General features: G+C 39.5%; 6 protein-coding genes across 7 annotated transcripts; 4 read left to right on the forward strand and 2 right to left on the reverse strand.

Annotated features, from left to right (window-relative positions):
- Positions 1-461: 461 nt before the first annotated feature.
- LOC133837446 (elongation of very long chain fatty acids protein AAEL008004) lies at positions 462-8,610 on the forward strand. Its single transcript, XM_062268213.1, has 5 exons — positions 462-759; positions 7,397-7,488; positions 7,563-7,820; positions 7,881-8,180; positions 8,239-8,610. Exons 2-5 carry the CDS (start codon positions 7,405-7,407, stop codon positions 8,455-8,457), a joined length of 861 nt encoding a protein of 286 aa, XP_062124197.1. The 5' UTR covers positions 462-759; positions 7,397-7,404; the 3' UTR covers positions 8,458-8,610.
- Positions 8,611-9,420: 810 nt separating this feature from the next.
- LOC133836070 (uncharacterized) lies at positions 9,421-18,907 on the forward strand. Its single transcript, XM_062266361.1, has 6 exons — positions 9,421-9,506; positions 11,958-12,242; positions 17,225-17,340; positions 17,410-18,177; positions 18,240-18,424; positions 18,520-18,907. The coding sequence occupies exons 2-6, from the start codon at positions 12,158-12,160 to the stop codon at positions 18,590-18,592; spliced, it is 1,227 nt and encodes a 408-aa protein (XP_062122345.1). The 5' UTR covers positions 9,421-9,506; positions 11,958-12,157; the 3' UTR covers positions 18,593-18,907.
- Positions 18,908-22,317: 3,410 nt separating this feature from the next.
- Positions 22,318-47,565, reverse strand: LOC133836069 (octopamine receptor beta-1R). Of its 2 annotated transcripts, XR_009893677.1 has the most exons (9): positions 47,093-47,565; positions 30,528-31,294; positions 27,346-27,543; positions 27,106-27,277; positions 25,149-25,285; positions 24,877-25,059; positions 24,632-24,785; positions 24,359-24,469; positions 22,837-22,960 (listed from the first exon to the last, which is right to left on the reverse strand). XR_009893677.1 is itself a non-coding variant. In XM_062266360.1 (8 exons), the coding sequence occupies exons 2-8, from the start codon at positions 30,986-30,988 to the stop codon at positions 22,673-22,675; spliced, it is 1,593 nt and encodes a 530-aa protein (XP_062122344.1). In that variant the 5' UTR covers positions 30,989-31,294; positions 47,093-47,564; the 3' UTR covers positions 22,318-22,672. The 2 variants fall into 2 exon arrangements, 1 of the variants encoding a protein (XP_062122344.1); XM_062266360.1 differs by lacking the exon at positions 24,359-24,469 and having other exon boundaries at positions 22,318-22,960; positions 47,093-47,564.
- Positions 47,566-51,849: 4,284 nt separating this feature from the next.
- On the forward strand, positions 51,850-54,936 carry LOC133836878 (uncharacterized). Its single transcript, XM_062267472.1, has 5 exons — positions 51,850-52,009; positions 52,078-53,509; positions 53,568-54,226; positions 54,287-54,483; positions 54,535-54,936. Exons 1-5 carry the CDS (start codon positions 51,885-51,887, stop codon positions 54,684-54,686), a joined length of 2,565 nt encoding a protein of 854 aa, XP_062123456.1. The 5' UTR covers positions 51,850-51,884; the 3' UTR covers positions 54,687-54,936.
- Positions 54,913-56,272, reverse strand: LOC133836879 (inositol polyphosphate 1-phosphatase). Its single transcript, XM_062267473.1, has 2 exons — positions 55,698-56,272; positions 54,913-55,638 (listed from the first exon to the last, which is right to left on the reverse strand). Exons 1-2 carry the CDS (start codon positions 56,182-56,184, stop codon positions 55,010-55,012), a joined length of 1,116 nt encoding a protein of 371 aa, XP_062123457.1. The 5' UTR covers positions 56,185-56,272; the 3' UTR covers positions 54,913-55,009.
- Positions 56,273-63,008: 6,736 nt separating this feature from the next.
- On the forward strand, positions 63,009-63,982 carry LOC133838111 (hepatoma-derived growth factor). The gene has a single exon (XM_062269086.1). The coding sequence runs from the start codon at positions 63,291-63,293 to the stop codon at positions 63,810-63,812; it is 522 nt and encodes a 173-aa protein (XP_062125070.1). The 5' UTR covers positions 63,009-63,290; the 3' UTR covers positions 63,813-63,982.
- Positions 63,983-71,178: the final 7,196 nt, after the last annotated feature.

The following is a 71,178-nucleotide window of genomic DNA, read 5'->3' on the forward strand; positions in this document are numbered from 1 at the left end:
GCAATCAACAAAAAAACAAACGACACGTTGGGGGCGTCAATAATTTGTAAAAAGCCATAGAAATTATTGCTTTCTAATAACATCTTATGCATGTGCATTTATTTAACGCTAATCATAAAGCTATAATTGCCGCATATTCAAATAGCAACAAAAATCCTAGAACAGAAGCCCACAAAACCATGCAACAACTAAGCATTAAGCGTAACCAATACACACACAACAATAGCTGTTGCTGTTGCGCACCTGTTGCTGCCGCTGTATGTGTGTGTGCGAGCGGATTCTTGTAGCTGAATTAACAAGTTGGTTTCCGATCGCGTTTGGCGATCGCGATCAGCTTCGTATCGCAACCTCGTGCGATCGTCGCAGTCTCAGTCTCAGTCGTTGTATCTGTGTGCTGTTTTCTGTATCTGTGTGTGTCTGCAGCGGCGCATAGAAGACAGCTTGTCGAGTCCGGATGTCGCTTAGTCTGTTGCCGGCGCTTTAACCGCAAAGTAAGCGCAGAAGCGTGAAGTTGGCCCCTGGCAAAACTAATATCCCATTTTTTGAGCTGCTTGCTGTTCTGATGCGCCGCGTGTTATCTCACATTTAAGTGCACAAAATTCAAATCGAAAACGAATAAACATATAAAGGATAACGAACTGAACGAAACGTTTCGTTTCGACTAAAAACTTTTGTGTGTGTGTGTGTTTTCTAAAATTGTGCCGTGTGCAGTGTCGTGCCACAATAAAGAATAATTTAGCAAATTCCAAAAATCAACAGGCAAGTGGAAATAAACAATTTAATTACAAACCAAAAAAACAAAAAAAATTGGTGGGCGGTTCCATCTCGAGCTAATAGTTACTACTACTAGCCATATATAGTATTAGTAGCATGTTTAAATTCCATCTTTACATCGCTTTCAAAGTGAGCCAGTTTTGAGTTTTTATGTTGTACCAATTTTGGGGCGCATTGCGAAAGAGTCGCGCATGTTTTGCTTTGTTGTTTGTCGCTTTGCTGATCGATTCCGACAGCATACAAAAAGAAGAAGTCAAAATTGACCATACTCGTATATATAGATATATAAGAAAATGAAATGAATCGCAGAGTGTTGGCAGATCTTCGAAACCAGCTTACAACATACAGACAGACACCACACACTTAGCTAGGGCTGCAATATATACCACAAAATGTGGTCAAGTCAATATCTATATGTAAATGGTTTTTTTTCTTCTCTTGGTCGATTGATCAACTACGAACTTAATCGGATGCTGCTAAACAAAACAAAAAAAGCGCATCTTCGATATTGATCACGAATGCCACGCAACACTAACAACTTGTTGTTAATGTGTAAACACACAAACATACACATAAAAACCTGCATTTGCATTTAGATGTGGATGCAACCAACTGAAGAAAAAATTAAGTTATATCATCTTCAGCAGCGGCAAAAATGAAACTGCTTCATTTCCTTGCGTTACACATTTTTGACGCAACGTGAAATGTGAAAACCTGGGCAAAAAAAAATAAAAAGAAAAAGAAACTGGCTCAATGTGCTAAACGTAAAGATACACTGCACATCTTGTAGTACACATACATATTGAGAGGAGTACAGGCATGTGTTACCAATTTCTCATATGCGTAAATCGGCCGAATGCCCTTCAAAAAAGTAAAGTAAAGAAAATACAAAAAATGTTAACGCATGCGCGCAATTTGTTTATTTATGATTTTTATAGCTGTTGTCTTGGCGCAAACATTGGAGATGCCCAAGCAAAATTATCTTTATATCGGCCAACTAAGATTTTTATTTTATCTCTTCTTTTCTTGTTGTTATATTTCTTTTTTTTGCTACACATCCGTTCGCACGTTGCTTTTGGAGCGCGGGTGTCGTTTGTGTTGTGTTTTGGGTTGTTTATGTGCTTGGCCTTTTGGGTGACATCTATGCGGCAATTTGAAATAGCATTTTAATTTGTGGAATCCAATTGGGGTCACATGCGTGGCCGGTCACACCTTCAGTTTCATCTCATTTCTGTTTTTTTTTGTTTTTGCTTTTTGTTGTTGTTGTTTTTGGTAAACTCTTGTATGTTTGTTTCGCCTTTTTTGTTTGAGTTTCTCCATTTTCTTCGGCCCGGTTGATTTTTCAAAATGACTTCGTTTGCCTAACAAGCCATGGTCGCTGCGCCGGTCAAAATTTGATAATAATGGCAAGGCAAACACCCTGACTACAACTACTACTACTACTAAGACGAAAGCTCCAACGAAGCGGGAGAGAACCCAATGATGATGATGGGTGATGACAACTGCAAATATTGGAGGCCAGAAGTTTGAGCAGGGACATTGGCTAATCCATCTAACTAGAGAGATAATCACTTATTTTTGTTGTTGTTTTTTTTTTCGTTTTTTTGTTTTTGTTTTTTTTTGTTTTTGTGGCACTTACCCAATGACTTGGTCAATTGCAAAAGCCCTTGGTATTGGCAAATGATTTGCCAAATTGACATACGATAATAATAGTAATAATAATAATACTAAATAAAATGTTAATAATACGACTTTGATGATTGTGTGGCGAACTGATGATTGCGCGTAGTAAATGAGTTAGTATTAAGTACTATTTGTTAATTAAGAGTAGTCTTAGTAACAAATTGGTAGATTGTATTTGAGATGTGCTCAATTTGCACATTGCGTAAGCGATTGCGAAATACTCAAAAGCTACTTAGAACTTGCATACCAAACGAAAGACTCAGGAAACGAACTCTGCACTCAATGGCGTAGGCACAGCAGCATTTTAGTCATTTTTAATTGAAAGCTATTTAACATATTTCTCACCTGTTGACACTCATAGAAACACACTCACAGAATTTTATAGGAAAACTTTTTAAAATGGTAATGGAGCCGAATGCTATTACAAGTATTGTTGCTTAATATACTCACAGTCAAAGCATATTGGGTGCGATACCAGTTTTCTCCATGCACTTCAAAAGCAACCCAGCGACAACCTTGACGTAATAAAAGTCCGCGAGACTAGGAAAAATCCCAGCTAATCAGCTATTAAATAGCTCTAATGCGATTGTTTATCATCTTGGCGAAAAAGGAATGCGCCGATTGTTGTCAAGACTAACGCCTTGCGGAAATGAATGAATTGGCCGCATTTGTTTATCGCTTTGATCACAGATCGTTTAGAGTGCATTATTTATGAGTGAAAGATATTTGTGTGCGTATGTGTGCAGTTATATATGGTTGGGTTTATGCGATTATTTATAGCGCTGGTTTATAAAACAGGGCAACTAACTAAAACGCAGACGCACTAGTTCAAGGTGAGTGTCAGGCGAGCGCACACTAAAGACACAACCACAACCAACAAAAAAACTAATGCCAAAGAGCAATAGCATAGCAATAAAAATCAAGTTTCAATATCGCTAAAAATCTACATACAAATTTTGTTGGTAACAAAATTCACGCTCTTTGTGGTTCGTCAAAGCGACTTCAGATAGCTGGCTACTTAATATGGCCCAAAACTGACGTTGTAAATATAAATCGAGAGTGGTGCTGCACTGCCGCAGATCATTTCGTCTCGAATTGTGTTTTCGTTTCGTTTCCTCAAAAAAAAAAGAAAAAACAGAAAAAAATCATACAAAAACGTGCGACCTTGGCTACGAATTTTAATGCGTTGACGTTAACGTTGCTCTGGGTCCATTTGGGCGCTTCGGATCTTGTGTGTGTTGATCGATTCAATCGTTTCGATTCGATCAGATGCTGCCGACAAATCGAAACACTGTTGATTAATTTTATGCGACGCACTTGTCAATTTTCAGTTTGTTTCGTTAATATTAACAATAACAATAACAATAGCAAACACTCATAATAATGTTGTTCATGCTATTGAATGTCCAATGACGCTGCGCGAGTTGCCAGCTGAGAGTTGACTGCTGACTGCTGAGAGCTAGAAGATACATGTATGCAACCTTCGGTTAGCTTCTCTTATCAAAGGGAATGTCATTAAGCATATTGCGTATACGCCATGTGTGCGTGTGTGAGACTACCATACTTGGTCAGCATGTTTCTCATTATGGCAAAAGAAGAACAAAATGTTCAAAAGAATTTAAAGAAAAAAATTAAATAAATTAAAATAAACGTGCGTTGCTTTTGTGTGTGTGCTCGGACGATGACAACGCGTGTCTAGAATTTATCGCCAGTCCGGATAATCACATAGTCACATAATAAGCTGGGGATACAGTGACGTCAGGCAGTAGTCAGTCAGGGGCGTAACAACGCTTGAATCAAATTTCTATCTCTATTTACATATTTCTCAACGAGTCTCAAAATCTTTTTTGACATTGCTTTAGTAAAACAAACTCGTATTAACACACAACTGATTGTCAGAACTATTATGCCAAATGGTTGCAAATATTTATAGAGCATATTCTCATTGTGAACTCGTTATCGCTCTCGCCTGACTCTCATATTCACCAATCGAATGATGATTGGGATGTGCAAATTATGGAATTCATATGCCAAGCAACGTTTAGAATTTTAAAGCATTCGATTTCGGGAACTGCCCGATTGTTTGTATAGGGAACCGAGGCTGATTTGCATGTGAACGTCGCTCATGTTTTGGAAATTAATAGCCGGGTAAATAAATATGCAAAGTTTACAGCATAGTCCAGACACACACACACACACACACTGACACACGCACTTTTTGTTTGTCTAGAATGAACCATGAGGCAGCTTGAATAGTATATAGAAGTATATATACAATATATAAGTATATGAGTGTGTGTTTGTAAATAATCAATCGAATATTTATATGTATATTTATACCTGTTTGTAAAGTGAACTTTAGTCCCCACAGGTATCAAGAAATTCTGGTATAAATGTGGCTGGTGGCCTCTCCTCTATCGAAATTAGTTAGCAAAAATGAGAAATGAAACCGGAAAGCCTTTTTAGCAGACTTTTATTTGCTAATCAAGTAGATTTCGCAATTTACTCACACAATTAATTAAGATTGTGAAGATTTTACCAGACTTGCCGATCAATTTAACTAAACTAGTTTGACAATGAATTTCGTGGTTGATTGACATTCAATTATTTATGTTCTTATTTTTTTTTATATAATCATATTATTGTTGATGTGACATTTGCACTTTAGAAATTCAATAGAGACTTTGTTCTGTTCATGATGACGGTTCAACAACAATATAGACATTTCTTATGAATGAATAAAACAACGTTTTAATTGTGAAAGCGTTTTGTATTCTTTTCTAGATGCACAAACAAGCTTTTAAATGCTTTAAAATGTCTGGATGGGATCAAAAACCTTCAAATAATGTTGGTATACAAAACAACAAACAAAAGGTTAACCACGAAAATAAATTCTAATTTTGTTTTTTGGTCTTAAGAACCAAAAATGTCGAAATCACATTCAAATGCAAAATGCTTTCTAAAATATGGATCTCATTTTGATCAAATTGTTAATGAGCTTTGCCCCAAAAAAATAATAATAAGCATATTCTAGTTATCATCAATTTTTTTTGAAATTACGCCACAATATTTATTAAGTCTTGCGAAATATTCAGGCATTTGCTTATTAATGTACAATCGTCGAACGGCAGTGGTTTAAGGCAAAGGTGACTGCGCAGAACAAATTGGATCAGATTGGATAACAAATGGCAGTTATCATGGCAAAGTAAAGTAGTAAAGTAGTACACTAGTTAATTCTTGGCTACCTTCGATTGTCCAATTGCTTGATATCTGATGGACACGCCTTTTATGGTAAATCCCGAGTTGAAATGCGCTTTTCTGAATGGACCAAAAGAGCATGTTGGCTGTCGCAACTTGGGCAAAGAACGATGACTGAACAGTAACTTAAATGGACAAAAAATATTTATATGTGTGTGTGTGTGTGTGTGTGTGTATCTACTTAGTTGTTAGTTGTTGCTGTGGGGTCGTTTCAGTTCGTTTGTGATTTGATATGTGGTTTATTGTTGTTGTTGCCACGATGACGTGCACTTTATTCGCAGTGGTGCATGTGCAACGTTGAGCGTTGCAAATGAGTTCGCGTCATAATTAGAACGGCCTAAAGTACAAGCAACTAAATTTCTCACCTCAGTCTTTTGAGACACTTGCCATATTTGATTTACGGCAATTTGAAGTGTGCGGATTGTTTGTTGGGTTGTTTCGCTCTGGGAAGATTGCAACATCCGTTCGCTGGCAGTTTAGGTTTTGAACGTTTTGTGCATGTAGTATATGGAATGAATGCATTCATTCAGCTGGCATTGCATTCGATGTGCATGCGAAGCGCGCCTCCAAATCCAAACGGTTCAAGGCCGCGTGCACACTCGAAGAGTGCTCATGGGGCAAAGGCACTAATAATACTTATGTGTTGTTTACAACTGCCACAAGATTCAGTGCCAGACACGGGCTGAGGCGTGCCGCATTTAATGATCGAAACAAAGATATATATATACATATATATATATATAAATCGAGGCATAAAGGACTTGCATCTAGCTAGTCAATAATTACGATATTTATGCCACACAAGGGAATAACTGGTTTCTGTTCCTTGCCTGTCCTTGAACTATCCTGCCTCAGCTCCAGGCTTTGCCACAGCTTCTTGTGGCTGCTGACTACTGGCTGCTGGCTGCTACTCTTGTTACTCGTTGGGTCTTTCCAGCTTACACAATAAACTAGATGACAATACAATTCGACAAGCGTCACGTCGTCACAGCGACAGTTTGGCATAACCTGTTCCACATGGTTTGGTTTTTGTATCCCTGGGCCTGCTGCTGCTTGCTGCTGTCTGTGCTTGGGCCTGTAATTTTAGCCCAAAAGCAAAAGCAGAAAAAATTAATTTTTACATAAATGACTTTTATGATGAGGCCAGCAGCAATACAATCAGAAAATATTTCGCTGCAAAAAGAGAACGATCGTTGGTCGCTTTTCGCCGATTTAGCAGAAACTTATGTCTCGGGTTAATGCCACGGAACTTTGTTTTTATTTATTTCTTGACTGATGTATATGCGCGTTATTATTAGCACGATAATTTGCACTTGGGCGCCCTTCAGATCAACACAAAAGAATTCGCATGGACATTTTATAGTTTATCTAATTCGTGATAGTAATATTTCGTCACTTCTCATCCGATTCAATCAATGCGATGTCGCACAGGTCGAACGAAGGCGCGGCTTTGCCTTGGCTAACGCAATGTTGTGTATCTTTGCGATTAACGTGCACGTCTATTGTCAGATCAAATAACAATCTGCGACCCAAGGTGCTAATACTATTACAACATCTAGTGATACTAGTGCTAGTGTTTATTTATAGTAGTATATATAGTACGTAAGATACTTCCCTAACGCGGAGTAAGAGAGCAAGAGAGAATCGCCAGTTGATAATTTAATTGTTTATTTGCTTACAGTTGGCAAAATGTCGGTCAGACTGAACGAGACACAAACCATTGTTGATCGCATGGTCAACTTTTTTGTGGAGCATGAGGATCTGCGGACAAAGGTAACAAAAGCCCTTGCACAAGAAGTTGTCGATGGGATGCTAATTTCAAACTGTTTGTTTTTCTTATTCTGCAGAGCTGGTTCCTCTCGAATGCACCCGGACCACTGTTTATGATATTGGGCGCCTATTTGTACTTCTGCCTCTATGCCGGACCACGCTATATGCGCGATCGCAAACCTTTCGAGCTAAAGAACACGCTGCTTGTCTACAATGCCGTCCAGGTGCTGCTCAGTTGGGTGCTCTTCTACGAGGGCTACAAGGGAGGCTGGGGTGGACACTACAACTTCAAGTGCCAACCGGTGACTTATGCCACGGATCCCATCTCCATGAGGGTATAACAATGTTTTGCTTCTCATCACAAACTGTCAGCTGATTTGGCATCTCTTTTCTAGATGGCGAGAGCGGTTTGGTTGTATTACATTGCCAAGATCACTGAGCTGCTGGACACCGTGTTCTTTGTGCTGCGCAAAAAGGATCGTCAGATTTCGTTCTTGCATCTGTACCATCACACTCTGATGCCGGTGTGCGCTTTCATTGGCGTCAAGTACTTTGCTGGGGGACACGGCACTCTTTTGGGTTTCATTAATTCCTTTATCCACATCATTATGTATGCTTACTATCTGCTGTCGGCAATGGGACCCAAAGTGCAGAAATACTTGTGGTGGAAGAAGTACATTACAATTCTCCAGATTGTAAGCTATATAAACTACTTTTCATGTACTTTTGTTTGATAACCGTTTTCTTTTTTAGGTGCAATTCCTTATCATCTTTGTGCACACGCTGCAGATTCAGTTCCAGCCCAACTGCAACTTCCCCAAATCGATTGCGGCGCTGTTGACCTTCAATGCTGGTCTGTTCACCTACATGTTCAGCTCCTTCTACGTGGCCAACTACAAGAAGGAGGCCAAGCAGGCAGCTCAGGCTAAGCAAGCGGCACAGGCAGCCAAGCTGGCAGCCAAACAGGAGTAAAACGGTTCAAGCCGATATTAGATTGCCTTAAGATCGGTTAACATTGCGAAAGCAAAGTTAAAAACAGTCGTTAGTTAGGCTTATCACCTGTATACACGTCTACACACACACACACACACAGACAGACACAAACACATACACATATACAAAAACCCTTTTAGATATGCATAGATAAAGTTGGGTACATGTACATTTGGATATTACATTTTCTAGTTTGTAAGTTCGTTTCGTAGTATTTTGTAGTCAAGCATGAGAAAGTGGCTCTTTGGACAGTCGCCATTGCGCAGTGATCTTTTTTTGGCACTTGCTGTATTGGGAAAGTATAATAGAACCAAATATATTAGGTTAATAGTTTAGATACATCTACGTAATATGTAGTTTTTATTTTATTGATTCGATCGCAATAAAACTCTAAGACATACAACAAAATATGGAATATAATTAAAATTGTAATTTTGTAACAAATTGTTTTGTGAGGAGGACCGAGACGAAAAATGTTAAATGTACAATATAAATTGGTAATAAAATGATTTGTATATTGAATGCGTCGCCTAAAAGTATGCTATAGAATTTCAGGAAAAAGTGATGCTAAGAGTTAAGCGCACATGTCGCTAGATGGCGTGTAAGTGTAGCTTTCGCAATTGCTTTGACAGTATTAAGATTTGATTTGGTAATAAATCAAGTACGTTTCTAAAACTGATGTTGCTTTTGGAAAATATTTTTGTACACAGCAATGTTGTTGATAAAAATCAGCAATCGATCTTAACTGTCGCTTTGCGAGGTGGCTTAAGAAGTAAACAAAATTGGGCTGCAATTGTTTTGCAGTCACAGCCCAAAAGTATGCAATGACATTGATGTATCTGAGCATGGTGTACATATGTATGTATCCGCAGCTGTGTAGTTATGTGGTGATAAATGTTGAAGTTGTTGCAGGCAAATTCGATTTCAAACTAAAACTCGCCTCGCAGTGTTGGCGAAAATGTGGTGAAGTGCAGACGCGTCCCTTCCGCTCGTTGGCGCGTTGTCGTTTGCGTACTACTCTGTTTGTTGTAAGTGTCGTATAGTTGTTGTTCTTGTTGTTGTTATTATTTTTGTTGCTGTCGCTCATTGTTATTGTTGTTGCTGTTGTTGATGTTGTTGTTGTTGCGCTGGTTGCTGTTGCCAGGTATATAGGTTCGCCTCGCCTCAACTGTTGGCGTGCGCATTTTTATTTTATTGTATTTAGGTTAAATTCGCGTTCGCGTGTGTGTTACAAAATATTGGAAAGTGTGCGAAAATAATACAAACAAAACGCAAAATAATACAACACAAAAAACAATCGCAATGCTGAACTCAACTAAAGAATTAAGCGAATGGAATTAAGCCGAATGAGCAAACGAACGAACGAACGTTGCTTGGAAATTTTCTGTGGTGACGTTGATTCATGAAAAGGGAAATCTGTGCAAAACCCCAAAAACATCGATATGGAAAGAAAAGAAAGCGACTTTTCGTTGTATCGTTGATATAATGCATGATGCATAAAATACAAGGAATTGTCAAGTTTTGTGTTTTAAAAATAGCTACTGTACGAGTGTATCCGTATCTATGTTTGAGAAACGCTTACTCATGCGCACACAGATATACATATGTATGTTTGTATGTATACAAACACACATAGATATGTGTAGATACACACGTTGGGTATTTCCCTGTGTCGTTGCCATCCCTGAAGATGCAAGCGGTGCAGACTTTGCATAGCAGTTTCTTCATGCTCATCTGGCGTTTCCTGTGATGCCGCTTGGCAACAGCCAGCGCCAGAGCTATCAAAACAAGACGCAGAAAGGAAAAAAAAAAACAAGACGCAGAGCTGGTTCGTTACCGTCAAGGGGTGAAGTTGAGGCAGCAGCCACAGTCAGAGCCACAGCCGGAGCAGCACAAAAACAAAATAAAAGCCAAAGCGGAGGCAGAAAGAGGAAGAGAGGAGAGTGTGAAGCCAAGACAACTATACAATGCCAGGTTTCGAGAGCTCAGCTGGTTCGTCACCGTCAAGGGGTGAAGTTGAGGCAGCAGCCACAGCCAGAGCCACAGCCGGAGCAGCAGGGCACACCTGAGAGTGCATGAGTGTGTGCGAGTGCCGTTAAACGAGATCTGTCAGATACATTTGCACGAGTGTGCCGTTACCAGCAAACGAGATCTGTCAGATACTTTTGTGTTTTACATGTTTTGTTCCTTATCAATATATAAAATTCTTTAAAATTAAAATTTAATTTTTATTTATTATATAAGACATCAAATAAATACACTACACAAAGCCAAAATAGTTTTCGAATTTAAATTTTCAAGAAATAAAATGAGTTCGCCTCTCTGTGTGCTGTGTGTGCTCACAACAAAAGTATCTGTATCGACTTGCGAATAATAACACAAAGCGTAGCTAAAACTCACACACATAACACACACAGCTATCGATATGAGTATGTGTGTGTATCTGAAATATCGCGAGCGAGCTGCCAGCTACCTGTTGATCAAACTGCGACTGTGACTGTCACTGTGACTGTGAATGTGATTGCGACTGCGACTGCTTTTGGTACTTCATACTTTGCTTAGCTTTGGCTTTAGATAGTCTCGCACTTGGCCAATGCAAATACGTGTTTAGCACCTACCCCCTCCAGCGCCCCTCTCTTCAGTCTAGTCATGCAGCTGTTATTGTTGTTGGCCGCATTGCACAAAAACGACAAGTGCTAATTTACTTATCACAAATTTGATTTGATTAAATTTTATCTAATTGCGAACGCACATGCTAAGGTGTGTGTGCACACACACACACACTCACACACACTCTCAGCTGTGTTATGTGACGCATACAAGTGCAAAATTGAACAACAAACGCAGCAACGCAGACAGCGCCTCCAAAGTGCCTCGAACATGCGCCAAGCACCAGCCACACACTCTCAACACGCTGAGCACTAAAGCCAAAGGTGCGATAAGCAAAAGCGGCACCAGCAGCAGCAGCGGCAGTTGAAGCAGCTGAGGCAGCGGCAGCGACGTTGCGAGGGAGCAGAACGTTCAAGAAAATGCCAACTTGATTTTGTAGCTCGATCAGTTTGGCTGAGAAACGCGTCGCGATCGCAACGTTTTATTTGCGTTTTTCGTTTTTGTTTGGCGCGTACCGTAAAATAAACGCCCGACACGCGCCCTTCCCGTTCAAAAGAAAGAAGCAAAACAAAAAAATAAAACGGGCAACGCAACGGTCGTATTCCAATTGGATTTGATAGCCAGTTTCTGCTTCGATTGGCTTTGGGCCCAATTTGGTTTTGTTTGCTTTGTCGGTGATTCGCTTAGCAAAACTGGGAGTCACACTCACCGTTGCTGACTGCCAGTCAGTCACTTCAACAACAACAACAATAGCAACAGCAATTACTGCTTACTAGTCAAAACTGCATAACCAAAGAGATATTTGTAATAATAACAATAACAATAACAATAACAAGAACCAAACATAAACTTTTGCCTTTGTTTTCCAGTGTCTTTTGTGTCGCGTCGTCGTCTCTCGTGTTTCTATCTCTTTCTCTCACGCTCGCGTAATTAGTGATAAAAACGCATCAAGTGTGCTGTGGTGTGTTGCGTGTCTCCAAACCAAAGAATTGCAATAGACAGTCGAGCACTCGACATAAACAAAAACACACACAAAAACACAAAAAAACAAAATACACAGAGAGGCAAAATGCTGAAAACAAAAACAAGCGACGACAAGCTCGACACGCTGCTATCGCGATCTGCGGTGCCCATCATCGATCTGGCTCATTGTGGTAAGTTCCAAGCATGAGAATTACTATGTATATAACATACACATACTTATCACATACATATTCACATCTGTATGATGAGGGTCCAACATAAGAGAGAGAGAGAGAGAGAGTTTCGCAGTTGCCAAGCACGCCTTCAACAATCGCTGCTTAATTAACCACAGCCCTGAGTCATAGTTGGATAATTAACAATTGTTTTGCCGTTGTGCGAGTAAATCGTAATTGCAGTTGCTTAATTTTTCAAAACACAGACTTTAATTATTTCACATCAACATCAACATCAACATGAACATCAGCACAGCTGACACCTGTCGCCGTGTCATTCACTCGATTCACTTGTGCAACAACTGCATCTGTTTGTAATTTACTGCAACCAAATGATGTCTACGAAATATTACGTTAACTTTTTTGTTTGAAATGCCAAAGCTGCACGCGCCGCCTTAAACTGTTAGTTAAGCGACAGTCTACTATTGCTAAGCGTTAATAGAGATACTGATTTGAAGTCGTGCTGTGTTCAGATTCAACTAGATAAGATTATTAAATGCTCAGATAACTTTGTAGTTGGGCTAAGGTTAACAAACGTAATTATTCTTTCAAGTGTGTACATAAAGCGTTTATTAGAATTTATGAGCTTAGAAAGTAAGACAATGCGCCAAAGTAGAGAGTGAGCTCAGAGTTTGTAAATAGGCCAGGCTATAGAGGCAGGTCGAGGTCAGCCACAAATTACAGCCAACAAAAATCCCCAGAGCTGCAACTGGGTCGAATAACTAACAGACAAAACAAAAAAAGGAAAAAAGAAAATCACAGCTTTTCATTACAATCTAATTATATTTATTTTATACTCCACTGCTTGACCATTGTTAGCCACAAAATTAATGTGGACTTAATTATTTATGAAAACCAGTCGACAATTCAATTGTATTAAATTTCTATTTGTATTTACAAAGCGCATTTATCAATCATGCATTTCAGTTACAAATTAGATATATGTACATATATAAAAAGGGAAAACATGTTATTAATAATATTAATTGGCAGGCCAATTATCTTTAGTTAAATGGCTTAGTCATAACTTAGTCATAGTATGACTTTTTATTGACACCAAAATAACCAAGCTTAACAAATCATATGACAATAACAAGTAGATAAATAGCCGACAGAGAGAGGCGGGACAATATAGAGAGAGAAAGCTAATTAGGAGCTTGAAAAAATGTATGTGAAAATAATTATAATAAACAATATAATTTGCATATGAATTTGTGATGCTGTCACAGTTCACAAAAAAAGCAAAGTTAATACGAGTAATTGCACACTGAGACTGAAAGTATTCTATAAGGCAAGTGTGTGCATACTTTTGGCATTACTGTCATTTCGAATGTCTTCCAAGAATGACACACCATAAATTATTCAACTGTTAATGAGAAAAGTAACAAAAATATCCAAAACTACCAAGAACAACCTCGATAGTTGAATTGTCGGAATTCTACGAGGGAATTCACAAAACGTATAAAGTCATACCCCAAAAGTTATACCCGGTTGACCTTCGATTAAGTACTTGACCCTCGTGTGACGAGTTTGTTTCCAAACATTTCAGCCATTGACCCCCAAAAAACCGACAAAATTACTTCAACTCGAGCTCCACTTGTGTCAACGGAACTTGAATTGTTTATCGAACTGTTGAGGTTTTTGAACCACATTCTCTGCTACTGATAGGTAACGTATAGAGTATATAGTGAGTAGTTAGTTGAAGTCCCAATGCTAACTGCTGATGATGATGAGTAAATTGCGGAAATGCATCCACAATATTTACATTCATTTTTACTTTATTTGGAGAACTTGATTTGATGGTTATTTGTGTTTTTCTTGCTTTTGTTTTTGTTCTTTGTTATTGTTATTGTTTTTGCGGGTTTGTTTTGTTCGACTTATGGTGTGTGTTTTTATGTGTGTGTGTGTGTGTTTGAATTTGTTGTTATAACTGCTATATTTACACTCGACTCAGACACAAACCGAGTACACGAGTAAAGCAAACCACATGTTTTGCGTTCCCATTCCCCATTCTCCATTGCCATTCTCAGACCGATTTCGATTCCGATTCCAATTCGCGCTCCAAACGACGTCAGCGGAAAAGTGACGCATTTGGCCAGTGAATCCCCAGGCGGCGTCACCAAGCCCGCGCCAACTTTGCCGATTGCCAACTTAATTGAAATCTGCGGCATCTCTCGCACACAACTAAAACACAACACACGAGAACAACATCAACATCAACATCAACAATGAGAATGTCAGCCGATATTAACGAGGCGCTTGGGAGTCCGATTAAAACCAGCTTAAACCTGAATAGCAACGCATCAGAATATAAATAAAGCTGTTCAAACACACACACACACACATATATTGCATTCACTCGCAGTTAGCCAAGTTATAAGAGATGAATGTGCACTCGGAAATTATTGCGGATTATGGTAAATCAATTAGCGGTTTGGCTTTTGCATTTCTGACATTTCTGGTATCTATTAACTGTGGCGTAATTGAACTAGAATTTAATGATAGCGAACCATTCGACCAAAGCTAAACACTTTCAACTGCGCACAATTAATTTTTCTATAAATAAAATATGTTTGCCAATAAAAATGGAGGCTTTTAAGGTCTCTATGTGCGCCCCATATGAATATTGCCCTATAAATAATGAATTAAATGTGCGTTCTATTGTGCAGGTTTGTATTTCCAATTGAACGAATACAAAATTCCTTATACTATTGTAAAAGCACAAGCTGAGTGCTGAACTAATGTACCCTCAATTGCTGCTGGGTATCAACAGCAAGCGAAGCGTCAATAGAAATTCCAAACATTTGAAAAATATATACAGAAAGTCCAAACGCATTTTGGTCTGTTTATGGCGCCCGGGGCGGCCATAAATATTCCGCCTATATAGTGCATGTATATATATATGAACGTATGTATATTTGTGTTTGTATTTATTTGGCAGCCGATCGTATCGAAAGATGCCAATCAAAGACTATTTAGATATAGAAATTCAAAGCCAACAACAAATGAAAAGAGAGAAAACTGTATGTCGACGATGATCTTCAATTCTCTTGCTCTCTCGTTGACTTCTAAAATACTATTATGCTGAGTCAATTAATTAGCCTCAATATAGATAAATAAGCGACAAGTTAGCGACTAGCATGTGAGCAATATAAAATTGCAAACAGAAAGAGCAAAAATAATGGTCATTAATTGAAAAGTGCTCGCAACTCGCTCTGCGACGTAATTGAATTGCATGCAAACCTCAAGCTGCCTCAATTTCCTCCACATTTCAATTCAAATCGCCAGGGGAGATAAAGCGAGCGAGATAGAGATAGACGATAGAGAATAAGTGCTGTTTGCATCTATTCGAAATGAAATCGAAAGGCATTTCTATGAAGTAATATTGAGACTGCGTTGCGCTTCAATTGATTCCATTTAATAGTCTGAGGCCTGACCTCAAATTAACAAACAACAACAACATCGTCATCATCATCTTTGGCATATTCATGATTTGAGCATGACAACAAATAATTAGGAAGTATATGTGTGGTATATATTATATACTATATGCACTTGTACCGCCTAGTGACAAAAATCTGTTTGGCTCTCTCTTCAACAACACGCACTGATAGCTACACAACGTAATTACTATTAACCGTGAATTTCCGTTCTTATCAGCTGAAAAACAGTGCGTCATGGCGTTGATTAGAGTTCTCGCACTTACATACATAGATACACTTATATACTTACTTATGTATGTTTGTATTTGTGTGAGGTTGTGGTTTGTCTTTGTGGGGTGCTGATGTGGCGGGGTGTTGATAGCTTCTGTTGATTGGCTTGAGCAGGGGAGGGGCAGGTGGTGGTGGAGTGTTGACTGGTGGCGTGCGACAAACTGAAATTGCCAATTATTTATTTATAGATTGCTCATACGCCCCGTGTGTGCGATTGTGTGTGTGTGCGTCAACACAACGTGTGGAAATATTTCAAATTGTTTGGCTATTCATTCATTACCTGGCGCTCAATGAACAACAACAACAACAACAGTGTGACGCTTATAAATATAGATATTTAAAATGCGAACAAAATGCATAAAGTTGTCGATGAGCTGCCTGATAATGTCTGACACTTGCCCCCTCAGATGGGGGAGGAGAAGGGGAAAGAGAAGACAGCCACATCCTTTGGGGCTCAACACTGTCGACTTTCTCTGGGTTTCCACACTTCCGCTGCAGTTGAGCTGGTTTATTTATACCATTTTTTTTTTTGTTATTTAATTTTCCGCAATGGAAAAGCCAGCGCTGTGAGCATTTGCCATGGCATTGAAATTGATTGCATTTACCTTTATTGCATTTATCGAGTTGGACGGATGCATTGCCTTGGTCGTAGTCGTCGTCGTCGCCGTCGTTTATATCATTGCCCATTATGGCAAAATGGATGCTTTATGGTCTATTTCGATTGCGCTGTAAATTGTAAATTGCGCAAAGTTTTCAATTCTAATTAAATGATTGCCAGTTTCCAGTTCCCCTGAGAACTTTTGGCACGTGGATTTGCCGACACTTGGCGTGTGGCTTTCCTGTGGCTGTTGTTCAATTCGCGATTCAATTCAATTCGATTCGATTTGTTTTGTTTTGCGGGTATCAGGTATTTTTACTGGCAATCGTATAACTTTTGTACCCTAATTGTGGCCCCATAAATGAGTCGAGTCGAGTCGAAGCAAAGCAAATATTTTTATTCAATATTTATGATTATTGTCAGCAGCTGTGCGATTAATATTTCCCAGAAGACCACAAAACGATTAACACCACTGTTGAAAATTCGTATCAAATTGTTCAAGTGGCAGTTCCGTTTATGTTTCTCTCTCTCTCTCTGTCATTATCGAGTTCACAACATTCTCACGCCCACGCACTCAACTGATGATCTGATAGTAATTAAGTTGCTTCTTTTTTTGTTTTCATTTGCAGGCATTGAAGAGGTGCCCGTCAAATCGGTGGTGAATCGTGTGGGACATCAACTGCAGAAGGCGCTGTCCGAGAAGGGCATGGCACTGCTGGTCAATCACGGCATATCTGATGAGAAGGTAAACTAACTAAGCTTCACTGCTTATCTAAACACTTTACTAACTGAAATAACTCTTTAACGAACTCAGCTAAAGACTGCGTGGGATCATCTGGATGATTTTGTGGACTTGGAGGCGGATGTGAAGCAGCATTATATACGCAGCGATGGCGATAATCATGGCTATGTGAGTCCGGGCGTTGAGCGTTTCGATGGCAAAACACCGGAGCTGCGTCATGCATTCAACATCTGCACACTGAATGCCCAGAATCTGCCCGAGGAGCCGTTGCCCGGTTTTGCGGATCATATTAGCACACTGGCCAATGACTTCAAAGCGCTGGCCAGCTTCCTGCTGCAGGCGCTGGCCGTCTCGCTGGACATTCCGCACACATTCTTCCTCGAAAAGCACTCACACATGTTGTCCGGTGATCACGACAACATGACCACCCTGCGCATGCTCTACTACCCACCCGTGGTGGACGATGAGCCCGGCCACGGACAGAACGATGTGATCAAGGGCCGTTGTCAATACAGCTATCAGCGTTGTCTGTCGGATCAGCCGGATTTCCGACCCGAACACAATCCGCGCGACGACATCAATGAGGTGGACGGCATGACGTCCAATGGCAAGGATGGTGAGCTATCCGAGCACAAGCTGGCCAATGGCGAGATCATTCGCTGTGGCGCCCACGTCGACTATGGCACATTCACACTGCTCGCCCAGGACTCAGAGGGCGGTCTTGAAGTGAAGCTGCCCGGCAGCGAAAAGTGGCATCGTGTTGGCCATTTGCCTGGTGCCATTCTGATCAACTGTGGCGAGATCTTGTCCATCTGGACCAAGGAGCGTTACCCCGCACTGGTAAATAAAAGAATATGAATTCCTGAATGGCCAATTTAAACATATATTAATTTTTGTAATAGGAACATCGCGTTGTTGTGCCCGAGCAGGAGCACATACGTAGTCGCGGTCGACATTCGATCGCCTTCTTCTGCCATCCAGACAACATTACAATGATATCTCCCAGCGATCTGCCTCAAACAGATGCCGCACAGAATGCAGCATGCCTCAAGCAGCGCAAGAAGTCCTTCAAGGCGGCGAAAGAACGGTTCGTTTTATCACTTTTTCCACCTGCAAAACTTTTATTATCTTATTAACTTGTCTCTCTGTCTCTGTCTCTCTCTCTGTTTTCGAAACTTTCAGCGTCTACAATGCATATCAGTTAATACAGAAAAAGTTTAAAGATACATACAGCAATAACAATCACTCTCAATGACAACAACTTCTGTAAGCCACTGTGCCACCCTCCACCCCCCTTCTCCTTCCCCTTCTTCTGTTTCCACCTTCAGTCTTTTTGGAATCTGTCAAGCTGTCAACTTGTGAAACGTTTAGCATCTTCGTAGATGGGATGAGATGACGACAGACGAGAGACATTATTTGATGTTTTCAACTTTTTATTTTTACTTTTACTTTTATTATTATTACATATACGATTGTAATTGCTTCATTTCTTTAGTTTGTATCATATGTATTTGATATACATACATACTATTTATATATACAAATACAATACATGCATACACCATACAAATATATATGTTTTTTTTTTGCTCTTCCTCCTCTTCTTGCATAGTATAATGATTATTACACACTTGACTTTAATTACACTGAGAGAACGCACATACTATTAACATTTACTTAAGCCTCGACTCTGTGTTTGATGTTTATTTGAAGTTATTGCAATTCCAGAATTGACAGATATTATAAAGATTTGCATGGATGTCTATACCCTGAATCCAAATGAGAATGTCGAGATAGTTTGTTGTATTATTCTTTTTGAAATATAGTATGCTTTAAACAAAATTACATTGTGACTTGCTTGCTGATGAAATGAAAATCACATAGTGTATGGCAAGGTAAAAAAAGCAGTTAGGAATTTTAGTAAAGGGCATTTGCAAGTCGAGCAAGTCTGAGTTAAGATTGCAAGTTATGTAACTTGACTGCAATGATTTGTGATGCAACTTTACGTGCAAATGGTTGCAAGCAGTTTAACAAGTTTTCATTAGCTATTCTTGGTATTCTATATTCATATTGTTGCTATTATTGCTGTACACACACGCACATACACACACAACAAACACATTTAACAATTACTTAGACTCTATATATAGCGTTTTTCGTAATTTCATTACATTGTCAATAATCTAAGCTGTAGTTAAACTTGGACATTTACGAGCGTATTTGGCTTTCTCTTGAATATGATATATTGTTTTTCTTTTTTTGTTTTTTGCTTTGCTAAATACATTCAACATTAACAGTTACACACACAAATCCATTTCACATAACTAACATAATATTATATATGACTTAGATGGTTAGTAAGTACATATTGTACATTCATTAATCACTACTACTGTTTTTTAGATCGTACAATTCTAATTTCGGAATGAACAAAGTGTCGAATGCAATGAAATTAATCAGTCATTAAAGTGTTTACACAGTGTTTGCGGGCCAAAGTTTATCAGTTTATCGTCTGGAATAGAGAGAGAGCTTATCATCATTATCAGCGCTGGTGGATAGACTTTTGCCGATGACTGTGACTGTGTGATCAATTTACTGTATGGTGGAGTATACCGAGCTGCCATAACTTAATTATTTGCCTTTTTATTTACGCTAAATATTTAATTTATTTATAACTGAGAGTCACATGCTCTGTCTGTCAATTCACAAGCCAATTTGTTGCTAAACCAACTAACAATACATCGCATGTTGTTGTTGTTGTTGTTGTTACTGTTATTATTGTTGTTAGCCAGCTGAGTTAAGAAATATATAGTACACACACACAAGTCTGTGACGTGAATGGTTTACGTACTTTCAATCAGCGTCAATATATTAACTGCATATTGCCATTAGTTGTGACTCACTACTTTGTACTGATAGTACGAATAGATACTTTACGCATTTGCTTCACGCTTTGCAGATTATATTAATAGATCTATTTTTAGTGGCTTTCAACTGAAGTGTACTCTGAACTCTATTGTGAAAGCCTGCGGCAAGTACAAACACCTTGAACACTTGTGGCAACAATTAACGATCAATGCATTTAAATGTATTTACTTTATATTCTTTCTTTATTCCCGGTATTAATTAGAAATATGCAATAGATTAGCTGATGAGCAAACAATGACATCATTGGCCCTATTCTTTCCGTTCTTTTGATTGCTCAGATCTACTTTGATCTATTTCGACTGCTGTGAATAAAAAAACGAATGATTCTTTTAAATGTGGAATTACTTCAATATTCAATTTGGCTGGCATCCAAATAATAATTCTTTATCGAAAATTGTATTAATAAATTCGTATTTGCTGGACGCTAATTAAAGCCAATTATATTTGGAAATTGGTAATGGCAAATGCATGTTAATGTCAAGTACAAGTCCAAGTGTATTCCTCTCTCTCCCCATTTTGATATTCTCATCGATTTCACGTTTGGATTTCAAAAATTGATTGTGCTGAGAACACGCGAATTCGGTGGCATTTCGTGGGCGTTTCCATGTTTAATCAAAGTGTCAAAGTTAAATAAAATAAATATTGTCATATACTAAAAGACGGCGCAGACAGAAAGACAGACAGAAGCTCATTTGTCTATTGGATTGAGCCCTTAAGCTGGCGCTTTAGATAATGACTATGATTCGCAAAACAGTGCGCGCTATATGTTTGCGTACACACTAAGTACATGGTACATACTTAGTATACAATGTATACATAGATATATAGTATGTAGTATAGAAGTATATTGCAACAATTTGATATTTAAGGCAAACAAAGCGAACTTGATAAGCTGCTCGGTGTAAATAATTGCTTTGTTTTCTCAGACAGTCGAAAATGAAAGTTAGTAGAAAAAACCGAAAACGAAAACGACAGCGACAGCGAAAAGAAAAGAGACGAAACAATCTTAATAATTTATTTTGCTTGTTTTGGTTTTAGTTTCGTTTTATTTATTTTTTTTTTTGGTTTTTTGTTTTTTGTTTGCTTTGGTGTTTGTAATCTAAATGCAAAGTCAAAGCGCGCTTGGATAAGATTGTCAGGGCAATGCTAAATCAATATAAATATAAATATAAAATTTATATGAAAATAGTATAGAGATTTGTTGTTGATAATCGTAGAGATATGTCAGGCCAACAAAAAGTTCTGGCAGTTTGCAATTCGAGTGGAATAACTAAACAGAGTAAACGTAATTTAGCTGCTACATAGTTGTTGTTGTTAGAATAGAATCGAATAGAATAAATAGGTAATTACTTAGCAACTAATATACGATCCATTATGGTATTTGAGCGCTAACTAGACTTACTACAACAATTAACTAATGCGCTCAAAAAATCGCGACGTGCTCAATTGTTATGTAACAGCTTTGTTTTGATGAGACTTCAAGTCACGCTTCTGTATTTACTCGGTATATTATTATACTATATATACTTATTGTGTGGAGGCTACGAGTAGAGTGGCTAATAGACCGAATGGATATGTTAGTCGTACGATTTACGAAACTAGTACGAGCTGAGCACGTGCAGTACACGTGTAGTACTACAATACTATATACATACTATACATTCATTAATATACTATATATGCTTCTTACTTACACGTCTAGGCATATAAGAAGACATTCGCGTATCAATAATTCATGGGACATCAAATACACTAGCGTCGTAAATGTTGCATTACTATTTATATACGTATATCAAACATTCAATAACTATGTATATATATATAGTATATCTGTATATAAGTAGTATATCTATATATATGCCATATAAGTATAAACACATTGCACTAAATGCCAATCAAATGTTGCTTGAAATTGCCGGCAATTCTAGGAATTCTTTTCATATACATTCATATATTTAATATCGTTTATAATTTCTTTTGTTTTTTCTTTGCTCAACAATTTCGCTTTAAATTCAACTTGTAAATATTTCAATTATTTATTGTACGTATTCATTTTGTTTTTAATTTTTTGTTGTTTTTTGTTTCATTTTTCATTTTCAATTTTTAATTTGCACATTGATTTCGGCTAATGTATTCTGAAGGCTTCAATTATTTCTGTGGGATTGTCGTGTTCGGTATAGTATTAAATCGTTCTATTCTCTTGTTTTTTTTTTATTTTGCTTATAGCGTGTGGTCTTACAGTTGGGCGCATAAGATATAGTAGATAGTAGTAGAGTATGTTGTATTATAGCGCTTATTTTTGAGTTGAAGGTACACATAAGAAGCACACATGAGTCGAGCATCAAGTGGGATGAAGATGTCAGTAGTCAGTAGTCTGTAGTTGGATTTGATACGTTACGTTGCTTGCTTAATTTGTGTACAGTGGATGCAGCTGCTGCTGCTCCTGGGCGGTCATTGTGGGCGTGACAGAGCCATATGGACGCCCCCGCATCACATTCATGTGTATCTCCGACGAGGCCGTCGAGTTCATATACGCTGGCAGATCAGCCGAGCCATTCCTGGCGCCATTATCCCCCCTCCGATGGCCAGTCCCTCTTCTGCCGTTGCCATTCCCTCCAGCGCCGTCGCCGCCGCCGCCGCCTCCAAATGCTCGAATGCTGGCGCGACAATTGATGAACGCATAGGGACAGCAGTTCTGCAAAAGACACGCACACACGCACAAAGACATAGAGATAGAGAAAGATAGAAAGAAATGAAATGAGTGCAAATAGGCTGAGAATATCATTTAGAAACTGTTTATTACATACTCAAAGGTTAGGCATATTTAAACGACGTCGGGGACAGAGAGACAGAGAGAGAGCGAGACAGGGAGACAGACAGCGAGCGAGCGAGTAAATATTGTTATATGTTGTAGTAGATAAGAGAGACAAAAAGACAAAGTGTATGACACACAGTCGGAATTCGGGTAAAGCAGCGCCTAAGTGTGTGTGTGTGTGTGTGTGGAACGTGTCGCTGCCATGCCGGAGCAAGGAAAGAATAAAAATGAAATTCCAAACGAAATAAAAGGCCGCATTCATTATACACAAATGAAAAAAACAAATGGTCCAGCATTGTCTGAGTGTGTGTGTGTGTGTGTGTGTGTGATAGTGTGTGTTAAAGAGTTGTGTGCAAAATGAGAAACTTGTGGAACAAAACAGCTCAGAAAAAAGGGAAAACATAAAACAGCAAACTAAAAAAATATGTATGCACATTTGCAAGTGTTTCTTGTTGCTGTTGCTGTTTGTAACAGGTGCTGTTGTTGGTTTACCATAAATAGAGCAACGGGTTATGTGTGTGTGACTACATATACTCATTCATATACATACATATGTATAACATACTTATAGAAGCGAAAGCTTTTCAATTTGAATATTACATTTCTGTTTTTTAGTTTTTGTATTTTCTTTTTTTTTTGGTGTGTGTGGCATTCTTTAGCATGGACTTTAGCATTTGTTGGACGTTAAGCAACGTATCAGTAAGGCAAACGCCAGCTGTGCATGGAAAAGATGTAGATGAGATTAAAGATAGTAGATAGCAAAGAAAAGAGAGAGAGCGAGTTAGAGCAACCAATTGAGATGATATTCATACGAGACAGGGACACAGCATAAATACATAAGTATATATATATATAGTATGACTATAGACAGACAAGAGAGCAAGAGTTCAAATGTATACGAAAATGTTGATTTACAGCAAGTATATGAGAGAGAGAGAGCTGAGAGAGGCAGGCAGAGCGTGCAGAGAATTCAGCAGGCAATTCAATATATTGATATATTTTTCATTTCAGTTTTCATTATTTTTTTTGTGGCAGCAATGAGAATCGTGACATTTGGCAGGCAATAGCTGTAGGAGAGTTGCAATTGCAATTCAGTTAGCGCAGTCAGCTGATAAGTATGCTATACTTTATGTGGCTTGCTGTTTACTTTTTTGTATCTACTTTCGGCTACAATGCATTGTATATGGCTACAAAATGGAGCACTAGTTGCCCCATGCAGAGAGAGCGGCGAAGTAAACTCATACTATAGTTGTTAACTCATATTGTATATATAGCTACCAGGATATGCATTGCCTCTGTTGTTGCCGTTGCCTTTGCCGTTGCTGTTGCTGTTGCAGTTAGCGTTGCTGTTGTTGCTTCCCTTGTTGCAGCAGCTGCTTTCAACTAAGTCTAGGCGAGAGTCGGACACGGCCATTCAAATGCGATTTCGATTCAGTTTCAGCAATATTTTGTATTGATCAAAGGGCTTACATAATAAATTACGCTTAGTCCCCCCTTCGGAAGTACTTGGTAACCAATACCACCTGCGCCCCCACATCACATTGAACTCACCTTGAGCGTTTTCTTGAATGCGGCCCTGAAATCGCGATTGAAGTATGCATAAATAATTGGATTAAGCGCCGAGTTAAAGTAACCAATCCAGAACAGTATGCCGACAACGATTCGCGGCGTCTTGCAGCTGTCGCACAGCGTAAATGTGATGTACCTGTTGTGGATGAATGAAATAAGAAAGCACCCGGCACATCTTCAATACTTTGGCCCAAAATTAATTGCAAAATTCTCTCAAGCACACCTACCAGAGGAAGAAGGGCAGCCAGCAGAGCAGAAAGGCGCTCATTATGATGCCCAATGTGCGGGCTGCTTTCCGTTCGCGCCGCATTGTCGTTATGGCCGACTGCTCCACTTGTATGCTTGGCCGCGGCTTGGGTATTTGGCTAATCTGCAGATGCTTCTCCAGCAGCAGGGCGGCCACTTTAGACCTCTGTGTATGTGTGCGTTGTGTAAGTAATTAGCGTTAATTGCGCGCTCAGCTCAGCACACACAAATTAATTGCGTTTAAGAGTTTTACCTGTAGACCAAACGCTCCTGTCGATCCGCCTCCTGGTAAATGCGATAATACATGGACAACATGACGATGCCTGGTATCCAAAAGCTCATCGATGAGCTGACAATGGCATACGCTTTGTTCACTTTGAATTCGCATATCTGGAAATTCAATTAAATGCGATTAGATACAAGTATATAGCGCAATTGACCGCACGAATGCCTTCATACACAGACACACACACAATAGTTGCAAATTGATATTCAAATGTCGAAATCATGCAAAGTGACTGACTGTAATTTAGTGAAATAAATCAGAACAATGATAGTTAAACGTTCGCAATAAATGGATGTTAGTGGTGATGGTCGTGATGGAAGCTTTAATGGCCAACACAAGCCATAAATGGCCATAAGTGGTAATATGCAAAATGCACTCAATTAGCTGACACGAACAATGGCAAATTTGTGTGCGGTGTGTAACTGCAATAGCAGTTGCAATTGCAATTGCAATTGGCAACGCTGCGTATGCGTAATGCGATTATGGCACTCAAGTGAAAGCAATAAAAAAGCCAACGCAATTACTGCATACATTAAACTGATGATGCAAAAGCAAAGTCAGTGCCAATGTCAGTCAGTCAGTGGCATTTGGTCAGAAGTGTGTGGCATTCACTCTCTCACTCAAGGCAAAAATCCCTCAAGGCCATCTAATCTGATTTATGCGAAAGAGAGAGAGAGAGAGAGAGAGAGAGAGACAGTTGACAAGACGCCGCCGCCGCCAACGCAGTTATTAACAATAAAAGGAGCTAGGGGAACAACAACAACAATAACAACGACAGCGACAGCGACAACAACAAATTAAACTAATTAAAGTCCTACTTGAATGCTAATGTATGCAAAGGGCTTTCAATGAGTTGGCGCTTTGTGTGCAAAGGCGAAAATTATGCACAGGCGGCGCAGGCACCGCAAAACGCAAACGCAAATATAATTACATTTATTAATACATCAGCAGGCAGTTGTTGTATTTGTACGAGTATTTGTGTTTGAATTTCTATTTCTGTGTGTGAGTGTGGCAACAGTTGTTAGGCAGCAGCCAACAGCAGCAGCTGTTTAAGCCTGTCTGCTTTACTGCCTCACTGCCTGCCTGCTGCCTTGGCAACTTGGCCAATACTTGAGAACGTGCTCATGCTGCAAAACTGGCCAATATAGCAGACCAATAAATATGCTAGCTGTCGAGCCTGTCGACTCGAAAGGCGTAAAAATACTCTAGACGCCAATGGCACACACACTCTGCACACACACACTTACACTCACTGCACACATAAATCAATTTTGTGTTGGAGCGTGCTGAGAGCTTGTACTAAAGTCATTGGACATTGACAGAATTTATTGCATACCTAGCTGCAAACAACATATGGCAGCAGGCAAAGTTGCACTCAGTGCAACAAAATTTAGAAATTCTGATGCCAGAAAATTTAATAAGAAAACTAGTAAGCAAGCTACATATGAGTGTGTTCGACTCGAAACACTGCGAAAGCGGTATCATCATTAAAATATACAAAACCAAATTATTGAAATATATCGAAATCTGTAATATCGTTAAAATATACGGAATTAATATGCCGAAAAAATATTAAAATATATGTGCAAAATACCTGGTTTATCAAATCAATTAAAACCCGACAGACGTAGTCTGAATTTGGTATATAAAATTATTTCTTTAATAATTTGAAATTTAATTCGAACTAACTTTTTACAAATGAAAAACTTCAGTTATTATTGTGTGCATCGAGACTCTAGCTGTAACGTTATGCTTAACATACTTAATCTGCGTGCAACAATAACAAGTGTTGTCCAAAAAGTTTGTATCTCTGAAAGTATCTGCAATCTAGGTGTTCATACTGTTGGCACAAAGTTATAATACCTTTCCTCTCTATGAGTACGACTAAAAACTACTACAGAGGCAAGAGCATTAGGCAACTTACATGCGGATTTGATTTGAGATATTTCCAGTTCTCGTTGGTCGTATACCATCCAGAACAGATGGGCAGAAAGGAGAGTAGTGCAGGCGATAACCAGACCAACAGCAGCATGATAAATACTCGACGATGCGTCATTATCAGTGGGTAGTCAAGAGGCTGCACTATAGCATAGTATCTGCAAAAGAAGTGAGCGGAAAGAGTTGCTGTTGTTTGTTTCACTTGAGAGCTGTAAAAGAGTTTCACCTGTCCACCGATATGCAACATAGATGCATTATGCTGGCTGTAGAGAAGTAAACATCAAAGCTGTTCCATATATCGCACATGAGCGAACCGAACATCCATCTGCCAGATATCTCGACGGAAGCATTAAATGTCATCGCACAGAGAGCGACCAGCATGTCGGCCACCGCCAGTGAAACCACAAAATAGTTGGTAATGATGCTGCAAAATACAGACAGATAAACAAGTGTAAGCAACCCAAGTTGAAATACAATAAATACAACGCTTAGTCTTAACTCAGAAAGTCGCAGGAAAATGTGCAAAAGTTTTCGGCAAGTCGAGTTTTGTAACAAATGCAGCTTATCTCTTTTACTTTCCTTGCACACGCATTACGCATACGCAGCATGTGACAGCCGTTTGGTAAGTAGATTTCATGCTTTAATGACTTAATTGTTAATTAACTTAATATCGCCGTGTAGCAACAAGCAACGGTGTGGCAACAGCTGTAACAATGGCAACAAGCGTCACTGCGGCATGCCTAAACTCAATTAAGAGCACACGGCGTATGCGTAATGTCGAAAACTGATTGTAGCTTTAATTTGGCGAAAACTTTAAACAGTCAGCCAGGCAATTACATTTTCATATTTCACTTCACTTTACACTCTAGGCCAATGAACCAAGCACAAGCCAAAAAAAAAACGAAATAAAACGGAGAAACCCCAACAGCTCCCTTGAGCCAGCCATCAGTCGGTCCTTTCTCCAAACAAACTTAATTACAACCAACAGAAAACCAGCCACAGTTGGCGAAAAGCAGGCTGGCGGGGGGAAGTAGGCGGACAACTGATGGCTGGGTAAGCTTTAACTACCGCAAAAGTGCACAAGGCACAAGGCAAAATACCAACAGCGTAAACAGAATGAATGGCCTGACAAGAAAAAGCAGCCAACTTTCGTTGGCCAGCTTTTGCCGAACTGAACTGATGAACAGATACCCTTTAAATATGGCAAATAAATACTTGCGCATCGAGGAAACAGTTGTCAAGCTTGATGAAGATAAGAGAGAAAGATGTGCATAAAGTTTTTATGGATTTGGCGGATGTCGCTATCAATTCATTACAAACTTCTTCATGCGATTGTCAGGCACATTCTTCACTCTTTTTTTGTGTTGAGCGGATAGACAGAGCATATTTTGGGGCGTCGTTTTAAAGCCGATTAAAATGTGTGTGTGTGTGTGTGTGCAGTGGGAGAGAAGAGTTAAAAGGATGCCGTCGATGCTGATAGGTGACAAGTTTAATTAGATTTATGAGTTGACAGTTCTTCTCATTCCCCCCATCTTGAAACCAAGCCGAAGCAATCAGGCTTAAAGCATAAGCGTTAAAGAAAAGTTAACTACAAAATATGAAAACTTTGCGAAATATAATAAGGCAGCACATACATACACCATCTGAACTTTGCGCCCTGTATTATATTTGAGAGCATTAAACAAAACTTTTCTTTAGCTGCAGCATAATTTTGTATAGCAAAGTTTGTTTAATTAACAGGCAAGACCTAGGCAGACAGTCGATCCACTGACCAGGTCCTGTTAGTGTGCTACTTTAGTTGCCGTGTGCACACTTTTATGGCCCTTGTAATGTGGCCCGGTTAAATGAGGCCTAAATTATCGCACGACTATTTGCTTTATGTGAGCGCAGTTGCCGCACCACATCTGATGGATGTGTGATGTGAGGCACGGAGTAGGCCTAAGTACGAATGCATGTTAAGCATAATTAGGCTTAATTTGCTATAATGATTTAAACTGCGCAACGAGGCAAAACAGTTGAAATGGGGCTGCAGCCAGATAAAAATTCTGCCTGGCAATAGACATCAGGAGCCGCATTCAAATTGCCCAGCCCCAGCTCCAGCTCCAGGTTCAGCTTTAGCTTTACCTTCAGCTTCAGCTGAGTTAAATGAGCCTCACAAATGTCAGATGCTTGTCTGCCACGTCGTTTTTTTTTCTACCTGTGTTGCCAAGGCGACGCAATCATTTTCTTGGGGCTTGCTTTAAGAGTTTATGCCTTGACATTGAATGCCTCAGGCATGTCAGGTAAGTGGGCGTGTCGCCGCCCTTTTGAGGCGGGTTTTATGCTGGTTAAATGCCAAACAATGTGCGAGTGAAGCACATGAAACACGTACAAAATTATGGCAAAAATACAAGAAGAGCAAAACTCTCGTCTAGAGCCACAGCAAAACACCTAGCCAAAGGTGTGCACAACGCGTATGTATTATGTATTTTGACAAATTTATATGGTTTGTGCTCGTAAATGAAATACCACGCAGCGTCTGTTGGCTCTGTGCTATATCACTTTATGTTTGCCCACACAATATTTTGATGTGAACGCGTTTTCTTGTTATTAACATATTCGATGTAATTACGCACGTTTCTGACATTTGACAGTGCCACCTAAAAGTATGCTTCTAATGCCAATGGGGGGTCAGCCAGCAAAAAAAAAAAAAAAAAAAAAATTAAAGCGCCACTCCTTATGGATACACAGCGTTGGAGGTGCGATAACGAGCAATGCCTTTGGCACGCAAATTGGCCAAAAATATGATAAATGATGACAAAGTAATGGCGCACAGGATTAACGCGCCCATTGCCCGCCAGCAATGTCCTTGACTGCGCAACATCATTCTAGCTAACAATTCAATAACACAACATAAAACAAGAAATAATGCTACAGTGCTCGACTCTGACATACTCGCTAGCCGTTTTCAGTAAATGCAGAACAGCCCGGTATTATGCTTATCATATACTGAATTAATGTCATGAAAAAGAAAAGAAAAAAATGTACCAAATATACACTATATTTCATAGAGCCAGTGCACTGTAATTGTTAAAATGAACTAAATTAAAATAATAACACAAAACTGAAATATATCGAAATATGTGTTTGGTATCTCGAGTATCGAATATACCAGATATGCTATATAAAAATAATTCTTAAATAAATTCTAAGATTTCTATCTGATCACAACCAAATTTTCGTTACTTATGTTGAATATAAGTATGTTTTTTTTAGGGGGTGATAAATGGCTAGATGTGCGTGCTACAAACATTTGCCGCCAGCATAAAGTTGTGATACCCTTCTATCCTACGGATAGCGGGTATAAAAAAAGCTAGACAATTGCGTCGCAAGCAAAACTCAAGTATACCTTTTTCCTCGTGGACTCACCGCAACTTTCTGTGCCGCATAACGGACACAATCACCAACATGTTGCCCAGTATGGCGGCCAGTATGATGAAACCTATAATGAAACACTTGACGATGACAAATGTTAAATGCCCGCTGCCTGCTTCAGCTGCCGCCGCCGCCGCTGCCGCTGTCGATGTGCTGCCATTATCCTGGCCAAAGCTTAAGTTATCCAATGGCAAGGAACCGCTGTTGCTGCTGCTGCCATCGACATCGATAAGTCCATCGGCAACGAAATTCAAATAATTCGCATGTGACGCCGCCGTTGCCGTGGCCGAGGCAGATGCCTCAAGCAGCAGTGGCATGTAGACGGCATGCGAGTTGTGTGACTCTGCATCCTTTGTAGCCAACAGCCTTGTTGTTGCCCCATTGTTGTTGCCAGTCTCAAACATGGTTCGTGCCGCAGTAGTTGCTGTTGCTGTTAGTTTGCGCATAAAAGTCATTGTGGTTGTTGCATGTGTGTGTGGCAGAAAGTTAGTCCTTGAATCGAATGCAATTATTGGCTTGCCACTCGCTGCTGCTGCTGCCGCTGCCGCTGCAGTTGAATACTCGTAGTTGTTCTACAGCATAGTTAGGGGCACATGCTGCACGCAGGGGCATGCTGCTTTGGCTACTGTAATTGTTGTTGTCAGTTGTTGTTGTCGTTGTTCCTCCTATTGCTGTTGTCGTTGCTGTTGCTGTTGCTGTTGCGGTTGCCTTTGTTGTTGACTGTTATTATGGCCATTAGTATGGCAGTCGCCTTGCCAAGTCTGCAATTGAAAAGATAAACGATTTATTAGTGCTCATATTTCATTTTATTGCCGCATTGTGTGAGTATCATCATTCGATTTGTATCAATTTGCCATTTGTTTGTGCCACAACCATTTGTCTAGCATCTGTTTTCCCCCGCTCTCTATCTTCCTTCTTTTGCGGCCCGCCACAATTCGCGGAACGTAACATGTAAATGTAAACCAGCCCATAAACACCTAGCGCCTTTGATGGCATTGTACAAATTGTTTAACCTCAGGCGGTTGGCTACCCAAAAAATTCCACACTGTAGAGCACAAAAGCCGTCGCTGAGCCTTTGGCTGACAACTCGCTGCCAATGGAAATTGCTACTACCTACGCCAAAAGCTCTCAAGTTGCCCCCGCCGTCAGCCTAATCCCACTCAGCTAAGGCAGCCAAGTCAGCTCAACTCAATTGGTTTAATTTGCCATAAATAGCGTCAATGTGTCTGCTGCGAGCGAAATTCTCTTTTGGCGCCAGCAAACGCGACAGAATACGTTTTCCTTTCTACTTTCCTTTCGAAAGGCAGACAGACTGTTGCCTGTCAATATTTTATCCTTATCCCAAGTTCCCTTTACACTTATCCCTATTCTTATCATTAGCGCATGTCGAATTTCAAATTATCTATGTACTCAGTGAGATAGATTTGCCATCGACTTGTAATCTAGCGAAGCTAACAAATGTCCCAATTGATGTTCTTATTTACCGATGTCAATGAGTGTGAGGGATGTTGTCTTTGATTTACTTCCGGTTATACAAATATTTGTGGCTTCAACTTGTAAGTTTCCCACATGAGAGTCTAACCCACAAAATAAAAGGCCTTTGGGAATGTGGAAAATGTCTATGTGTGTGAGTGTGTGTGGCATTTTGGGTGTAGCTTTAGGTAAATTTATTTCATGTCGACACGCACTCTGAAAAACGCAAGCACGCTTTTCATTTCCCATTTCCAACACAACAGCTCGACACAACTTTAAATCAATAATAAAATTTGTGGGAATACAACAACGTGAAAAAAATGAAAGAAACCAAGAAAAATATTCTTGAAATCTGTCATGCTCTGCTCTGCTGCTTCGCCAAGTGCTTTTGTCAAACGCATTGACAATGCTTCACACAACAGCAACGGCAACGGCAACAGCGGCAACAACAATGTCGACAACAGCAACAAAATAATAGCTGCAGCTGCCTCACAAGTGCTCTAGGAGCAGACAGCGGGAATATGTATGAAGTCAATTGAGATTTGTTGCCCATCTGCTGTTCACAGCCACAATACTCGTCCATCAGCACGAGTTTCCCAGGTAAGAGGACATCTGCAACCTCAGCCCAACTCGCTGTTGTTGTTCGCAACTCCCAACTCTCAGTTCCCGCTTGGAGTCCAGATTGTTGCTTGCGACTTGCGCGCTTCACGCTTTTCCTTTTTTTTTCATTTCGTGCCGTCGTGTTCTTTTTCGTCCTTTTCTGTGTCCGTTGCTTTTCTTTTCTTTTGCGACTTTTATTTGTTGTTAAAGTATCTGGGATTTGGCTGCGCTTGTTTGCTTTTGGGCTTCATTCAGTCTCTGCAAGAAGGCCGCTGCACAGTGAAGCAAAGATATCGCATTAAGTTGTCTGCTTTCCCAAGCACATTCCTTTCAACTTCCGAAAATATTTCGTAAGTATTTTTATGTGCGCTATCTTTAGCACACTGTGCCACCGTCGGGACTGTGAGAGTGTGGGAGTGTTGAATCGAAAGTTAGCTGGTCTGGTGGGTCAGTGGGTCGTTCACACGACGCTCCATTCATATTGTGACGGGCTGTGATTCATTTCGTTTCATTCGGGGCTCTCTCGCCTGGCCATTGTTGAGGTGCAATGGAGAATGATTCGCTGACTGCCCGACTCACTCACTGACTGGCTGGCTGGGCAGGTAGTCAACCTGCGTCAGCGGCATCTCGAGCGTCTCGGATATTCTTTCTCTTGTTGGCTTATAAGTTATTTATTCGTACTTATTCTTGCTTATTTGAATTTGCCGGTGTTTATTTACAGCTGGGCATTGGGGAGAGCCCAGAGCCAAGAGCTACTCGTGTTTGCTTTGAATGGCAAACCCAAGAAAAATTCCCAAACCGCAAAAAACTTATACACACATTCTCAGGCTGAAGCACTAAAGACATATTTATATAAGACCAGCGATTCATTGTTTGTTGTACTTGATTCGGAGGTCACTTATTATTGGCCTTTAATTACTTTCTTTAACGAAATCTTCTTTATATTCTGCAGCTTTTAATTAAGTTTTTTATTTATGCTACCCAAAAAAAAAAAGAAAGAAAGAAAGAAAAAGAAATTCTGACCGATTTCTAATTTCTTCTTATGCTAATTGATTTTCCATTCAAAGTTGGGTTTAGCTAAAGCAGTTTGGGTCATTTATCAGAAGAGCATTAATGAGCTCGAGCATGGGAAGGGACACATAAATATTGCTTGGGTCTTTGTCCAGATGCGAATTAATTGAGTGCTAAAAATGCCAGCGACAGAGAATGAGAGCGAGCGAGAGAGGGATAGATAGAAAGCGGAAGGCAGATGCTAAGATAAAAGGACGCACAGAAGGACGACAAATGAAATCAAGCGAACATTCTTGCTCAGCAGACAGCAAATCGAACCCAAAAGCGTAAACAAATCGAATGCCAACGAATCGAAACTAATTGGGCGACTCCAAATATGCAAAAAGATAAAGCGGCTGCGGTCAGCCACAGCAGCAAACGAGGCGAGCAAAGAATGGGGAGAAGACATGAACTGGGAAAATGTTGCAACCTTCAAAGGGAAGGGGGATCTCTGTCTCCCTAGCCAATCCCAGTGACCTTGTCGTACAATCAGCTGTCAGAGCGGAAGTAGCAGTTCAATTATTCATCCACTCCTTGATCCCAACACGCTCTGTTTTTTTTCACTCTCTCTCTATTCTTTTCTTTGCCTTGAGTTGATTATGACGAGGCGGCATGCAACATTAAAATGCCGCACGCATACACAGTACATATTACATATTACGTATACGTAGTGTGTGTGGCAAATAACTGACCAAAAGAGCAACTGGCAGCTGGACTGCCATCTTCTTAGCCTCGAGTATTTACATTTTAAATTGCGGCAACACGATTATTTGCATTGCCTGCAAAATGGCCTCAAATACGCGCTACAAATTTGTGAATAGCATTTTTTGTACACAATTTGAATATAGTTTGCATAACACACACACACACACACATACACACACACTCTCTTAAATGCCACGAAAGCAGAGAGCAGAGCAAAATGTTATGGCTTGCATTTTTGCGGCTTTTCACATTTGGCTGACGGCAACAAAAACAGCAATAGCAACAGTAACAGCCACGGCAAGAGCAACTTCTGCGGTTCTAGCTGCGCTTGTCGATGTGGATGACAACGAGTAACGAGGGCACACAATTTTATTGCATAATTTAAGCTCGGGATCAACGGGGATGAGAGCATATCCCAAAAATAGAAGCTCGCTTACCTTGGACGTAAAAACAAACCAAACTCGTAAATGCAAATGGAAGTGCAAAGTGTCATTTGCAATTAAAATATTTATATTTAGCCAAGAACAAAAGGCATAACAATCACTTGCAAATCTGACCCACTAAGAGCGTTTAATTAGGCCATTGTATAACGCACAACTAATGCCAAAGCTTATGCCAAATTCGGTTGTAATTGGACAGCTCACAATGCTGTTGAATAAAACTGGAATTGCCAGTGTGATAGCAACACAACAAAATGCAAACAAAGAATCACCAATTAGTTGGCAAATCAGTTGAGTTTCGATTTCTGCAGAGAGCGAGAGAGTGAGTGAGAGGGAGGGAGTCTAAGCCTTTTTAGCCTTTTGCACAGTTTGCATATAAATGTTTATTGAATGAAACGAAAGCAACTTTGTCGCAAACAAATTCCATGTAATTTTATACTCTTTTCGACTGTGACATTTGAACTTGATTCGCATGAATGCGCACACGTGTCGTAGCTTAACAACCATGGCCGAACCTTTAGCCAAAGTTGAAACTGGCTTTCATCCGACGGCCAAACCCTCAAATTAGGAGTCCACATCGCCAACGACGAGTTTCTTTCAAAAAAAGTTGTACAAAAATATATATTCGCAAAAAAATCACGTAATACAGGTGTGTTTATCTGATAAATACTCTGTGGAGAATTCTAAGATACAATTCGAATCTTCTTTATTAAATTTTCATTTATCACAAAGCATATAAATAATATTTACAATATTGAGTTTATATATTGTAAACTTATTAGGTTATTCTTAATACACTCACTAAAAAAAACACGTAACGCAGATGTGCTTATCCGATAAATACTTTGTAAAGAATTATTCAAACAAATTTTTTTCTTTTTTATTTAATTTTTATTTTGTAAAACTCATGTTTGAATAAAAATTGTACTAAATAAAGTTTAATTAAATTATTTTTAACATATTTGAAAGAATTAAAATAATCACGTAAAGCAGTTGTGGAGTGAGTGGTTGCTTATCTCTTTTAATAAAATTTTCATTTACTACAATGCATATATGTACATATAAAATTACTGATTTTTGTTTTTGAAAGTATGCAAATTTAAATTAAATTCGAATTGTTTTAATATTCAAATATTTCTAAAGAATTTTATAGTTAGCATACCCGTTTCTTCATCACTTTTAATGGATAAATTTAATACCAAATAAACCAATATAAAATCAAAAGAGCAGAGGTTTGTTTGAAATTTGACTCAATTTAAAAAGAGAGACATCAAAAAAACTAATAATATAGCTATTAAATCAAGGCTGTCACTCGACACATTAGTTAATTAGAAACTTAATAAATGATACTTGCATTTAAATTAAAGACCCGCATTAAGCAGTGACAAGTGGACAGGTGGCCAAGTGTGCGTTATGCGTTTGTCTGTTTTCCAACTGCTCGTAATGTGAAATGGCGCTTCTGCAATTTTTAATTAATTTCTGTTGTTGCATTCTCCACACACATACAAACACACACACACACGAGCACACACATTCGCCTACAACCTTCAACATAACCAGCTTTACGTACATTCTTTCAAAAGGGTTTTGCAGCTTTAGAGATGGATGAGAATTCGTTTAATTTGTTCGTGCATAAAAAAGGGATTTTCGTGCGAAAAATATGGAGAAAAAAAATTGACTTAGTTGCAGACAAATACAGACGAAAAAAAAGTGGCAAGCAGCAGGCTGAAGCCTTTTGTGTGCGACGATGAAACGAGGGCCATCTGCAATCTGCGTCACGTTGCGCATACGCCACGTTGCCTCTTTTTTTACTTTTTAAATTGCATACTTTTAAGCGCAAAGTTTCCGTGCAAACGCGTAAACTGTTGAATATTTTAGCTTATTTGCAGTTTTTACTACCCCGCTAAAGGGAGTGTGTGTGTGTGTGTGTGTGTGTGTGTGTGTGTGTGTGTGGTGTGCGGTCAGCGGACACACGTGGCTCAAGGCACGTTATGCTGCAGCTGGTGGTTGTTGTTCGTTCGCTATAATTTATTTGCCAAAAGTAAAAGTGCAAAGAAGTCATGGGCAGGACACTAAGTGAGTGATGTGTTTACACACACACAGACACACACACACACATACACAAGCACTTGTGCTGTGTGATTGTTGTTCTTTCATATGCAAATGTTTGATATTGTAGTTTATCGTGCGGACAACATTGTTGCTACAACACACTTCAGTAGTTTTGCTACAGCACAAAATTTACGCACGAAGCACAAGCTTCATTAAAACAAATTTAAAGCGACACAGGAAATTGTTAACAAAATATCTATGCAGAGAGAAAGTTGCCGAAAACAATGTTGTTGACAAAAATAAACGAGCAAAACGTGTCCTTAACGCTTTAATTGATATACAAGGTGATGCGTTGCGTTGTTGTGCGTTGTGGGTAGGCGCCTCACAAAATATTTAGCATATTTTTGTTGACAAATTATTTAGGAAACCGACGTCGGGAGAAATGCCGCAAGCCACGCACACACCTCTCCCACACACCTGTCTGCATAAACGTGTGGATGGCCACTATGTAGACAGATGTCCGCAAGGACAACAAAAGCAACAACAACAACAACAACAACAACTGGCTGACTAACTGACTCTGAGTCTGACTCTGACTGTGAACAGCCCTGAGCTTGCCCTGCTCATGTGTCTGCCACAGTGCGTCCGTCGTGTCTTCTGCATGATTTTGTATTTTAAATTATTTCCGAGTGCAGCTTAGCATAGGCTGCCAGACAATACATACATACTCGTACATACAAACATACATTCATAACATGCCAGCATACAAATTGTATACCTCAAAAGCCGCTGGCTTTTAATGTGAATGTGAATGCGAGTGTGGAATGTGGAAAAAGAGGCAGAGAAAGGCGAGAGCAGAGCATTTTGTTTTAAATGCCAAGCTAACAATAGAAAAGAAGCATCCTTATCAAGGACACAAACAATTGCATGGCGTGGCGTGGCATCGTGGCACCGAGAGCTCGTTGCAAAGGAAAGTAGGAGGCAGAGAGGGGAAGCAAACTAGTTGCCCATGTTGTTGCTACTATTATGTGGGCGGAGATCTGGCAATGGCAGAGCACACACACACAGACAAAACTGCTTGCAGCACAGGAAAGTACTTTGCCTCAATTGTTGTTACTTTTGTGCTGATTGTTTGGGTGTGAGTGTGTGTGTTCGTGCGTACAAGTGTATGTGTGTGTGCGAGATTGTGTGTACTCAGCTCAGCAGAGGAAGCCGCTCTTAGTACGAGTGGTTGGTTTTTTCGTTGCAGACTGACTGCCAAACTGACTTTGCAACCTGTGTGTGTGCAACATACTAAAGTATATACATATATCTACTATATATGGCCATGCTGGACTGTGGCGCCTATCAGCCGCATGCACCTTTTAGCTTTGACCTTGAGTGGCGGCGCTGCTTAGACGGTCTGCTGCTGCTGCTGCTGCTGCTACTGATTGCACTCGCTGCCCGAAAGTAATACAAATAAGAGCAAACACACGCACACAGAGCTGTGAGACAAACAGAATGCGCAGCTTCATTAGCGTTAATTGATTACATGGCCCAGAGAAGTAAAAAGCGACGACAAAGTTGCCGCGACGACATTGACAAACGAAGCGCAAAATTGTAGACAGACTTTTTGTGGGGAGAACAGGCGAAGGGGCGGGGGCGATGGCGGGGCGGATATGCGGTTTGCCGTGGCTGACAAAACTTTCACTCGAGTTGATGCAGTTGAGCTCCAACAAAAGCGCAAGAGCAAGAGCAGCGCAATGCCATCATTACCATGAAATCACGTATACAAGGTCTGAGGACTGGAGAATTCCTTTCGAGTCAATCACCTAAGTCGGATGACTTTGGCCTTTTCATGCCGTGTGACCTTCGCTTCGCTTCGCTTTCGATTCGTTTCGAATTGACATTGTTCCTGGGTCGGTCAAAGAGAATGTCAATTGGCATTTGCATTTCACGTATACACATACACACTCACCTACATATCGATTTACATACACAAAAACACACACACAGCGACGTTGCCCAAATAAGTATGCTACGTTTCGCTGTGACTCCGACTCGACAGACTTCGTCCTTGTTGCCGTTGTTGTTGTTTCTTCCGCAATGGCTTTTTATGGCATCTGCGTAACGCACCCAAGTACACTCGAGTGTGTGAACGTCGGCACATTTTATGGCATTTTGATGCCTAATATGACTGCAATTTTGTACTTATTTTATTTACTCACAAACCCAAGTGAGTGAGCGTATGAATGTCTGATTGCCAACGCCAACTGTCTGCCCTCAATAAGCTTATTCCCCTCCAGCTTGAACTCGAACTCATTTCATTTCTTTACACACTTCGCTCACACTCTCCTTCGGTTGTGCTCATTCCTCGCCATTAGCAGCAATTACGCACTTTACAGAGAATAGAATTTGATTATTCAAGTTCAAGCCTGAATAAATATTTAATTTTCAATTAAAGCACAGTGGCAACTTAAGTGACTGTTTACACAGCCACTTTAATGCCTCACTGACTCTCCAGCTATTTTTATACCCATACACACACACATTATCGACTTATGCACTTACGTATCAATAAATTCATATTGTATATAGCTCATGATTATATTGAGCGGTCTGCTTTCCTTTTATGGTCAGACCCACGCATCTCGCCCGTAAATATCAAATTTAATAAGCCTAAAATGTTGAGGCATATGTGGGTATATATTTAATATGAAAATGCAGATCAAATGATACGCTCTTGGGTGCCTTTAATGTGCCAGCATATACGAGGAGAAATTTAAAAATAAAAATGCGAATATACATGTCAAATAGCATCCCTTTTAAAGCACATGATTTGTATGCGATGCTAAAAATATGCTTTGCATTTAAAATTAGTTGAGAGCTCTATTTACAACTCCATTGCGAAATATGCATAGCTTGTTGGCTGATTGAAAAAAAATGAATTGAGTAGTCCATAAAGTTATGATGCTTTTTCTCCCTCCTGCTGTGCATAAACCAGCGCAAAAGTTAAATTCAAAATCAGCCTATATTTTCACGAAGCACGAAGATGATATCTTGCTTTGGTATCAGTGAAGCGTAGCTGGAAGGCATTCACAATATGTAAATGAGAAAGTGCGGGGGGTGAAAATTCTGCAAATTTTGTTGACACTTCATTTGTATTTACAAGACGTTTTGCTTCGTTCCCACAAGAAATTCGAGAAGATTCAATAAGTATTCGTAATATTCTTTGCAGACAACTTAATAGGATGACGTGCAGAAGCCAAAAATCGAATTTAATACGAATCTATTGTCCATGACGAGTAAGCAATTTCAAGTTTCGACAAATCGCATTCGCCAATGTCCATGTCCGTGTCCGTGTCCGTGTCCAGTCTGTGTCTTGGATAGCTACCCTTTTCACAGCCCTGATGAAATATTAAGAAGACAAATATGAAATCCCACATTGAACGCTCGGGTAGATGGCGAACAATTTAACTTTTATTGGTGCTACTGCTGCGTGTATCTGTATAACATATAATGCGATTTGGTCTTCGATTGTCAGCAAAGGTCATACCCAACTTAGTTCCGTTATACCACCTACTGTATCATCAGCCATGTGCCTCGCCCACTTTAAAGACCTTGTAAGGTCTGGCAAGCATATTGAACAGAGAAGAAAGAGCAAGAGCAAGAGAGAGAGGGAGAGCGCTTTGTGCAAAATGCTCGACAGAAAATACATATTTGTTATTTGGCTGACAGGCAAAGGCAGCGACAGCGGCGAAAGGAAATGCGATGGAAACGGCAACGAGCAAAAGAAAAATCACGAAATTCAAGCTGACAAGAAACAATACACGTACACATGAAGCAACAACAACAGAACAGCAACAGCAGTGATGAGGAATATGCGCAACCCGCTGGGCTGATAGCTTTTGTCTGATATTCGATTTGCGGTCTATATTTCCTGCTGCTGTTGCTGTTGCTGCCAAAAGAGACAAAGCACACCAAAGCAAGAAATTGAGCCGTGGCAAGTGCAGAACCTTTAAGCCAGATACGTGTACAACAAGGCCAAAACTTTGATGAGTACTAGTCGTATACTCGATATAAGGGCATAAAACGGCATCTGCAACTAAAGTGATTAAATTAATATTGGAAAAAAAAAATAAAGCAGCAAATATGTGAAGTAGACACCAAAAACAAACTCTACTCTCGGCTCAATGGACCTGAGCGCCCCTTAAGAAGCAACGCACGCAGCGCTTATAAAATGGCTGCTGCACACGCGCCACACAATCACTGTATTATCCTGCATGTATGTGAGTATGTGTGTGTGTGTGTTTGGCTCTCTCTCTGTGAGCCTTTTAGTGGTCTGCGTGTGTGTGAACGCCCGCTGGTTTGGCCACGCATCATAACATGTCAATATACTTTAACTCCCAACGCCATTAAAGTCAAAAGCTCCACGGGGAATTTTCAAGGCAATGACTGTTGAGGTAGCCACACCATCCAAGGACTAAGGACATTCCCCTTCACCTTCTCCTCCTTCTTATTCACTCTCACTACCACTATACTATTCCCTATAAGGTTGCAGCAAATGGCATACCATTACAGTTTGTATATATATTTAATGTTGCCAATTTGAGATTACATTTTATTTTCTGCTTCGAGCAAATGCTGCCAAAAATTTAAAATACAAAAATAAAATAGAACAAATATTTGTACTATTTATATTTATTGCTAAAGTTGCAGATGTGAATATCAAAAATGTAATAAAAATTGGCATAGAATTGCAAGACTGCAGATAAATATTTTGTGAATAGGAAATTAAGTTCAAGGATTTAAACTAGGTTAAAATAAATTTTATAGCAAAGCTATATACATTTGGATCAGTCATTTAAATAATATTATATATATACGGATTGATGTGCAATTACGCCTAGATCTAAAATAAATAAAGTTGGCAGATTGAATAGAAACAGTCAACCAACTGAATATGAATTCATGCACACTGACGAAAACACCAATTTCTAAAATCAAGAACATTTGTCTTAGACATTGTGTTATTAAAATGAGACCACTTTAAAAACAAATTCTTAAAACTAAGAACAATTGTCTGAAAAATGCCATATTCTCGAAAGAAGACCAAAACTTCTAGATTAAGGTTACAAAATTCGGTAATCTATCGCAATTCCTATACAGTTGTTATCTGTTTTCGTTCATAGTTAGTCGAGTTGTCGCGTACTTTTCTTCATTGTAGTCAAAGAAAGGAGGAACCCTTAATGGGTTGAAAAACTGCGCCAATCGATGATAAGTATTTCGTATGTAGAGTGATTAACAATCTACAACTGAATCTGAGATGATGTTAAAATAATAAATTAACTGAATAGTAAAAAAAAATATATATATATATTATGTGAAAATTTTATCATTCATTATAATTGGTCTTAATAATATAAGTTTTTTTCTCGGAGTTCTTATTAAAAAACTTGGGTTTTTTATCAAATGTTCTTGAAATCAAGATTTGTTTTCTCATATTAAGATTTTCATTTTCTTGACGCACTTTTTAGACCAAAGTTGTTAGTGCTAGAACCAAAATCTTGACTTAAGTGCATTAATTAAATTTAAAATAAATATATAAATATAAATAAATTCAAGATCATTTTAGAAAAGTTTAATGGTTATCTGCAGCTTTAAATTGAACGACTAAACTAAAAACACTGCTAGATAGTTACTTATGCAGATAAACATTTACTTTAAATTAGAGGGTATTTGTACTTCACAAATATTTGATTTATTCTGATTTCTGATTTTCGGGTGCGACAATGGCAGCGGCAAGAGGGAAAACAATGTGAGAAAAGTGAATAAAAAACAAAGAAGAAGAAAAAAAAATGACGAGCAAATGTTGAAAATCGAATTTTACAGCGTTGTGCGCTTCAGCTAAGAATCCCGATGGCAGTTGCCTTCAGCTGGCAGACATGCCATCATTTGATGGTATATTAAAGCGTTTTGTTTGTATTTACATGCAGGTGGGCGACATTTGTTTATTTGTATTTGTATTTGTATTCAATCAGCGTCAAGCGAGGCGCCAAAACACAATAACAACAAAAAGAGAGAAAGAAAAAAAGAAAATGGACAAACGATTTAACAACAAAAGCCAAAAGCTGAGCTGAGCTGAGCGGGCAAGTGAAATGTGATGGTAAATCGAATCAAATGAAATAAAATAAAATAATGGCACTGGGTCGCAGCGATTTCAATGTATATGTGTGCAAGAGACTGTAAAGGTGTGTACGTGTGGGTGTGTGTGGATGTGTGTGCTGTCAGCCGACATTTGAGTTGCCATTTGCCAATGTACTCGAAATTGTAGCAAAAGGTGAGTGAGACAGGCAGCTCTCAATTCGAGGATGTTGATCACCTGCTGCAAATATGACAACGAGACAAACGAGAAATGTATACACACACACACGCATACACACTAAAACACACACCTTGATTTCCATCTCTTCAACAAGCTAATGAACTCAATTTCTGTGTGGACTTATTACCTAATGTCTGTTATTTGGAGTATTGACATGAAGCTAACTCGCAGCCTGATTACAATGTTATTACATTGTCATCAAGATTCAACGTTGTGTATGAAGGTAGGAAGATGCCATAAAACTATCTAAACTGTAATATTGCCAGCAATAATGATGAAAATAAATAACTGTCTGGGCCAAGGGTTGCAAGCACACATGTCCTAGACCTAGTAAGCCCCACAGCAACAGCAACAGCAATGGCAACGGCAACAGCCTGCTTATGCCGTCGGATGCGACGGCCTTCAGTGTGTGCTAAGCCCTGTTACACCTACTACGAACGCTCCATTTGCTCGTTAAGTTCATCGCAGTGGCCGTAATGAAGCTATAATTAGATAAGCGCAGCAGTAGTCAGTCAGTCAGTCAGTGAGTCAGTTAGTCTGTGAGTTAGGCAGGCAGGCTGTCTGTAACCAGCTGAAGCAGTAACCAGCTGCTCTGACAGCCAAACAGTTCACCAGGTTAGCGATGCCGATGATGATGTTGCTGCTGCTGATGCTGATGGCGTCGTGTGTGTGTATCTCTTAGATACACAAAACGAGCTGTCGCTGGCATTGTATTTTTAGCGACAGCAGCGAGAAACGTGCAGCAAATGTAACAAACGTTTGACTAACCAAATTCCAGCTGACAACCAATGGGTGTCCAGCCATTAGCCGACACACAACACACGACACAGACACCCGTGGAGCCAATGTGGACAATGGACAATCGCAAACACACACACACTCTATGGCACATAGTCCAGTTCAGTTCAGTTCGGTCTGATTATCATCCGTCTCCTATTTCTTTTTCGTTTGTGTCACTTCGTTTGTTTGACATTAAGCACATTGTGTGCCTGTGTTTGTGCTTGTGTCTCTTTGAGTGCCAGTTATACTAGTTGGAATGCAAACAACAACTGGACAACACTGCGTATGCGTTATGACGCCAGTTAAGTAGTTAAAGTTACACAGCGTTTCAATTTACATATGCAAATCGATTGAGTTAATTACTAAAGCAGTTCAATTTACTAATATGTCATTAGCTTAAGAGCAAAACAATGTTCAAGTGCTGAATTGATTACACTCCTACTCAAAAGTTTCTTCGAAATCAAATTTCGCACAGTGAATTCCAATAATGCACGTGCTGACCTTAGAAAAGTCATCATGCCATTCCGCAGTCATATTTTATGTCCAACTCGACTATCAATCAAAAGCAAACATACAAAACTTGAATCAAAACTCATCCTGCGCACTGCAGCTCGCTTGGCAAATTGTGTTGTGAACCTTCTTTAGGTCTCGTCTAAGTGACCCTGACACTTGCAGCATTCCCCCCCCTGCCCCATCGATCAGACAGCTTTAAGTTGTTATTGCTGTTTGGCTGTTAATAGCATTGTTAGGTTCTTCCTTTGCCATGTTGTGGGCAATTAAAAAGCCAAAGGAAGCGTCACTCGATAGCTAAATACTCGATACAATGAAAATCAAAACACAGACATCTTTTCCTGCTTAGCTCTGCTCTGCGCAGTTCAGCTCAGCTCGACTGGACTGGACTTGACTTTGGCCATCAATCAGACAATCACTTAATTAACTACTTCAAAGGGCATTGAAAGCAGAAGCAAACTTAAATAGACGCTGGCAAACTCGACAACTTTTTCGATCTTTGCTCAGTTCAGCTAAGCTCGTCTGTTCATTATATTTGTGAATTGTTTGCACCATTTTATGTGGCATCGATTGAAAAAGTTGCTGAACAATTGAACCTCTTGGCTGCCGCACATCTCGTGTTTTGGGCAATCAGCAATCGTTTGGCACAGAGCGTTTAATTAAGTGCCATTGAGGCGTTCACAGTTTTGCCTGCTATTTGATATACGATAACTTTTCTCTCTCCCGAAAATGCGGCTCAAAAGCAAAATATTATGGCACATAATTCATTTGTGAAAGTTTGTATTGAAAACATGAACGATTTGGGTCGAATGCTGCCGCAGGTTGTTTCAACAAATTTGATGCTGGATTGCAGGTAACCTAAGCTGCTGTGCGGTCAATTGTTGAGGGAGTCGGGGAGGAAACACAAAAGTTAAGTAATATTCAAATTGTGGCCACAGTTTCGGGACGAAGTTGCAACTCTGTGTGTGTCTGTGTGTGTGTGTATAGAAGGTGTGTATAAGTTGTGCTAAGCGAACGCAATTTGCCAAAAGCTATGAACTTTGTTTGTTTTGCACAACTTCCTGTTTGGCATTTGCAAAGGTCCAAAAAGGTAAATTACAATCAACGAAAGCTTGGATCGCATGCTGAAAGGAAAGAGAGAGAAACAAAGAGCGAAGGGGAGAAGTTCTCTTAATGCACAATAAATCGAACTGGAGTACGTGACACTTAGCTGCTTAATTAAAATGAAATGCGCCATGGAAAATTCTCTTTTACACGCAAACACACACAGACCAGCCAAAAAAATAAATGTAGGTGTTTTAACATAAGTATGTAACTAAGTTCTCACATAAGCAGCTTATGAATTCATGAGTTTATGCATTACATTTGTGGCCATAAATGTTGCATACTTTTTGTTGGTGTTGCTTTAGAAATGAGATGAATTTGCTGAGTTTGCAATTGTTTGATTTGAAATTACATTTAATAACATCATGTTTAATCTATTTATACAATATTTATGGCCACGCAAACAAAAGCATAAGCTGCTATATATTGATTACACCAATTCTGTTTGTATTGCGATATAATGAATCTTGTAAAATAAAAAACGAAAGCGAAAACGAAAACGAAAATGAAAAACCATGATGTGTAAATATACAATATGCTGCCGCAGTAATCCAACCACCTTCCCTTGCCCCCCTCGATATCCATCACAAGTGCACATACACAACAACAACAGCAGTTATTTTGGTACGTGAAATATTAATTTTCTATTTTGAAAATCACTCTCAAGGATACGCGCCGTGTGCCTTGTGCCTTGTGTGCTATTTTTAGGCAACTTCCACAAAATAAATTTTCAGCCAGGCTCGACCCAGAAAAGCGGATAGCCAGACACAAAAACCCGAATGCGTTGCTCGGGGGGCCATTTAAAGCATAGGAAAACTATTAAAATTTATGCGTAGCGCGCGATGAGCAGAAGGAGAAGAAGGAGGAGGAGCAGGAGGAGGAAAGCAAGTCAAAGTCGATGTCGAGGCAAATGGAGAACAATTCAGAAAGCATAAAGACAAACTGTCGCGCCGCGAACTGCCAACGGCCAACAACACACGACACACAACTCACGACACACGCAGAAGCAAAAAGGACACTTGTGAAAGGACATGAACATGTTAATGCTGTCGACAAGGCATTGGGAAAGGTGCCACAAGGTGACTGACATCGGTGTCTTGGAGGCCGCAGGGCGCGCACAGGTTTCGCTTTGAGGGTTTCACAAATCCTAACCACGTACTTTAAGGGATAGCAAAGCAGTCAGTGAAATAGAGATGAAGATTAGGATATTGCCCAAGCACACGACAACAAACCAGCAGCAAGAAAACTTATGAAAAAGCCAGCAGCCGCAAGCTCGAACACAAAAGGGGCAAAAATCCATTTAAATACTTACGTGAATGTGAGCACAGAAAACCGCTGAGATGATAACTCATACTAATGTTTGATAAATTTATATATATTGTGTTGTTGTTGAAACCAAGTGAACCCACTCTTAACAATTAAAAGACTTTTGTGGACGGGGGTGTCCCACAATATCATAAAGAAGAAGCCAAAATGCTTACCAGAGATTTTTACCGACGCTCTTTTCTTTTCCAGCGACCGAACTTAATGCTTTCAACTTGTAAAACACTTAGCGGTTATTTTGTTTTTCTTTTATTTTCTGCTGGGATGCAGAGCAGCAGCTGAGCGTAAACAATACACACACTCACAAACAACAACAACACACGGACACACACACATCTCGACTTCAGCGAGTCCTTGTGAATGCAAACTCCGCGCGTGCCAAAATTTTTTGGGCAGATAATTTAAAGCAATTTAGGTGCAAATTTGCTACGTTTCTTTTTCGTGCTTCTCTTCCCTTGACTTGACTTGGCTTGACTTGACTTGACTTGAGTCGACGTGAAGCAAGAAGCGAGCGCCTAGTGGCGCGCACAGGTGTGCACTGGACGTGTCTCGCGGACCAAGTTAACAAATTGTCGAGCTGGCGAGCGCGTGCACAACCGACAGGAGCAAAGGACAACGCACGACTGTGGCAAACGAATGCCAAGCGACGAACTCGCTGGGTGACGAACTAGAAAAAGCCGAACGGCAGCGACAGCAGCAGCAGCAGTTGCTTTATAGCCCATTGGCACAGCAGCGTCGTCGATGTCGTCGTCGTCGGCATTTGTTGAAAGTAAGTTAAAATATGAAAAAGAAGTAACAAAAATAGCAGCAGCAAACGCCAGCGTCGGCAGCGTCGGCAGCGACTGCGGGGACAGCAACAAATAAATCGCTAGTAGATTATTCGTGCTGGCACTCAGTTCCCCCCGCTGATCCTTTTCCCGCTTCAACTCCGACCGTACTGTAGGAGTAACACCCACAACCGTCCCGCGCCGGCACCAGCAGCAACAGCAGCAGCAGCAAACGTCGCCCACTCCTTTTTTTGAAGTGCGCCTGTGTGTATGCTACGAAAAATTGACAGCCGCAGCAAAGGGGACACATTTGTTGTTGTTTTCGGTGTTATTGTTGTTGTTGTTGGAGCCTCTTTTGGGTAAGTAATTTTCGCTGTTTCTATTTAATTTATGACTCGTGTTTTTCTTGTCTTTTCTTCTGGTTTTTGTTTTTTTTGTTTGTTTTTATTTGCCTTTTATTAATTTGTTTATTTGTGCGAAGCGATGCGATGCCTTGCGATGCGTTGCGATGCTCATTTCCCATTTTGCCAGTCGGTTTGCTTTTTAAACGTTACTTTTTATGTGCTCCGTAATAAAAACTCAAAGACTCACACACACACATACACACACATAGTCAATGAGCTGTATATAGACAGCTTTATGCACTGCGGTATCACCTATCCATCCATCCATATACACAAGTATCTGTGTGTGTGTGTGTGTGTCACGGTTGTGGCTTCCTGTTGCTTGTCCACAGAAAATCTCTGCGCGCATTCTGATCTCAGCGTACACAATGCAAAGTTTAATGCAAGGCGAGATGAAATTAAATTAAGCAAGTTATAAAGTTACACTGTAAACTTCACTTCACTCTTCACTCACTTCATTGCTCTATGTACTTAAAATCTTGACCGCCAGAACTTGACTCCGATCAATAAACTAGAATATGTTTACTACAATACAATACTTTATGGCTTTTTAATTTCGATTTTTATTTCTTAATATTATCCAAATCATCAATTTTGGACTTTATTAATGTTTGTTAATTTCGAATTTTAGCCGTAATATTTTCTACATCTTATTTCCCATCGTAATGAAATTTGGAAAATTTATTTAGAAAGACACACTTTTAACGTTTTTCGAGTTATAAGCTAATATCTTGAAATATATATTAGTTATTAATATAAAGTTGAGAAGCAATACAAAAAGTGAAAAAAAAATTTAGTACAGAACATTCAACTACTAAAACAAATGTAAGAAATCCGGCGTCTCTGAGATCTAAATATTTATATGTTGGCACAAATTTAATCTATTGAGAAGGGAGATAGCACAATTAAATTATTGCAACCAAGTCTTTATATTAAATTTAATCTCAAAAATCAGTTTCATTCTCTGAGTGTAAGCTTAAGTTGCCGTTGACATCGCCACTGCAAGTTTGTCTAGTGCGCGACTTATCGTTGCAAGCGAAAATTGCTGTAGCTGCCCCCCTGTTGCATGCAGCAAAGCCAGCTTCACTGAATGCTGTTTTACAAATTTTTCACTTTCTTGCTCTCTTTTGCTGTCTCCATTTCTATCTCACTCTGTTTTGTTTTCACTTATAATGAACTTCAGTTAATGCGACGATGTTCATTTCGCCATGCTGTCATTCGCTCATTTCGCTTGCACTTAAAACTGTTTTGTTAGCACTTTGTGTCATTTTTATGGGATGTGCTGTTTACGTCAACTAAAATGGGCAATGCTGCCTGTCCGTCTGCCAGTTGTGCTTGCCTACAGCTTGTTGCTCACTTGAGGCAAGTGTTATATGCCTCAAAATAACCCATACGACATGTTGAACAAGCCGCATAAAGATTATATGCAGTACGCACATATTTTGATTTACTGTTGCGAGCCACTTAATAGACCACAAAAGCTGCGCAACACCATAAAGCGAAACGAAGAGAATGCCACAACCAACAAGCAACCAGCAAATGGCCACAAATGACACGTTTGGTGTTAAATGGAGGTCGCCACATGTGTGAGTATGTATATGTGTGTGTTAGAGTTAGAGTGTGTGTATGTGTCACTGTTACAGCTAAATTGTTTGTACAACATTCATGTACAGCAAACATAAATCCCATCCTGGCTGGCAACTAAACGTGCGACGCGAAGTGAAGCGAAGTAAACAGTGTTGTCCCATTCCTGCCTGCCCAGCAGCATGGCAATTAAAGCCACTACGTCTACACACACACACACATGCATATGAGAGCATTGTGTGTGGGTGTGTTTGTGTGCGTGCGTGACGCCTGCGCCCAGCTCAAGTTTATGTGAGCCGAGGCCTTTATCAGCCTATGTGACTCAACAGCTCCTGCAGCTCATTAGCGAACTGTAACCAACGGCAAATCAACTTAACAACAACAATGTGTACACATTTACACGAAATTGAATTCACCTACATACACCCACACACTTACACAAACACACACTTCACACATACGCACAACACACATGTTGAGCTGCAATAATCAGCTGTGGCTTTGTTAAACATATACATGCATACGTACATATATGCCAGGGATGAAGCCTATAATGCACTTTTGTTTTGTAGATGCTCTGTGCTTATGGCTAGTGCGCCCATACGCACCGTGCACTTCGATTTGCATGCGAAACAAAACAACCATTCCATCGTCACGCTTCGCTGACCGCAATGTATTTTGTTTTTGTTTTTTTCTCGAGCACATGCACTGGAACTTATTCTTCTGTCTGGGTTGGGTTTTGATTTATTTCGTGGTCGAATCAGCGTTATGTTAAATTTTTGGTGGGTTAGAAAAATGAGTGATGAATTGGAGAATCGTAATTTCTCTCAGTGCACAGCTGCGCCCCAACACAAAAGCGCCGCTACATATGTACACGTTTTCTTGTGTCTGTGTTAGTAAACGCACTGCCATAAGACGAATTTGAGCACCCCTGATATATGCGAATATACACTTTTGCCTTCGAGACAATTTGTCTCGACTTGAAAGCACCCACAACAGATGCAGCTTAATTGCACGGAATCGTCACACGTTGCTAGACAACAGACAACAACAATGCATGGCCGGTAACGACTCCCTTTCTCTGTCTGACAGCCAATAAAGAAAAAGCCAATTTGCTTTAGCTTTCACATGTCCGCTTTGTAAACACGCAGAGACTGAGTTAAAAAAGGACGGCAGATACAAAGCTTTTACGAACACTTGTTGTATCTTGTTAGACGTTACAATTGCAGAGTTGCCACATTGCTGTATTCAATATGAAATATTGATGGCATTACTTTTTCATAATATCTGGCAATACTGTCTCAGATAAAAATTTTTTCTGCGTAAAATATGTGACATTTAGAAACAGTAAGCAGCCTATTTTTCCGGTAAATAATATGTTATGTTAAGCAATGAGAATATTTTTCCATTATTCAATAACGGTGAGATCGATTTTAGTGTAATTAATTTAAAATCAGATGTTAATTCATGGAAATTTTACCATGAAATCTTACCATTTGATTGTTCTCCTCATAATTGTTTTTACCCTTTCTGTTCAAAATACATTTTTTTTATTAGTTTTAAATCGACCTTCCGATGTCTAATTTTTTCAACTAAAAATACCAATACATTTTTGTGAATACGGTCTTACTGATGTGTTGAACTACAAAAAAAGTTTAAAAAATACCGTAGCAAAACAGAGCGTCATTCTTTAAATTTTTTTTATTTTTGTAAATAATATAAATTATGGAGTTCAAACACTGCAAATATGAGTGACGCGATATGTGACATTCACCCAGAACGATAACTTTTTTTTTATATTTTCAAGATACTGCCGCCAAGTACAACTAGAGTAGGAAGAAGCAGAAAAAAGTATCGATACCTTGGCTAGCTCAGCGATCAAGCGCTTTAAAACGTTTAACATATTGAAAGTTAAAGTTAATATTTATTTAGTTAAAGAAAATATTTGGCATAACTGTTTGTGCACCTGTTATGATTCAATCAGTCAGTTTGTAATAGATACTCGGAATCCTCGCTGCATTTACAGTCCCCAATTCACAGCAGTCGGCAAACAACCGTTAGATCGGCCATATTAGTTTTGTACCTACTCGTTAACACGCGTGTTTCGATCATTTGCGAAATAAAAGAATTAAAAAAAAAAGAATTTTATTGAAATCGGCGAAATAAAAGAATTTTATTGAAATTCACGTAAAAAAATGACTTGTGTGGTTTGTGGAAATGTGGCCACTTTTATGTGCCAGCGTTGTAGCGAACCTTATTGTCAAGCTGCTTGTCAGCGCTCGGATTGGCAGCGACATAAATACTATTGCACAACTATGCCGTAAGTATGATAGGGACATTCAATAAATGCGCACGATTTGAATTGTAAAATCTGCGCTATCATTGCAGACCTCTCATTACCCGCACAGCGGATTCTAGGAATGAAGGAACTTCGAATGTTGATGGCTCCGTTAAATCGTTGGAGAAGTCAATTTCTAACTGCAGCATTAACTACACAGCCAGCGAGGCGAAAAGCGATAATTTTTCAGCGAAAAAAGCCGAATCAATCAACACTAATCTGAGTTGTGTCTGGCGCACAAAAGTGTTGCCCAATGCAAATGAATTCTTCGAATGTCGCATTACTTACGTAAACAATAAGGGCGCCATTTGGGTAGTGGAATCATCGAACATTGAGCGCCTGGAGCGCTTAACTCAGGACATGGTGCTTAAGGATAAATGCCGCTTGGAGAACTTGGGAGTTGGCGAACTGGTGGGTGTTAATTGGAGACAACAATTTTATCGGGGCGAGATAATGCAAATGCAACCGAAGCTGAATTGCGCCATGGTACGACTTATTGACAGGGGCAGTATGATCAAGTTCGATATTGACGAAATCTATTTGGCTGTGCCGTTCATGGCCGAAATCGAAGCTTTTGCTTTCAAAGTGATGCTACCTCAGAACGTAGCGCACGAGTGTTACGAAAATAAGATAATCTGTTTGCGTCTGTTAGGTACCAAGAACCAGGACGGCAACTTGCTCGCTGAACTCAAGGATAGCTCAGCACAATTGGAGTTGCTGCCCTTTCAAATGATGACTAAGAATGCGGGCGTATCTTGGTTGAAAAATTTGGAAACCAATGTGGAGCGCAAGGAGCCGCAAGTGGCATTGATGCAAATTAAAGAGTTGAACGAGCTCAACGAAGAGCTAGACTCAATTTTGAACGGCAACGTTGCTCAGCCATTTAACATACAATTTCCGAACGCTAAGCTTCCAATCTTTGTGGCAGCTCGCACCAAACAAGGCTTCCGACGTGCCTTCTTGATCGATTTCATTCAAGAGCCTATCAAATATTTGATTTACGAAGTGGATGAGGGCTGCTTCTCCATCGTTCATGAGGTGCTCCGCATTCCCAACGAGATGTTCGCGTTGCCACTGCGAACATTTGCCATCATGTTGCCCAAAGAACATGCAGTCGGCCTTTCAGACTTAAAAGATCTGGCAATAGAGTTTGATGAAGCGAACATGGAGAACGCTCGTGGCACATTATTGGCACACAACGAGAAAATTTGCGCTGTGCGCATTGCCAGCTTTACGGGACAGTTTGCTAAAGAGCTGAATTGCAAATACTTTTGCGAGCCAATCGCAAGCGGTAGCTTGGTCTACATTACAAGCGTTGTTAACTATCAAGAGATTTGCATAAGCTCTGTGAAGACCAAGGAGTACTCTAATATATTCACGGAGCTGCAACAGAAGTGTGCACCATTTGCCAACACTGACGAGATTGAAGTCAGCAGCATTGTGCTTGTTATCTGCCCTAATCGAGGCGCTTATCGCGCAGAGGCAAGTAACATAATTTAATTTGAAGCGTTCTCTTGTAATTAAAAATATCTTTTGACAGGTTAAATCCAAGTCGGACAACGAAAATTACCGAGTGCTCAACATTGACACTGGCATTCATCACCTAGTGTCTGCTGCATATTTGCGCAAGTCTTGTGCATTTTTGGAGCATTTGCCAATTAGTCTTTGTCGCTCTAACATCAAAAACGTCTGCACCATTCCATCGACTGCTGTGCCCCCAAATACATCAGCTCTCAATCTATTAATGAATCTCTATGAGAAAAAGTCGGAGCTGCTCGTTGAGTTCTCCGACTCCACATGCAGCACTCTTGATTTAGTGGGCTTTAATGAGGAGCCGCATTCGCTAATGGCTCGGATGTTGCCCTTGATGTTTACATCGCAGGCAGCCCCAGTGCCAATCTCTGCCTTACCGCCTTTGCCACCATCGCCACCAAGTACACCGAGTCCGGCTTTGGCTCTCGATGCAAAGGCTAAGCCAATCAAACGTCATTACTTTGATGACATGAAACACGAGCTGTTGCCGTTTAACGAGGAAATCTCAGTTATGATTCTGTCTGCTGTGGATATGCAAAAGACTGGCTTTGTTTTTGGTTGCTATTTTGCAAATGAGAAGGTTGCTGAAAATTTTCAAAATCTGCTTAATCTTGTGGCGGAGATTGGACTTTCAGATCAGCAACTTTTGCCTGGTTATATACCCAAGTAAGTAACTAAATAGTAAATTAAATAGAACATCCAATTAATATATTGCTTTACTTATAGCGTCGGGGAAATGTGTCTGGCAGTTTTCAGCGAGGACAATTCTTGGTATCGTGGCGTTTGTATTGAGGTCAGCTATAATGAAGCGAACATTCTGTTCTGTGACTACGGCAACACGGACATAGTTTCAATTGAGAATATAAAACCTATTCCAGCCAATTTGGTAAAACCAATACTTACAACCAAATGCTTCATAGACGGTGAGTTCGTTTTAGACTACAGATTTTAGATTATTTTTTATTCGATTTCAGGTTTTGACAAGTCTGGTAAATTCAAGTTACTGGAAGACTATCTTATTGCGAAAAATAAAATCAATTGCATTGCTTCGCTTGGACCGGAGCCCAACACTTGTGTTATACGCATTCCGACGTTGGACAAAATATTATCTAAGGAACTTGTTTAGGAATTAGCTTCTTTATATCAATCTAATTTTAATTTCAATTCAATTAATTAATTGAAAACAATGACGATATGAAGAAGTCTAATATTAATTTCAAAATAATTAATTACTTTAAAATCAATTTAAAACAATGACGATATGAAAAAGTCCCGATCTGTTTTGTTTACTAGTTTTAATGTACACCAAATGTGTATTGCGCTATCGACATAAAGTTATGAAACTAAATAAATTTAATTTTTACGTTTTGTTTAAAGATTGAGATCCATTATTTATTTGATACAAACATGTACAACAATATATTACAACAGCAAGTGTAAAACCAAAATTTAATTCTGCAGCTTGGGAAGCAGTTCTTTTACTTCTTCGAGATCGCGCAGAGCTATTAACCCATTCGCATTGCGCTTCCAATCGGAGTCTGTTACCAATTCGATATACTTTAATGGCACGGGCTTTTGTTCCTTGATACTTTCGGTATAATTGAGCACATCGCCACCCAGAGCACGAAGAATAGCTTGAGGTGCACAGGTGTCCCATCGGAATGTGGATCCCTTGCTAAGCAGGTAAACGTCCGCATCATTGGTAATCACCTTAAGAGCTTTATGTCCAGCTCCCGCGGAGAAAGCAAGTTCGTATTTTAAATCGCGAAAACGCTGAAGTATTTTGGCATCTTCAGAGCTGGAAAAAATGCCAATCTTGCCACGGTCATCGTGGCCAGGAAAGTTATGGCAGTTGTAGGCTTTTGTCTGGGCCAAGCAGACGCCCCAATATAATGAAGTGCTGTACACATGCTCCTCCAGCTTGTTGGCAAATGGCTGTGCAACTATGCCAATAACTGGAACGCCAGAGTCGCGTTCATAGACACCAATCAACACTGTGACGCAATCTAATCCCGTCGATGTGATGCCAGGAAAGTTGGTGAACACAGTGTCCCCCGAAATGTACTCGGCAGTGGCATCTAAAAAATGATAGTAATTTTTAATTTATACAAGATTCATTTGCAGAAAAATCCCTTACCAATGGGATCAATCCAAATGCCCAAATTGCTGTAGTCAAGCTGTGCTGGCATCTCTGGAATGTCAGCCAACTTAGCGTTGTCGTATACGACCTTACGATGCACTTCAGCAACAAGTGCGTTGGATGCAGTTTGATGGTCATCTCCAAGAACAGCGCTGAGGCATGCTGCGGTTGCGGCTTCATTCTCACCCACAGCAATTGTCACTTTCTGGCCCAGTTTGTTTGTGAAATTTGGCGACTCTTCACCTTGTATGGCATCGCGCATGGCCGGAAACAGTTCACCAATCTCATGCTTAATGGTTTCCTGTATCAGTACATCAGCTAGAGTTTTGAAGTCATGTTCAAAACGTTCGTTAGCCTCGGACCCAGTTTTCTCCTGGACCAGCAGAGCTAGCAGTTCACTGTTGGAGCGACATGTGCGTGCAATATTTGCTGCTTTCTCTGCACAGTTAATTAGTGCACGCAACAAATTCACATTTTCACCCATTCTGCAAGTTCTTATTAATTTTAATTAGTTCTGCATCACTTTTACGGCTTTATTTACTGCTGATCTGCGTGACCGTAGGTTTCGTAGTAAAATATACCAAGGCACATTAAGTATCAACAGGTACATAAATGGGCACACTGCTACTCACGATAGTATCGCCTAGCTGCACACGCATTATGTGTTACTCGATATTTATGGTGCTGCTAACTTAGTTTGAAAATTAGTTGGTGTGAATTTCAATGAGCAAAAAATTAATAAACATTGGTTAACTTTAAATTTTATTAATTATTCAGAATTTGTATAAAAATACTACAATTTTAAGTAGACTATCAGCAATACATGTACTTGTGAAGCATTTGGCATTGTTCGTTTATTGCGTGCAGCTAAATTCAAACTGTACACTTTGAGAAGCTTCATTTGCCAGATTCTCTATATCGAATTGTTGAGGGTTATTTAAATACAATGTAAAAATAATAATTTTGTATTATAAGATTAAAGAATACACACAAAAAAATTTAGTTTGAAGTATTTTTTATACGCTATGAATTGATAATTCATTTGGTTTGCTAGTAGCCCGAATTGAATGTATGTATGTATTTAAATTGAATTTCATTTTGTTTACATATGTATATTTACAGTAATCACTTTTATCTTAAATGTAATTATATTATGGTATAGCCAGACTTCACCAAAATTTCTTATTCTTCCTAATTATGATAAATTAATATTTTATTGAAATTAATTTTTTTAACCCAGCAAGGACTTTTTTTTAAACACGTAACAAAAAAATTAAGTAAATATGTATTTCGCAACTTTCACTTCTTAATTGAACCAGTTTTAATTGGCAATTAAAAATTACGCACTCACCGCCCATTTAGCGTATGTGGAAATGATTCATGAATCATTGTCGGCGAATAGCAATATGCTGAAGATGCTGTTCCAAAGAGAAAGAAAGAGACTTCGATCGGCATAATTTGCACCCGATCTTATCGACGAGCATTGCTAATGATTCGCATTAATGACGCTGAATATATGTTGCTGTCTCGCTCTCACCGTTGCAGGCTATATCAGCTCCTGCATCATCTTATGAAATGAGCCCATCAATCTCCAGTTCGCATCCCGATCCCGATCCTGGCTTGTTTCACGCATTTGCATATAAATTGCTGCTAATGTCGCGCTATCAAAGTGACTGCATCAACGCAGCATTCCTGGCATTGAATTGCCTGGCTGCCCTACGGGGCAAAGCGTTCATCCAAGTTATTCGTCGTGTATCGCGCTTGGCTTATGCTAATTTTCCCAGGCAACGGCTGCAGTCGAGAAGTCAGTCCAAGCAATTGATGTTTGGATAACGTTGACTTGATGACTTTGCATAATTTACGCCACACTGTAGAAGCAGCAAAATGTGAGTGTGTGTGTGCGTGAGTTTGTGTGTTGGTTTCGTTTGAGTTCATTTTTCACTCAAACGCACGCGTTGCTTATAATGTGTTAATATTCAGGCGGCAGTAACAAGATCGGCAGCAACAACAACACTTTGTCGTTTTCCTTTTTAGCCAATTTCGGCTCTTGACGTTTCAATTCCATTGCCCAAACGATTTTTCTTCACCTTAGCCCGAAGCATCATCTTGCATTTTTATTAATATTGATAACTTGAGCAAACAAATCAACAAATTTACTGATCAAAAAATGTTGCTTAATCGCAAGTAAAAGCACACTTTAATTACATATACTAAACAATAAAAAAAGATAAACAAAGAAAACAATTCGATCGATCGATCATAATGCTTTGTAGCTGTCGTTGCCTTGACAAGTTTGTCGCCTAAGTCTTTTGTTTTTGCTTCAAGCTAAAATAGCAAGTAATATATTCATTTGGTTGTTTTTTAGTGTGATGTGTTTCACCTGGCGACACATGTTCTTCGTGTTTTGTTGAGATTTCTGTTTGCATTGTGGTTTGTGTACCCTTTTCACGTCTAACAGCCTTTTAATTAATCGCTTGAGTTAAACAAATTCTTAATGAGTCTTTAATTAATCGCCAAAGCGAAATGTAAGCCAGTCGTCAGTCCCCATTCGTTTCTCTCGCATACACAAATATATTTCTCTTGAAATGTATAAATATTTAAATTTTTTGTTGTGACTTGATTTCTGTTATGGCCACGTTGTTGTTGTTGCTGTTTCGGTTGTTGCTGGCTACTTGCGACAGCTCCTCCCCTGAGGTGTTTTAAACAAGTTTCAACGCTTCTACAAATTTGTTATTTGTGTTCATCAATGATGTTTTGTTGTTTGTTTGCTTTTGCCTAGCCTGTTAACTTGTGTATTAAGATGCCACAACAAAGCTAACAATGTTGATAACTGTTTTAAATTATGCGCTTTGCTAGCGGGCCATCGATTTCGCTTCATTGACTCTAAGGGGGCGTTGCCAATTCCTAGAAAGTGCCTGCAACTAGATCTTGCTGTCCATGCAAGGGATTCAACGGGGCGGATACTCAATGTGTGCCAAAATGTCTACCTATTGAGCCAAGAACTTGTCTTTACCAGTTTCGGATTGGTGCAATTTTGTCAACGGCAACAGCAAAAATGGTGCACAAAAGTGGTTTTCTATGTCGGATATTTATGTTTCTTTTATTTATTTATTTTCCTAAAGGAACAAACTTTAAAAATATTACGATAGTTACATAAATATTTAAACGTTTTTTTACTTTCATTAATTTAATTTACTTCTTAAATATAACATGGATTTTTAACTAAGTTTGAAATATATAAACATTTAGTTATTTATTTAAATTCCTATATATATAATAATAATTTAATTACCTTTTTAATTCGTTAGTTACATTTTATATTTTATAGTTTAATTTTAATTTTAATTAAATCAAATATTTTATTATGTTTTTTTTAAATCAAAAATTTGAAAATATATTAATAAACATATATTTTCTGCTGCATTCAGAAAATAATTAACAATTTTATTTCAACTTTATTTGAAATCAATATATTTTGAACATATTATTAAACATTCATTTATTTATTTACTTTTATAATCAAACCAAAATATTTATTCATTTGTTTTCAACATTAATTGAATGTAATTATTTGACTTTTGCTGAATTTTGCAACCGTCATTAAATGAATTTATTTCAAATATATTACTAAACACTCAATTATTTATTTGCTTTAATAATCACACATCAAAATTTCATAGCTTTATGCCAGATGTAATTTAATTTAATATTTCAATGTATTTCACAATTATTAATAAACATTTAATCGCCAACAACATATCAGCTATTCACTTTAATGGACATTCACTCTAACATAATTGACAGCTGAAGAATTGAAATTAGTTTCTGCTGTCTAGCAACGTTCACGATGATGTCTATTGCCCTCTTGGATCAAGCGGAAATACAAACTTATAGGAGAAACAAATCTCAGTTTGTGGCCGGGCGGGTTGCATATAAATTTTATGCATTTTGCGAATACGAATACTCGTAGTTTGCCATTTTGCCACTTTAACATTATTGTTATGATGATAAGCGAGCGATCGTTGCAGCAGTTGCAGCAGTTGCAGCAGCCTGAGCAGCAGCATCCATGTCGAACGTGCTGTGCGATGTTCTTGTTTTGCTGCGGCTGCCTGCGGAGCGAGAGCACGTCCAGATCTCACCTTTTGGCCATTCGCTTGTGAATGGGATTGTGACTGAGAATGATACTGAGAGACTGAGACTGCGACTGAGGCTGAGACTGGGGTCTGTGTGTCTGCCAGAGTCATGTTTAATGGCCCATGGATGGATGGTTCCCGCCAGAATGCATCCTGCCTCCAGCCTCCAGTCTGCAATCTGCTGCATTGGTTTCTTCTTCTCTTTTTTTTTTGGCTGTTCTGTTTGCTGATCTTGCAGTGATCAGCTTGTTTGGCTTTCGTTTGCATTTAAAACCATTTCATTTTCTGCAGGCCAGAGTGTGAATATAATTTAATGTGTGTACGCGAGTGTGTGTGTGTGTGTGCCATTTTCAATATCGCCGGGCACAACCTGTGTGCCCCGCGTGCCCCCCTCGCTGATATTATTTATTATGCTTGATTGGTTTTCAAGTGATCATAAAGTAAGTGATCGTCGTTTCTTGCTGGCCCCATCCAGTCTGTGGCAATTGTGGCGCTGTCCGTTGATTCCTGATTCCTGACTCGACTTGACTTGACTTTAACTTTGGCTTTGGCCTGGCGTTAATATGTAGATTTTTTGCGAGTTGGAGGCGTTAGCTCAAGATTTATGCGCTGGCCAATGAATTGTGGCAGGGTCAAGCGAATTTGACCTGCGTCTCTCTCTCTCTCTATGTCTCTAGAGGGAGAGAAAGTGAGGTAGATAGCTTCATTTGCACAAGACACCTTGCATTCCAATGGTTATATCCTGGTCTCAACTCCCACACAGACACCAGACGCCGTGCTCATCTCAGCAATTTGGCATTAACATTTAATTGACATTGATGATTGCCGCACTGGACAAGTCTGAGAACGCGGTTGCTGCCCCCGTAAGCAGCGTGCTTCGCATAGGAATGGACGAGCCAATGTGCAATGCCGATGCCAAGAAATTATTAAAAAATCATATCGCAGCCCAGTTGAGCTGACAGCTGAGTTGCTGGTTGCGAGTTGAAGTTTGTGGCCGGCTGTAAAGTAAAGTTGCCAGTCGACTGACGTGAAGAAGACATACAAATAAATTTGTGGCACTTGCAGACAGCGAGCAGACAGCGTGTCTAAAGAGAGGATGAAGGGGCCTATAGAGGGGGTGGGAGGAAGGAGGATCACGGAGGGCAGCAGCCACTGAAAGATGGAAGTTCGCTTAGACAGCTATTGCGTTTCTAGCGCCAATCTCTCAAACTTTGCTCAAAGTAAATGCTCAAAATCAACGCCAACTCTTTGGCGCTACTTTCAACTCTCACACACAGACACACACGCATTGTGTTTAAGTGTGAGTGTGTTGTCTATGTTTGTGCTGTTGGCTTGTTTATTAGCCGGACTGTGTTTTGTTTTCGCTGCTTTAAATGAACGTTATTAAGAGATGCTTATCTCTGAGTGATTTATTCATTAAAAAGGCATTTATTAGCCAGAAACAAGCCATTGCCAATGACTCTATGTGTGTGCGTGTGCGAGAGTGTGTGTGTGTGTGTGTGTGCGTGTTAGCCACACCAACACCTCATGCCTCCCTTTTCACAATATTCGTTGACCAGGCCAAACGCGGCTCGTTACCACAACTTCGCTTCTGTCGCTCGCGCCTCATTTGCGCGGCATTAAAATGCAAAAGCGTGTTTATTCCTGGAAAAACTGCAGCTCCCTTCCCTTCTCTTCTCCCCTCTTCAACCTCCTGCGTGGGCTGTGTCGGGTTTCTGGTTGCATGCCGCATGTTTTATTGACTTGCATATTTCCACAATTTTGATGTCCATGTTTGTGTGTGTGCGTTTTTAATCACTTAATTAGAGAGTTTTTTAATTGTCTTGACCAGAAGTTATTGCAAATTATGCAAAAGGTGTATGTGTGCGGCTGATTCAGGAAATTGTGTGACTTGCACGGCCAAGTTCATGTTCGAAGTCTTTTGTTTGGTGCGTGAGTAGGCCAAGCTGATGGCATGCCATAACCAAGATCACACCTCAATTTCGCCGCTGCACTGATTGCAATTGTGAATTGGCATTGACAGTCGACAGTTAGCTAAACACATTGGGCACAAAGTCAAGGCACGAGACCATATCATAAATACTAGTTAGAGTTTTTTTTTTTTGTTGCATTCGAAACGAGAGTGAGGCAAAAGGCAATTGCCATCGCCGTCGTCGTCGTCGTCGTCATCGTTGTCTGTTAATCACCTTCCTCGCCTAGTTGGCCATGTATCAACTCTGCCTTGTGGTGGTGGCTTCTTCGTTTTGGTGTCATAAGGAAGCGTCTAAATGATTCATAATTTATGCCTAGCTCTTTTGCCTGTCCATTCCCCAAGTGCCTTGGTCGTTCCCAGAGTCATTCAGTTGGCCATTCAATGCTTTCGTTACTTAATTTTTTCAACTTAACGTGCTGGCTTGTGCCTGTCTCCTTCTTCTATATTGCTTCTTCCTCTGCTCACTTGTAAATGTGTTTTCACTGGCAAAGTGCGTGGCCATCGTGGACGACGACGTCGTCATCGTCGTCGTTTGTCTGGGACGTTGATAGTTGAAAAAATTACTTACAAATTACATGCGTAGCTTATGCCCCCGTGCCGCCTTCGGCTTGTTTGCTTAATGTGCTTTGTGGCGGGTTACGAGCCCATGTTCCTCCAAGTGTCCATGTCTCCCTCTCTCTGCTCTGCTCTTTGCTGCTGGTCTTGGTATTATGTCTCGTGGCCGGATCGTAAATTGCTTTTCCTAATTGAATTCTGAGCACTGTCAACTCCAGTGACAGTCAAGTGGGTGTGGGCAGCGCAATGATTTTTTAAATATACTCGGGCATTATCTAAGCACGCACAATCTAAGTGGAACTCTAGCTGATCATATTTATGATGAGAGAGAACTTAGTTAACCAGCTGAAAAGAGATGTAAAGGTGCAAAACATAATATCAATTTGCATATAAAACACACTTGTAATTATGGCTGTTAAATAATGCAATTTCACAATTACATTAATTATAATTGAGCTAACAAGGTTATCGAGAAAGAGAGATAGAGAGAGAGAAAGAGGGCGAGACCTATGTAAGTTTGCGGAATTTCGCATGGTTTAAAATGCAGCACGGAACATGGCCATAAAGTGTAGCTGCGTTTAGCTTAACCAAGTCGACAATTTAAAAAGCCAATTTGCGCATAATACGGCGAACGTGAGCGAAAATCTTAAACAGAATTACCTACACACACACAAGCACACACTTTGAGGAAGGCTAGCAAATGGAAGCCAATGCAAATGTCGCCTCTTTTGCACTGATCACAGCTTATTAAGAAAACATTAACACCGCTTGACCCAATTTCTGTTGGCATGTTAATTTTGTTTTCGTTGCGTTGCCCAACACTGCACATGACGTGCGTGGTGTGTTTTGGTCACACTGGCAAAGCACACTAAAGCGTTCACAGCGAATTGCAAAATTGCAAAGTTGAATTTATGCAAATCTAAATCACGCATGTCAAAAATGGGTAACCGCGTTAAAAGAGGAGAGCAGAGCCATCTGAAAGTGGGCGACTTTGTGTTTGCCAAGGTGCGTGGCTTTCGTCCGTGGCCGGCACGTATTATGTACAAGGATAAGCGGAGCGTGTATCACGTGTTCTTCTACGGCACCTGCAACACTGCTAAAGTGGGCATCTGTGATCTCTACGAGTACGAGAAGCACAAGGCACGCTTGGGCGATGTGAAGCGCAGAGCAAACAGCGCCTTCAAGAGCGCCATGCTGCATGTTGAGAACTCGCAGGATCAACGCAAGCTCGATCATGGCTACTTAAAGGCAAAATCCGAATACTTGGCGGCTAGAAAGAGGCAGCGCCAGCAGGAAGAATCAGACTCCGAGAACACTTCATCAGCATTGGGACCAGATCGAGGTGCCCTTCGTGCACATCACCGGCGACACCGACAGCGAATGATCAGTTACTATATACCGAGCATTTTTAGCATTAAGCCAAAAGTCATCGCAGTAAATGTAAATTATTGATTCTTTCGACCTTTGACTTTCATTTTAATTCGAATATCCTTGATCAGTTTAAACTCAGTGGATAAATTATGCTCAGATATAATATCGAGTATTATTTGCCTTACATTAAAGTCAAACTATGTTAAAGTTGCTTCTATTTGAAGTACCAGTTATATCAATTTGAATTTCCTAACTCGATTTATATAGTTTTAAGTTCATATTAATTGGAATTCATTCTCTCAGTTCAACCTGAGTTCAAGTGTGACTTAATGTGGAGCATTATTATCATTAAGTCAAAGTTATATTCTTGTTTCGACAAGAATCCTTCAACTTTTGACTTGTATAAATTTTAATGTTCATTTTTCTATCGCAGTTAAAATTTAGTGAATGGGTTAAGATATAATTTTGAATAATATTAATACATAATTACAATAAACTGAATGCTATTATTGTAATTTTTAGTAGCATTCTTTTTTTTCTAATCTTAACATTATACTTTTAATTTTAATGTTTTTGCTCGGTTCAACCTAGTGATATTTTTAACATCGAGTATCATAACACCACCAAAAAGTTATATTCTTGTTTCCAGTAGCATTTTGTATTGTTTTTCTTTTTCTTGCCTCATGTGGCAATTAAGGATTTCGGCGTTTATCACGTGGGCGTGTCAGCGAACGTAATGGCGACTGCGTGACGCATCAAGTTGAAGTAATCGAAAAAAAAAGGAAAACTCGATACAAAGCTGCGGCACGTTTCGATTGCCTCGCAAATGGCAACGCATTAAAAGCTGCAGCGTCAGCAAAAGAGCCAACTGAAACAGGGAATAGTTTAGCTTAATGGGTATCGTAAATTGGACTGCCCATCAAAACTGTGGAGTACGCATCCTTAAAGTGCTCTGTACTTGTTTCCCATCCTACTTTTAAAGCTGCTGCTGCAACAGCAGAGAAATGGAAGCTGAGATCTGATTAACATTAAACATTAAATTATCGGAACCACAGCAAATTAATCGCTGCAGTTTTTGGCATCTGGGCTAACAAGGTTAAGGCGGCTGCTGTTGACCACAAATCAGATTCACTAGGCTGATCACGAGATGTGCTTTTTTAGGCCACTCCAACAGCTTGCAGCAGCTGCAACACCTTGCAGCATCCTTCGGGTCGAGCGACAGATGTTGATGCATTTAATGTTTGTCCTGTGTCCGTTTGCGGTTCGACAGATTTTTAAAGGACTAGTCAAATGATTATGCATAATAATTCGTGTGTGCTCTTCCTTTGTTTTCCCTTGACGCAGTAAAATGTCAAATTAATGTTACGACATGTCCAACAAACTTTTGATGGCATTTGACAATGTGGCCACAACTTGGAAATTCCTGCAGGTGACGTCGAGTGGAGAGTTGTTGTTGTTGTTATTGTTGCTGTTTGCCCCTTGTAATTTGCTTGGCCGCACGTACGCTGGACATGATGGAGCATTGTCAGTGCTGTGCCTGCCCAGCATAAACAAAAACAAAGCGCGTCGAGGGACCTGTGCAGCAACTGTAGCAAACCTGGAGGGGAAGGAGGTCCACACACAAGCAGCCAAAAGGTGTCAATGTGTGGGCATGTCGCACACACGTGTGTTTTGCCTTTGCTTGTGGCCCTGTGGTCATAAATTCACTTAGTTTATTTGTTGCAGCCACAACACCAGCAAGCAGACAAGGCAGTCAAAAAGCCGCTTAGACGGGAAATTTGTTAAGGAAATCAAATTAAAATTTGCTAATTTATCTTGCGCACTCGAATCGTGCCAAACTGCCAAACACAACGACTGTGGGCCACTTGGGAACGCTAATTGGCAACAAATTCATTGGGGGGCCAAAGTACTTGGTGGCAAAGAAATACATATACAGACACACATACATATGTATGTATTTATTTGCACATATTATTTGAATTATTCGAATGTCTTTATCGCCACAAAACAAAGGCGTTCTAATTAAAATCCCAAGTGTCGGAGTAGTAAATTTATTTCTTGCCAGCCATTATTGCATCAATCAAATTTTTGCCAATTCCAACCATTAAATTTGTAGAATAATCAGTGAAGAGTAGAGATGGCAATTGGAAAAAGAGAACGAAATATAGAATTGGGGAAATGCAACCATTTCAGTTGTAATCGATGACTGATTGCGCCATGAAATATTATTTGTTTTTACACTAGACTGCATAGAATTCAATCCAAGTGTTGGTTGTACTTATTTTTAATATATATTTTTGTAATAAATTTAGATGATATCACACATCAATTTACGTTTATTTTTATAAGGCTTGAAAAAATATTTTTTTTAATAAATAAATTCTTTTAATAAAAAATAAATATTATTTTTTATTAATTTAATTTATTTGCTTCATATATAATAAATGATCTTTAATCTTGTTTGTAATATTTAATTTCCAAACTCAACAAAACAGGCAGCTGGTATAAATAAAAGAAAGTAAATTATTATTTAAAAATGTAGGTAAATATTTATAATTATTAGGAAAACCTAAAAATTCAAATTAATTTTTTTATTTATGTTTCAGATTTGAAGCTTGTGATTGCCATTCACAGCGATCGTAGTTAGCAACGATTAACAACTTTAACTATCGATTACTCCGAATTATTTGCGACGCCAGAAAACGTGTATTTTTGATATCTACTTTATTTATTTTCAAAAGTATGTTTTAATATACATTATTAAGTCTAAAAAAGGTGTTGACTAGTTTAAAGTCGGCTTCAGCTCTGGATTTAACCTCAATTTTGCTGCACACTGTAAACGAATAATGAAATTGATAGAGTGATCAACCACTTACAAATGCCTGAGATTTTCGTTGTTGCGGCCATTGTTGGGAGGGTTGTGCATTGTGCACATGTTATTATTATTAGCTCATCATAAAGTGGTTAACCAACCCCCGGCAGCAAAAAAAAGGAACCCTCGTCCGCTCATTTGTTACAATTCGCAAGCTGTCATGTAACGACTCGAATGCATTCACATTGTGTATCCATATTCATACGCATTTATGACAATTGTGTTCGAGTGTGCGTGCAATCAATTCCAAGGCGGGCAACTTTGCTGGCATAATGCATAATTAAGCCATAAATTTTGGGAAGGAGGTTTACGAGTGTGCTGTGCTAAATGCTATACGGTTGTGTATGGGTCAGCAGGTGAAAACAGCACGATTCGGTGCCATCTCTATTCATAATTGGATGTTAAACATTTGGAAATACACTTGGCCCTCCCAGCAAGTGTGTCAGACAAGACGAGAGAAATAGACGACGACGTCGAATCGATAATCGATATGCAAAGCGTCATCCAAATTTTATTTGCACTCGTGCGCACAGTGGGTGGCATTGTCACGGTCTCGCTTCCTCTCTGCCCCACCGTGTCCCACTGGTTGTAAACTTTAATTGATTTGTGCCAAGCGTTTAACAGCTTTTTTAAGCCACGTTAGAGATTGGATAGAGCACCGGACACCGAGACCCGCAGACTAATTAAGGAATGCCAAAAATGGCAAATTAGCATAAAATAAACTTTGTAACATTAAACTTATACATATGTATGTACATACGTATAACATCATAGTAGTTTATTATGCTCATATACTGACATATGCGGTGCTCTTTTTTTATTGGAACTTTGTGACAAAATTGATTAATGAACTCATTCATTTGCTGCGATTGCTTACGAAGAATTTTTACGACACGCTTAAATTATGACGAATTGTATTGTTTTTCTCAATTCATTTATTATTATTTTTTAATTTTTGTTATGCACTCGACTTTTCGGCACATGTTGCACAATTTGTTAACTTTGGTTTTTTGGTTTTGGCAGTGAAAGTGGTTTATAGAGTCATTAAATTTTAACCATAAAAGATTTTGTTTGGTGTTGGCAGATTATGAGGAGCTTTATTGTTATCGCGTTCAAGGCGTTGGTGGCATATCATTCTTTTGGAGATTTGTATTCAACTTTATTATGGAATATACATAAAATTAACCTCATTACGAAGCGAAACTGAGACGAAACCGCTTTAATAGCGGATTATTATTTTTATTGGTACAATGATCTCTACCGAAATTTTGATTTTTTTTTGAAATTCTAGATTCTACAAAAAATAGTAATTATGTAGCAACTACTTAATAATTATGTTCAGATATGCATCGCATGTTTAGTGTTTATAAATAAATATTTGAGTGTTTTTTTTCTGTGGCAGCACTTTGGAAATTATAATAACTATCATAAAATGGGCCGTTAAATGCAGGCCAAATTGCGCCCCGAAGGCAATCAAAAATCTGGTCTTAGAAAGTAGACATTTGTGAATGTTAACGACATTCTTAACAAATTCATTTCGGCACGCATTCAGCATGGGTAAAGTCATCAAGCTTAACCCAACCAATCCAAAGCAAGCCAAGCCACAGTAAATCGTTTTGAAATGTGAAAATTTGAAGTTGGGGTCTCAACTCTAATTAATTGATAGCCCCATATAAATTTGTGAAAGCCAGCGCCTTAGTGTCCACAATGAGCGCCTGTTATGTGTTTATAACTCTATTTACAATTTTGGGTTTTTCGACCTGGCATTGTCTCTGCGTTGGAAGATTTCTCGAGGTGCGGTGTCAATTCCTATTGTGTTTGTGCACGGCGTGTCTCTCTCCCTCTCCCTTTCCATCTCTCTACTCCACTCTCTGGCTTGTTAATGGCCGTTTTTAAAATGCCATAAAATTGCTTTATAAGTTCATGTTATTAATATGCACACCAATATTGGACATGATTATAATATATTGACTATCTGGCGCAAACAAAACAAACCCGACAAAATGTGAGACGATCTTTGATTTTGGTCAAAGCAGCCAAAAATAAAAACTTACCACGCGTTCCCCGTGGCGCACATTAACAAAATTCTAAACAATGCCATAAGCAAGTTGGCCAAGATCAATGCAACAAACATTTCAATTTGTATAATGAAAACGAGTTGCGTCTTTCCGACTCTTACTTGCTGTGCCTGTTGGGTATCAAATTGCCGGCATTTGTCAAGTCGTCCATAAATTAAGGGCTCGTTGCACAGACTCTTAACCACATGTCCTGCTGATAAAACGTCTCGTTATCAAAGCACTTCATTGGGCTCATAACTAATTGTTAGCTGTGTCTCCAGGGACAGGCAGCATGATAAGCATAAACACTGCGTCATGTTTATGACTACAAATTGTTTTGTGATACTGTGATCTGTGTGTGCCATGAAGAATCTATAAAATAGTAGTATAAGAAAGAGACTTGTGTTGAGAGCACACGAATGATAGGTACTTAAAGTTGAAACTGTGAAGTGACAGCAAAAATATATGTTAAAAAGCTAGAAAGTAAAGCTGCATTTAATTAATAATTAACAATTACTTGTAGAATTTTGCAGTGGCTTTGCAGTAATAAAATATTTAAATTTGTGGTACAATTCGTTATTAATTGTTAATTGCTTGCGGCTGAAACTTTGAAACTCAAAATAAAATGTTAAAATTAAAGCTTCAATGAATGCATTTGTATCACAGCTGTAAAAATTATAAAATATAATGCAATTAAAGCTATAACAAATTAATAGGTACCAATTAAACATGACCATTAGAATTAAAAAGTAAAGAAATGGAGTAAATAAAAAATGATGTTAAAGTTATTTTTTGGTTGTTCGAAGACAGGATCAGAGTGTTTTTAAAAATGCATTAAATATTGTATAAATTGTATTAAATAATACATTGTGTTAGGTGTTAGCACTCGCAGAGGTCTGATTTGTTATTTGGTCGTCAAGGTAGGCGCAGCCGCTGTCTATGCATTGGCCAATCATATAATTGCCAAGAGGCTGATCAGAGTTTTGAAGAAAACAAAAAAGTATTTTATTTTTGGCAGCGTTTCTCAAGCGCAATTTCCGTCTGCCAAAGTGGAATTTTCGGCTGCCTATCCAAATGAATAGGGTTAGTTTCCCTAATCCTTTAAATTCTTATTTAAATCTCCTTTACAGTTATGGTCTTGGCCGATTCACTTTATAGGAAAGTGTCTTATGGATGTGATAAATGACTGATTCCCAACCACGTCAGCATGTTTATGCAAGGTATATCAAGTCATCGTACATTTTATAAGAACATCGCAGAACCTTTAGCGTAGAAGACGAATATCCGGATCTGGCAAATTTAACGGAGTCGTTTTATCTGAAGAGTATTTATTTAATGTACATCTTCGTGTGGTAAGGAGTGGCTCATTGTCCACTTCTATGCTGCACATGGTGGAAAGTTGACAGAGGTATTCTCGAATTGTCTATCGAAGGACAGAACACATACACAGCCTACAGTGCTACTCCTAGGCGTAGAGGAAGCTGTTGAAGTTAGGGAAAACAATGTGGTAAATAGACGTTTTGCCATGGCACTGATCCACTTTGCACCACGTGGTGTGGAATATTGACTGCCTTTCTCCAAAGTTCCAAAGTGCCACAAACTACGTGTTTAATAAAATGTTGTTGATGTTGCTCCTGTTTGATAGTTGAAAACGAAAACTCGTGAAACTGATGTGTCTGTGCTCTGATGTATTCATGGCAATATTTAGGCGCTCTTTTGGGGCAGTTCAACTTAAAACCTTAAAGGCCAACACGTCGAAACGACGTTCGATCCGTTGCAAGATCGCAAAATTTATGGCCGTGCTTCATCAATTAGGGCGGCAGCCCGACGACTGCTACCCAAAAACAATGGGGGCTTTTTTTTTGTTGTGTGTGCTGACCTGTGATCGGTGTTTAGCTTTGACGTTGCTACAACGATTTAAAATGATGTCGCGCATAATTCACTGATCGAGTACGACGAGCTCAAGATCGGGCATCGCCAGACTTTGCGTCGTGCCCAAGTCTCTCTCACATGTCTGTCTTCCCTCTACTCTGTGCCCTCGTTTACAGTTAAGTTCTTTTGTTCAGATCTCATAACTGATCGCTGATCGCACTTGGTTTACGCTCCAAACAAGGGCACAATGGCAATCGCTGCCCATTCTCATTGTCGTTTTCGTTCTCGTAGCTTGTCCTCATCCTGCTCACAAATGATATCAGTCTTGTGTCTGCTGCAAATCGATCCCGATCCACTGACCGATCTCTCGACTCTGTGACTCTCGCATGCTTAAGTGACATTTTGCGGGACGTGGGTCTGTGATGGATTAGCATCATTTCGTCGTGAGGATAATGTGTCGTCTGCAATGATTTTGCTTGACATCTTTTCGTTCGCTTTTCGCCCTTTTCGACCATTCTCGGAAATAATTATGCTACTTTTGCACAAAAGTAACAGCATTTTTGTACAAATTGCATAAAAATTTAAATTGGCCAGCGAACTTTTGGCGTTTTTTCCCCTCTGTGGCAGAAAATTGCTTAATAATGAA

The sequence above is a fragment of the Drosophila sulfurigaster genome, chromosome 2R (genome assembly GCF_023558435.1).
Source record: "Drosophila sulfurigaster albostrigata strain 15112-1811.04 chromosome 2R, ASM2355843v2, whole genome shotgun sequence".
Lineage (NCBI taxonomy): Eukaryota > Metazoa > Arthropoda > Insecta > Diptera > Drosophilidae > Drosophila > Drosophila sulfurigaster.

Bases quoted from the DNA above. Each gene is read 5' to 3' on its own strand.
- LOC133837446 (XM_062268213.1), top strand. From the start codon at position 7,405: ATGTCGGTCAGACTGAACGAGACACAAACCATTGTTGATCGCATGGTC. The intron at 7,489-7,562 runs GTAACAAAAGCC...CTTATTCTGCAG, and splicing joins ATGAGGATCTGCGGACAAAG to AGCTGGTTCCTCTCGAATGC. The intron at 7,821-7,880 runs GTATAACAATGT...TCTCTTTTCTAG, and splicing joins CGGATCCCATCTCCATGAGG to ATGGCGAGAGCGGTTTGGTT.
- LOC133836070 (XM_062266361.1), top strand. From the start codon at position 12,158: ATGCTGAAAACAAAAACAAGCGACGACAAGCTCGACACGCTGCTATCG. The intron at 17,341-17,409 runs GTAAACTAACTA...TAACGAACTCAG, and splicing joins ACGGCATATCTGATGAGAAG to CTAAAGACTGCGTGGGATCA. The intron at 18,178-18,239 runs GTAAATAAAAGA...TTTTTGTAATAG, and splicing joins AGGAGCGTTACCCCGCACTG to GAACATCGCGTTGTTGTGCC.
- LOC133836069 (XM_062266360.1), bottom strand. From the start codon at position 30,988: ATGACTTTTATGCGCAAACTAACAGCAACAGCAACTACTGCGGCACGA. The intron at 25,286-27,105 runs GTAAGTTGCCTA...TTGAATTTCCAG, and splicing joins ATCTCAAATCAAATCCGCAT to ATATGCGAATTCAAAGTGAA. The intron at 24,786-24,876 runs GTAGGTGTGCTT...CATCCACAACAG, and splicing joins TGGCTGCCCTTCTTCCTCTG to GTACATCACATTTACGCTGT.
- LOC133836878 (XM_062267472.1), top strand. From the start codon at position 51,885: ATGACTTGTGTGGTTTGTGGAAATGTGGCCACTTTTATGTGCCAGCGT. The intron at 52,010-52,077 runs GTAAGTATGATA...CTATCATTGCAG, and splicing joins TACTATTGCACAACTATGCC to ACCTCTCATTACCCGCACAG. The intron at 54,227-54,286 runs GTAAGTAACTAA...CTTTACTTATAG, and splicing joins TTGCCTGGTTATATACCCAA to CGTCGGGGAAATGTGTCTGG.
- LOC133836879 (XM_062267473.1), bottom strand. From the start codon at position 56,184: ATGGGTGAAAATGTGAATTTGTTGCGTGCACTAATTAACTGTGCAGAG. The intron at 55,639-55,697 runs GTAAGGGATTTT...ATCATTTTTTAG, and splicing joins CATTTGGATTGATCCCATTG to ATGCCACTGCCGAGTACATT.
- LOC133838111 (XM_062269086.1), top strand. From the start codon at position 63,291: ATGTCAAAAATGGGTAACCGCGTTAAAAGAGGAGAGCAGAGCCATCTG.